General features: G+C 41.2%; 1 protein-coding gene across 1 annotated transcript; it reads right to left on the reverse strand.

Moving 5' to 3' along the window:
• Positions 1-2389: 2389 nt before the first annotated feature.
• Positions 2390-38946, reverse strand: PDE7B (phosphodiesterase 7B; the record flags this gene model as incomplete). Its single annotated transcript, XM_010285301.1, has 11 exons — positions 2390-2980; positions 3602-3682; positions 9299-9395; positions 11385-11529; positions 12600-12691; positions 18962-19093; positions 20622-20722; positions 22416-22511; positions 24178-24241; positions 25500-25651; positions 38863-38946. Coding segments are annotated over 11 exons (1262 nt in total), but the record flags the coding sequence as incomplete, so codon positions are not given.
• Positions 38947-71678: the final 32732 nt, after the last annotated feature.

The following is a 71678-nucleotide window of genomic DNA, read 5'->3' on the forward strand; positions in this document are numbered from 1 at the left end:
TGTTCTTTTTAAGAGCAGGTTTTCAAAGTTGGGAAAGTTTTGACTTGGTTAGCACAGAGTTGTAATGGACCCTGTAGGCTCTGATTACAGAATAGGTCTTGGTTTTATTGTAGCTATAACAGAACTTGATTTGTACCTAAGCTTTCCTGTGGACCTGTTTTCTGGAAGTTCCTCAGAAGCAGCTCAGCAATCTATCTGTCAAGCTTTTTATGCTGCTAGACACTGGGCTTGTTTAAGTAAACTTCAGAACATTTAAAAAAAAAAAATCTTTGAACTAGATGGAAAATGTCTTTTATTTCTCAGTAAAAAGATAAAACAAGGGAAATCATATCCTTTTGTATGTACTTAAGTGCTTCTAAGCAGCACATTACACTGCTCGCGTAATGTCCTAAATAATTGTCCTAAATCCGGAGAAAGAAAGATACACCTAAAAAGCTGCAAAGTGGTGATGCTCCTGCCCCCACTATCAGGTGGTTAAAAAGACATTTATGTCCTATAGTTAGAAATAATTTTATCCTACTACAACCTTCTGTCTTTGCTTGTTATGGTACTTCTAATAGGTGAGTCCCACTTAGAAGAGGGAGGAAGAAGAATGTTTGCTACTGCTTATAGCTTACAAAACAGTAGAGGCGAAGAAAAATATCCCTCCCAGGATGCTTTTGTGTTCTCAGTGACTTCCACCTCCCGACTGCACCGGCTTTCAATTTCTCTGAAGGTACGTGTCCAATGAATTAGAGTAAAACATCCTTTACTAAAACTTATGCTTTTTATTTTCCTTTAAACATATTAGTCACCTTATGAGCATGAACACTTTGTCTAATCAATAGTCTCTGTAATTGAGAAAAATTCTATTATATGTCCCCTTGCACTTTCATGAGTATTATCTTTCTCAAACACCAACTTAAATAGCTCTCTCTTTGTTGGCCTCTGCAAGATATTCACATCCAAACATGATTATATGGCCATATCTGCTATTTCTTTTGGAAAACAGCTATACAGATTTGATGTACTGGGGGTTTACAACAACACTACCCTTTACCTGAATGCAATTAATTTTTCTGGGGGCAGAGAAGGGGACGATCACTTTGGTGCAATGCAGTAGTGTCCGAGCATACAATCTCATTGAAATGATGGAAGCTTAAGTAAAGCTTTATAAAGACTATCTGAACCGAGGTTGTTTATGGCATAGAGAAGGCCATGTATCTTTCACAAACATGAGACCATAGAAAATTCCTCAGCTGCTATGACAGTTAAGAGGATTTTTCTTAACAGTCTGACTACAACGCACTTTTTTTCCCCTTCATTGAGTGAGACTGATCTAAAAGTCAGTTAAGTATTATTTTTTTTTTAATGAAAAGAAAAATACAAATGCATTTCGATGCTGGCTATGTAAGGAGGGAATGTGGGGAAAAAATCAGCGACACTGCAACATCACTCAAGAAAACAACTGGACTCCAGAACTATTAGAATGTCGTGCTTTGTACATCACTAAGCTATTTAATAAAAATTCACTCTTGAATCAGGTTGACCGGTCAAATTATGTAGTGGTGTGTTTGGTTTTGGGTTTTTTTGAACTTAAACTTCAGGCTCTGTGAAGCATTTGCCTAGACCGAATGTGCAAGGTGCCATGGATTAACAACACGGACCCATATGGAATGTGTTTGAAGTTTTCAAGAAGTTATTCTGCCAGACTTCATTCCTTAATGACCTTTGATACACCTTGGATAGTGGAAAGGCAGTTCAGAATTGTATCTTGTGATCATATGTTTTTGGCAGCTATCAGAAGATGAAGGATGCTAAAAGTTAAGGCTTTTATCCACAAACAATGGTGTATATTAATAAACTCTATACCATATTTACAAATGCTTTCTCTTGTATTAAAACTAACAGTATTCTGTTCACAGTGCCAATGTTTTTACAGGTAGCAATCCCACAGTACTCCAGTATTTTGGCATGGGAATCAGTAGCGCTTTCTATTTACACAAAATGTACACATATGAATATAAACATGTTACTTGAAACAGTACTCAAAAGATAGATCTGTTCATGTTTCAAAGGTTTAGACTGTACAACACCTTCCCCTTTGTTTGCAAGGGAATATTGTTCCTTGCAAGGAGAAGATGCTCGTCTCTTATGCAAAGAAGTGGCATAAAAATGATTACCAAAATGAGCCTTGTTACACTGGAGTTGTGTATACGGAGAGTAACTTCAGTCCAAGGTTTATAGATCTGTTGTTTAGTGCACAGAATACAAAAGTTAAAAAGGTTTTTGTTTTAATTGCTAAAATAACCAGACTCTCTCTGCCCTCTGTGAGCACTGTCTCACTCAGCCAGTGTCCTTTGGATGCTGAAGATGCTGGTGGTTTGATGTGCAGCCCAGCTGCCAGCATGGAAAGCATATGGCGCCCTGGGCCTATATACATATGTCACAGTATGACTCGTGGTAAATGAATATATAACCGAGAGTGCCTCTGTCTCCCCTGTTCTCTCAGTAATCCTCCCTGCTTCGCGGCAGCCAAAACCAGCCCAGCTTCAGCGCTGCGGACTGGGACTCCACATTCAGGCAGTTCATGATCAGAAGTGATGAATGGCGTCAGGCATGCGCAGAACGAAGAGAGGGGAGAGGAACATGAAGGAGATCCAGAAAGGAACCCAGCAGAACCACGGGCTTGTTTGTGAGGACCCTTACAGCTTCTGCTTTGACGCTTCTTCCCTCTCCGCGGTCTTGACAGCGGTGCTATACGGAAAAGTGCAAAGCTGCCACTAAGGGGTCTCGTCTTCATTTAAAGTCTGTTCTTGGCTGCCAGTCACTTGACCTGAGTGGTCATTGCTCCTACTACTGCTGTGCTGCTTGTGGAGCAAACTCCTCCACTTGGCCTTGTTCCTCCTGAGATGGTTTAGCATATTTTCAGATAGGGGCGTATCACCTGTAAACTGGGCCCACCTCTCAAAGAGTGGCTCTACGATGTACGTCATGAACCCTGGGGAAACACATGAAGGACAGCAGGTGAGGAACAAATTCAATCCATGAGTGCATTGCCCCATAGAGCCTAAGTGGCAAAACCCTGACGAGGAATAACAACGATGCCTCAAGCAGCCATCAGCTCCTTTTCAAATGCACAACTTTTGACCAGCGCACTTGACAAGATGTGGCTCTGTGTGTGTAGCAGTAAAATCTATGAGAGACAGCATCCTTCTCTGAGGAGATTTCAGACTATAAAGTAACTGGTGCGTAATCGCGTGTGTTGGCTGTGACTTCTCTCCACAGATGTTAGAATGACCCCTTATCTTCAGACTATAAAGTAACTGGAGCGTAATCGCGTGTGTTGGCTGTGATTTCTCTCCACAGATGTTAGAATGACCCCTTATTTCCCTGTGCAATGACTCCTTTGTCTTTCTATTGAATTTTGGCTTGGGTAGGTTTCTTTCTGAATATTTGTATTTAGAATGTGAATCATGAGTCTTATGGTACCTACAATTCTTACTATTAGAACAACAAGACTGGGGGGAAAGGAAAGAAAAAAAAGAAAAGTTTCTCTTTAAGCTTGTGCCATACTGAGATGAGATAAACATGGAGAGAAGAGAATGAAACTAATACTTACCGATCTGTATGCTTGGTATTGTATCTTTCTGCTGATTACAAAGGGGGCTTATTTCCAGTTCAAATTTTTGTTCCAGGTCACCTGCAAAAGAAAGAAGAGAAAATAATTTGCTGCCACTTATACCTCTTCTCCATACCTCTGTCACACCCTTACAGTGACTGCAACTGTGTGGATCTGAGCAGCTGGAATCTTGCACCAGTGATGACCATGTTAAATGTCTAAATATCTTCATTTTTTGGACTTTGTTTTAGTATCAGAGGAACTGAGAATGCATACAAAAAAAAATATCTCTAAGGAAAGGTGACTTTTGAATGAACATTAAATCTGAGCACTTACATGTTTTGAGGACCTTAATTTTAAAAATAGATTCTCTCACATGAAAGATTTTTAGGACATTCTAGTTAATTTACTCAGTGTTCAAACATCTTCCTACGACAAAAATGCAGAATATACATTTTAGAAAAAACGCATCTCTGTTAGTACCGTAGTGTGAGTTGCTACTGCGTGCTTGTGGAAATTGCTGAAGGGCAGCGTGATGGAGCCTGGCAGCCCACAGCTGTGCCTGCATGAACAAACGGGCCAGAGCATGGGCTCAGGCAACCTGTGTTCGTGTGCCAAGAGCTATGGAATTCAAGTTACAAATGTGGAAAAAAGGATGAAATTAAAAGTTTGTCTTCTAATTGTGGTGTAGCTGGGTACCAGGGCCGTGCCAGTGCTGCTGTGCTGAGCTTGTATCACCAGTTCCTTGGGTGGGACAGGAAACCCGCAGGGAGTCATCTGCACAGGGCTGACGTGAGACAGCAGACAGGCTTGAAACAAAAAGCGGCTGGCTGAACTCCTAGCCACCTTCACAGCGCACTATTTGACCAACTGGAGCAGCAGGTCTCCAGGTGCCAATCTGGGACTGCCCTGAAGACAAGGCAGTGCCTGCTGTGACTGGCCCTGGGCTCCGTTTCAAATTGTTGAAGAACAGCCTGGATGGGGGATCTGCTCACTCCAGATGCCACCTCAGACTGCTCCTGCTGCAGAATTGAATGAATCTGGCATCGAGAAGATGCTTGTAAACAGTCAGTAGGAACCATTCCTGCAGATGCAGAAATGGTCACACAAGACAATCTTCCATACACAGCCAAGATATTTTTAATGTAGTTGAGCGTAATGTATAGCAATGATCATGCATATGCTGGAGTGGTCACAGAGGACCACAGGCCAGCTGGATTCAGCAGAAAACAAGCTTCAGGAGTCTCATTTGCTCCAGCTGAAGCTGCTGTTGCCATCCAGACAGCAACCACCTGTCCTGCTGGAGAGACTGCATTTCCCCACGCAATCAGTACTCCATGCAAAGATTGCTGTAAGTAAGTTAAGGTTGGTTGTTTATTTTTTTTTAAACAAACACTTTGTGAGTCTGACACATTCATCCGTTGTGATTTTTAGCCTTCTCCAAGATGCTGCTAGGGTACACTCTTAGTTACTGCATGAATCATAGAAACACAGAATGGTTTGGGTTGGAAGGGACCTTAAAGATCGTTTAGTTCCACCCCCCCTGCCATGGGCAGGGACACCTTCCACTAGTCCAGGTTATTCAAAGACCCATCCAACCTGGCCTTGAACACTTCCAGGGATGGGGCATCCACAACTTCTCTGGGCAACCTGTTCCAGTACCTCATCACCCTCATAGTGAAGGATCTCTTGCTGAAGGTGCACTTGATCCCACTGTCCATGTCGCTGACAAAGATATTAAACAGCTCTGGTCCCAGTACTAACCCCTGAGGAACGCCACTTGTCTCCACTTACTTAGACATTGAGTCATTGACCGCAACTCTTTGAGTGCGACCATCCAGCCAATTGCTTAACCACTGAGAGCTCTATCCATCAAATCCATGTCTCTCCAATTTAGAGACAAAGATGTTGTGCGGGACAGTATCAAATGTTTTGCACAAGTCCAAGTAGATGATGTCAGTCACTCTTCCCTTCTCCACTAATGCTGTAACACCGTTGCAGAAAGTCACCAAATTTGTCAGGCATGATTTGCCCTTAGTGAAGCCATGTTGGCTGTCACCAATCACCTCCTTTTTTTCCATGTGCCTTAGCATGGTTTCCAGGAGGATCTGCTCCATGATCTTGACGGGCACAGAGATGAGACTGACTGGCCTGTAGTTCCCTGGGTCTTCCTTTTTTCCCTTTTTAAAAAAGGGGGTTACGTTTCCCCTTTTCCAGTCAGTGGGAACTTCATCAGATTGCCATGACTTCTCAAATATGATGGATAGTTGCTTAGCAACTTCATCTGCTAGTTCTCTCAGGACCCACGGATGCATCTCATCAGGTCCCATGGACTTGTGCACCTTCAGGTTCCTTGGACGGTCTCAAACCTGATCTTCTCTTACAGTGGGTGGTTCTTCATTCTCCAAGTGTCTGCCTTTGCCTTCTGCAACTTTGGCAGTGTGGCTTGAGCACTTGCTGGTGAAGACTGAGGCAAGAAAGTTGTTGAGTACCTCAGCTTTCTCCATATCCTGGGTAACGAGGTCTCCCATTTCCTTCTGGAGAGGGCCCACATTTTCCCTAGTCTTCCTTTTGTCACCAACGTACCTATAGAAGCTTTTCTAGTTGCCCTTGACACCCCTGTCCAGATTTAATTCTATCAATCAGGGCTTTAGCTTTCCTAACGTGATACCTGGCTGCTCAGACAATTTTTCTGTATTCCCCCCAGGCTACCTGTCCTTGCTTCCACCCTCTGTAGGCTTCCTTTTTGTGTTTGAATTTGTCCAAGGAGGTCCTTGTTCATCCATACAGGCCTCCTGGTGTTTTTGCCTGACCTCCTCTTTGTTGGGATGCACTGCTCCTGAGCTCGGAGGAGGTGATCCTTGACTATCAACGAGCTTTCTTGGGCCCCTCTTCCCTCCAGGGCTTTATCCCATGGCACTCTACCAAGCAGATCCCTGAAGAGGCCAAAGTCTGCTCCCTTGAAGTCCAGGACAGTGAGCTTGCTGTGCCCGTTCCACTGCCCTGAGGATCTTGAACTCCACCAATTTCATGTCACTGCAGCCAAGGATGCCCTTGAGTGTCACATTCCCCACCAAACCCTCTTTGTTGCGTGAGGTACAGACCCTTTCCTATCTACAGCATGAGAGGGAAGGGAGACTAGCTGTGTGCAGGCTAAGCTGCGCACTTGCCCTCAGGCAATAATACTTGGTCCATTTGATTTACTAATAAGGATGCAGTGAGGGGCAGTTACAAGAAACATTCCCATAAATAAGACTGACCTGCTAGATCAGACAAAATGTTGTATTCCATCCAAAAAGAATAAATTTGCTTTAAATCTACTACTTTTGTTTGAAAGTTCTTTTTTCCCCACTAATAGACTGTTTTGACTTAAATGCTATTGTGCCACTTGGGCACTATAACCCCATATAAAATACCGTGTGCGTTTTTAAGCCTTGCCTTTCTTCTCCCTGCAGCATACAGTTGCTTCTTAAATGTGAGGGGAGTATTTTCAGTTTTAATTAGATATGCACAAAATACTAGGGAAATGTTTTTAGCTTCACAAACAATCAAAAGGAACAATTCAGCAAAACTGAGACAAAATAACAGTTTGTCATGTTTCCAAATGTGAAATTTTTTTCCCCTCTACCCCCTCCAAAAAACTTTGACCGAAAAAAACAGTGTCTTTCTTACTCCAGTGATGTTCCCTCTGCAGGTATTCTGGGCTCAAAATGGTTGACCTGTTTGGCTTGAAGTGTATCAACATCATCTTATCTTTGACGAGTCATTTAATTGGCAAAAGTAAGATTTTCCTTTGCATGCTGAACAACTTAAATGATGATAGCCAGTTTTCATGTTTCAAGTTGCTTTAAAAGAACTGCATGAATTAGTTGCTGAGACTTTCAGGCTGGGTAAAACCTTCCAAGCCATTTTAAAACCTCACCAGAGAAACTGATCATTTAATGGCACTTAAACATTAGCCATGTTCTTTAAACTTGTTTCTTGCCAGTGCTAGTTTTATATAAACATACCAAGTTGCATTATTTACCCTGTGTTCCCATTTGACTTTCAAAACACCCGTTCGAGAACAAGTTAAAGTGTTAGGAGCTGCCGGAGGCATCAGGTGCTCCCTGAAACATACCCAAGTCGTGTATTTTATTTGCTAATAGGTGTCGTGTAGATGCACCAGATGACTGGAAGATCAAGATCTGAGTCTATTAAAATGGCATTAGAAATGTTTTGTACAAAAATGTTCAAAGTTTGTATGTGTTACAGGAGGAAGATTAAACAAGGCACTAAGTGTGGGATTATCTGCCTCATCTGTAGTTAAAAATCAAAGCACAGGAGCTATGGTTTTCAAATGCTAACTTTAGTAACAAAAAACACCTTCAAGCCCCAGCACTGTGTGTAAGGAGGTAGAGAGGTCTACAATAATATTTTTACGTGACAATGGTATCTAAATACGTGACATTTAATATTGTTTTTTGTATCACTTACCAGGACTACACAGTCATACCACAGTTCCTATTCTCCCACATGAAACGCTCTTTTTCTCCCTATTACGCTTCTAACTGGTTTCATATGCTCCAGTGTCTCCTTTCGGAGGTGTATTATTTTAGATGTTATACTAATAAATCTTGAGTCTTAGGGAAAAAGCTTAAATTCATAAGGGCTGAGAGTGCCGTCTTTCTCAGCATGGTCCATCAATACACTAAAGGCGACGTATCACACAACTAGGGCCCTGCCCTCATGTGCTGAACGTGACTAAATAAACCTCCATCTGACAAGTTGCTTATGTCGCTTCGAAAGCATCAAAGTCAAAGACATTTCACCAGCTTAAGCTGACATTGGCTGAAAATTAATGTTTGTTAATGTTATGGAATAACTGTACCAGGTACCAGCCTGGATGCGGCTTAACTTTGTAGCACAGAATTTTAAACGGATTGAGAGCTTCATTGTGCTCTCTTCCAGCGTTTGTACCACTTGCCTTCAGCTCTCAGGATGCGCCGAACAAAGAACTTAGCAGTGATTAAACTCTGCTGCACCCTGTGTTGTCGTGCAGCATGACCCTGCCTATGCAGATAGAGCCAAAGGGTGTAATTGCTGCGCTTAAAAAAACCACTGCCCGCCTGCACTCTCTGCAGGGGTTTGAAAACATTTGCAATAGGTCCTAGCCGAGCTTTGGCTTGCCTGCTTCGGCCCTTTCAACAGCGTTAGAAGAGCCCGGCGTGCTGGGAACCGCGTTTGAACCCCTTCTCTGCGTTTGTGCGCAGCAGAACGGGTCAAATTTGGGAAACAGCGAGGGGAAGGCTCCCATCGGAGCCGTAGCGGGAGCGTGAAGAGCGAGGTAAAACGCAGCGGACAGCGGTAGGATTTTGGTGCAGTGTAGCCCCGGGGCCGTTCCAGCTCAGAAGAGCTAACGGTGACTGGCGGGTTCTCAGAGAAGAATCCAGCCGTGGGCTCTCCAGCCGAACGCGAGCGCGGAGGCACAGCAGAGCCCTCCCTCCTGCCTGATACCGCTACAGGAGCAGTGAGGGCAAAGAAATACTTGCTGCTCTTTCACCCCTTCCCCCTTTTCAGATGAGGCCAGTAGATCTTCAACAGCTCGTTCCCGAGGGAGATGCCACGGCAAGCTGGGCAGGCTGAACCCCTGCCGCGCCACACAAAACGCCTGGAGAGCCGAGGTGAACGGGGACCGCCGCGCGCCGAGGGGCTGACCTTGCCGGTAAAACTCTTCGCAGACCCGTTCGCTCCACTGTTTGCTCAGATCCCAGAGCCGGCAAGGGTTGCAAATGTCAGCGCACTTGAGTGCGATCTGAAAGCAAAGAAGAACGGTAGCGGTGAGGGAAGAAATTACTGTCTAGCAGTGCTTCAGCAGTAAATCTGCAGTTGCGAAACTCCCAGGCCCCACCAGCGATGCCGGGAAGGGTTAAGATCACCTTTTCGAGACCCAGCCTCACCCAAACATGCCGTTTGAAGAAAGAGCATTTATTTAAGCCGCAAACAAAACTTTCATTCAGCCCTCTGCTTGAGCGTAGTGAGAACAAGAGGAGGGCCAAATTCCAAGGCTGCAAAGTCTTTTGGATACTCCTTGTAAGGAATAAGCCAACGAAAGCCTGCGGCTGGCTCCCGCTGCCTGCCTGGCTCAGCATCCACGACTGATGACAAGGAAGGGAAGAGCCAAGCTGGTGTAGGACTGTTTGGGCATCGTTTCTCTGCGGTCTCGGTGAGTGACCTTGCATCTCACTTCAATTACACTTCATCTTAGTATCGGCGTATTTTTGTTTACAAAGCTAAGCACGGGGCTCTCTGCACTGCTCCTGGCCTGGTTTCGCTTAGTTAACTAGTACTTTTAAGTGCTTTGCAGGGGAATGAGTACAGGAGAGCAAGAGGTTTTTAAAATCAAGTAACTGCTTCAGAAAAGTAAACTGTGTAATTGTCTGTTTTACTGCCTTGGAACAAGATGTCATGTGCCTTGTTTCTTCACAGATTGAACACAGCCAGTTAGCCTGACGGAGGTCAGAAATCATTCTGGCACCCAGGAGGAAAACATAAGAAATATTTCCTGTATAAATTCAGACCCGTGAACTGGAAGAGGGGAGTCTCCAAGTCACTTTTCCCTCTGGATTAAATTGATTAGCCTTAATGTTACTGCCTATTACAAGGACCTCTCAAACATTCTTTAACTTATCCCGATCAATCAAGATTTCTTGATATTTTTTTTTCTTCTTCCAGAATTAATCCACCAGATGAGTAAAGCTCACCATGTCTGTGCCCTAGTTCCTGTCTTCAAGAAAGGGCATAAGAAACTTTTTCCCATAGTTGAGATCTGTTAATCCCTCTGCCTTTGGCATTTGCACAACTTTCTTGCCTAATCTGTCCAGAAATATGATAAACCCGTCATCCTGCCCTGCATGGTCCACGCAGGCATCTGACAGAAGACCGCGTTTGATGGAGGACAGGCGAGCAGATTACTACATTTCCCACGCTGCTGGAGGGGGAAGAATTAACAGATCAGCACTTCTTTCCCTGCAACTGTCACCTTTCCTGTAACCTCGACAAGTGATAACATGTAGATGTTTGTTTTATAAATGATAACGATTACTTAAACTCCTTTATGTATTTAAGAGAGAAATAAGTGTCATTTCTCCAGAGAAGCATGTATATGCAGCTACTTTAATCAGAATAATGCTTTAATAGGTAGAGGTTTATTCTGAAGAGCCTGTTAATGACTGCAGCTTAGCTGGAAGGGCCAGCCTGAATCTATTTGATTTTTAAATAAAGCATGGCTTCTTCATTCGCTGGGCAGACCCACTAGAGAAGCACCTGCTGCCATGGCAACAGCTGCCTCTGCAGAGGCAGTTTCTGAGCATCAGTCGCAGGAACGGGACTCGGGCACCCGATGTCAGGCTGTCTTGGGGAGAACAGCGACAAGGGGCCTCTCCTGCCCGGTGCTAGAAAATAACGCCAGTGAAGCGATGTTTGCCGGAAGAGAGACTACAATCGAAGCATCACCTGGCAAGAGATGCAGTGGTCTGGAAATAAAATAATTAATAGCTTATCTCAGCATTTGACACTCTCCTGTTTCTATTGCATTCACAGCTTTTTAACTCAAGGAAATTACATGAGGAGATACTGGAGGCACCTTATTGCTTGCCTGACACACCAGGTGGCTGAAACGACGTGTTTATGGTGATAGGTAAGGAGGCACTGATGTCCAGGCACACTATCGTATGCTATTCTAACATATGTGACTTGAAAAAGGAATAAAATGCAACAGTGGAAAAATAGTTTTTGAAGTTACCTGAAGCATAAAATGTCTGTCTTGTGCATCCTCCAGCCTCAAATCCTGATTGTCAAGGTGAGATTTCAGACGGATCAAAAACTCATTCTGCCTATTGATGTCTGTTGCCAAGATCAGGGAGCCCAACTGCTGCTCGATGTCCTGTCTGCAATAAGGAAAATAAGCCCCTTCAGTCACGGAACCATTGAACATTAATAGCTCAAAGCACCCTGCTATGGACCATAGCTAGCATAAATCTTCCTCTTTCTTTGTGGATCCAGTCTCATCTGTTTGGTCAGTCTCTGCTGGGGTTTGCAGGGTACAACTGTTCTAGCTGCCTAAACGGGTTCAGGAGGAATAGATACTGTAGAAGAAAAATGCTTGTTGGCGTTAAGTTGTTCTGAAAAGTGCAAGGGAAGTAAAAAACCCCAAGACAGCAGCATGATGCATCTAGAAAAATGCTCACTTCTTACTTCAGCTGCTCAAGCTGGGTGCTGGATACAGCAACTTTAAAGTTGCAGTTGAAGTTGTAAATAACTGAAGCCCTCTGAAATAGGACTGAAGCTGTTGGTCTGATGCAAGGGATTTCTGGAGGGATATGGAGCTTATTGCTTCCAGGTAACTTGTTTATGTTTTCGGTAAGGTCACCTGTGATTAAAACAGTATTGCAAGCTGTTCATTGGCTCACTCTCCATTCCTTTGTGGGAGTAACACTGCACAAAACCAGCAGATCAAAAGTTAGCATGAACTTGGCCAAGATGCTCATGTTGCTGTTTTGGGTTTTTTTTTTTTACCTCACCCAAAGGTTTGGTTCGGTGAAGACTGAACCACACCTCTTCAGTCAGGTGTGGAAGTCCTGAGCAGTCTCAATGCTACTCAACCAGCTCCTTAATTTTTCTCTTTATGTCATGCTTTTTAATCACTAAATCTTTCCATATTTCGTTGGTGCTATGTAAAATGAAAAATGCCAACAACTGATCTGAAAAGGTCCACTCCTGCTGGGACTCCCAGTGTTCCCGGCGCTGACAGTGGCCATTCCAGTGCTGCAGAAGTGGCAAAGTCTTAGAAAACACTTCTGCTGTATAACTTTATCTCATGACTTCATACTGGCATCAAGAGAGGGCAGGAGGTTCAGCCTCCGCTGAAGCCTGGGCCTCTTTGCCAGTCTCCTTTTAAGAAGAGTGATGGAAGCCACCGACTAGTTTCAGCGATGCACGTCCCCCAGCGGACACTTACGTCACCTCCTTGGGCAGATGGGCGAGGAGCCGTGACTCTCGAAGCATGCCGATCGTAGATCGCCAGTGATGATTTTCTAGCACTGAAACATTCTAGGGAGGAATAAATTCAAGGATTAGGCAGGTATCAGTACAGATACCTGATTTGGTACATCACATCATGCCTGGAGCTGGTTGGAAGTGCTGTAACATGAGCCTAAAATGTGTGCTTTTTAGCCACCTTTTGGATTTGAGGAAATGGTCTGGATTTCTAGAGCTAAGGACCTTGTGCTTCCAGGTTTTCTAGCCAAGGTCAGCGCTACAGTCCTGTTTTTCTACAGTTTTTGAGTCCTGCTGTGAACAGAGGAGCTAATCTCATCGGAGTGGGAGGTAGCTTGCATTCTAACAGATTTATTAGCAAAAGAATTGAAGTATGAGTGCACAATCGTATTTTTACCTCCTGCTGATGCCAGGTTGAACTTCTCAGCTTCTACAGTTTGAATGCAGAGTGGACAAGAAAAGGAAAACTAAACTGCCAAATTTCCCTTGGAGTCAGGGAACTGGAAGCTGCCTGCAGCTGCTCAGTGAAAGCAAGAAGAGTATCAGTATCACTGAGCGCCCACAGGCTTCAGCAACTTGGTCTGCAACAAATTCTGAGTCCTTTTTGTTCGTTTGCTTCCAAATAAGTGGCACCAAAGTTAGGTTGGAAAAAATTCCTAAGAACAGAAACCCAGCTTTTTAGGTTGTCTGTAAATTACAACAAATGGAATATCTTGTGTTTGATGACTTTATATGACTATCCTAATGCCCAATGCATTTGCCAGTCATCACTCGCTTCACAGAGTACTTTCTACTCCTGAACGCCTCAGAAATGTCACCAGTTCAGAAACCTCTAACAAAATTCTTCCAATTCACAAAAACATCTGCTTGCGGCGGCGAAGCAGCCCAGCAGAGCAGCACCAGGCAGAGGCCTCAGTTACCCACAACAACGCGCACAGTGTGAACAAGAAGACCGTCACCTAGCAATAGGGACCCTCAGGGGAGTTATGGCATCTGATCCCTGTTTTGGGCAGTTTATGGCTTTTGCAGTAGGTGAGCACTGGATCACCCCCCCCGCCCCAGCACAACCAGACCTTTCGGGCAGGCAGCAGAACCAGGACTCCACCCCATCTGGGTGCCAACTGGGGAAGCAGAGTCAGAATCCCTCCCTCCCGCCACTGTTAGTCTCCCGCTCCCTCCTGCGCAGCCCCCGGCTCCGCGGGGCAGCTGCGTTAGCGCTGCCTTTCCTGCTGGACGTCACGCGCGGCTCCCGCTGCTCCAAGAGGGACTGAACAGTATTTTCTCCCTAAGGCTTCCCCATCCTCCTCTGTACTCCTGTCATGTCTAACGACTGTTGAAACACTAAACATTGCCAGTAACCACGATCCGGTTTGCATTTTGATCATCTTGTCAGTGTTTTTGTTGAAATTGCACGCTCAAAAATTAGTACAAAGGTGAGAGTGCAAGTTGGATTGATTTCCTATTACAATATTTTCTTTAGTATGTTCCATTGCTTTTGAATTCACACAATCACTGATACGTTGCTTTGGTATTTCTTGAGGGGTTTTTGTTTAGTTTTTGTTTGCTTGGTTTCCCTAACAGAAAGCACAGATACTGGGGAACAAAGAAACAAAACAAAACCAACCCCAGAACTTTCCAACCAGGCAAAGACTAAGTCCTTTTCCTTGGAAGAGCTGACAGACTCAGAACTCAGGATCAGCTATGCAGTATCAAAATTACTTTTGACAGCAATTCTGTTCATTAGCCAACTTAAATATCCCTCTTATCCTTTTGCCTAAATACATCAGGATGGACTTTTGCAACCCTACACTCTGACCAAGAAAAATATGGGAATAGAACAGGACATAATAACCAGTTTTTTTGCTTTTTTCACATCCCCAGTCTCAGAGTTGAATCCTGGTCCCAACAGTCACCCCAAGTCCACAGGCTGCCATCTTCCTGCCCTCAGGTAAATTAGAGAAACCCTGCCTGACTGTCACCTTTGGCTTTTGGGAAGGCTTATGCTCATTTAAAATGACAGCGCCTGCGTGCACAGTTGTGGCCCCGCTCCGACAGCACCCTCGAAACACCCTGACTGGGGCGATGCCCCTCGGGGCACCCTGTGCCCCCATGTCCCTTCCAGCACAGCAGCGTTACTTGCTGGGAGGAGCTGCTTCAGCAGCACCCACCTCAAGCGGGGAATTGCGCTGCACGGATGCACGGATGAGTGTGTGGGCACCCAAGGACTTTCTTGCATCCAACTAACGGTTACTCAAATGAAAAAGCAAACTCAGGTATCCATCCCAGAGCATTTCCAGTTCTGTAAGTTTCTACTCTTTGCCTGCTGCTATAGGGAGAACTTAAACCGAAGCTGCTGCCTAGTTTCCCACACTTAAAGTACATGGGAGGAGGGAAAAGGAAAGGTCAAGTTAACAAGTGACAACGAAGCATGAAGTCGTATGACTCTCCTCTTAAATGCAAGCAGCCAGAATCCCTGAAGCTGCTGCCAAGAGTCAGCTATTCCACCTAGGAACACTCTACTGCCTTATTAAGACTAATTGCCATGAGTTATCTGATTGCCTACGCTGGTGGGGAGATAACCCATGCAGGGAAAAGTCTATGTGCTGGCTTGTAGACGGGTTCTCAGCTCTGCTTCGTCTAACTTTTTATTTTTTTAAAAACTGAGCAGCACAGGTTTGTTTTAAAAGCTGCATGATAGGAAGCCTCTGTCACATCTACTGCTTAAAACTAGTGGATTGCTATAACACAGACTTCAGGACTGTGAGGAAACAAAACAGTTTTTCACCAAAACTATCACAAAATCTCCAATCTGTGATTTTCCCTGAGCCATTCAAACCACCTCACTTGACATATGCATTTGGAAAATAATAATAACTTGAAGAGAGGAAGACTTGCTCTTAAGTAGGTGCAGAGAAAACTTCAATTTTATTTCAGAGCGGAAGGGGATCTAAATTTCTTTCAGTCTGGTCATCTGTTCTTAGTCATTGAGCAATTGGTTTAGCTACACAATGTTAAATACTCAAAAATGATACTTTAATTAAAAATGGTGCTTTTAAGGAAGACTGCAAAGTAGAACTGTCATAACTGATGCCCAAAACATATTTTCCTAATTCTAGTTTATATAAATCTATAGTAAAGTTGTAAAGCGTTCTTTCATAGATTTCTGAAACCTGTTTTGTACTACAGATGTTGTATGTGATCATTCCAGACTTCCCAACTATTACACTTCATTTAAGAGCCAGACAAAGATAGATCTCAACTCTCTATTACCGAAATTAAACAGTAACATTTTATTTACATCAATGCCATTTGTTTTCTTAGGAAATTACTAAATAGTTTTCAGTAAAAAGGCATTTTTTTTTTTTTAAAAAGCAGTATGACTTCAAGGTCAGGTTGGACGGGGCTCTGAGCAAACTGATCTAGTTGAAGACGTCCCTGCTCATTGCGGGGGGCTGGGACTAGATGACCTTAAAAGGTCCCTTCCAACTCAAAGATTCTATGATTCTATGACTTTTTCTGGTGTTAAGTTTGATGTGGAGTTTTGGATAACTACAAGGCAGATAAACTACAAGGCAGGACTGTATCTGGCTGAGCAACCTTGAATTGTATACTGCTTTCAGTCAAAAGAAGCAGAAGTAATGTTGGATAAGCCAAATATATCAACCAGAATTTGAGATAGTTGTGATTTTTAAGACTACAGAGAACTAAGACAATGACTATCAAGCAAGAATGAAATTTTTATTTTTAGTTTTAATGGCCAGTGAAAGTTAGAAGCAAAGTCTGCATCACACAAGAAGCATCGTGGTGCTCCTCACAGGAGAAGTGACCTCCAGGTACCTCCTGTCACCTTTTACACTCTCATCTATCCTTGTAATGCTAAGAGACTTGAATGAGGCACTTTTATTTTTGTGGAAAACAGAAGTAGTTCTTGTGTAATGGAAAAAATTTCTTGTGGAAATTACCCTACACATTACAAAAAATGCCTTCCATCATAAAATATGGATTTAATTTGAAAATACATATTGAAAGTTCTGAGCTCCTTGGTGATGACACCTGATCTTCCTGAAACATTATTCTCCTCATATATGCCCTTCAGAAGCTGTCAAATACTTTCCATCTTTGTCAAATACTGAATGACCTTGTTTTACAAACTGTTTTTGCCCAATAATTCAAATGTAAAGTTCGAATTTCAATTTACAAACAATCAAGAGCAAAGAGACAACATAAACTGATAATCCTTAGTCTCAGTACTGTCAGATGACTGCCAGCTATGTTAAAACTTACTTTCATTTGATAATTTTTCTGATTAGTCCCAGCAGTTCCGTGTCTCTGCTATTTAAAAACCAAAAACCCTAGAACTTTTTTGTTTCAGTTTCAAGCACATGTTAAAGCACTAATCTTGAGAAGAATATAATCTATTGTGTTAAAGACTCTTTACTGAATCTAAATTTTTGACTAAAAATGTTTTCAGCAAGACTTTTTTCCAGCATTGTTATTTTTATTGGCATCCATGTACTGTATAACACTAAAATCTTTGGAAACAATCTGGGACCAATTTCAGATAGAATAATATAAGCCAAACTTGCCAGTGAATGTCCCTAAACAGGATACTTAAAAATCACATTTGCTGTTGAAAGACTGCATTTTCTGTATTGTCACTGCCTTTTCTAACCAACATTGAAAGTGTATTCAAGGCCAGTTAGCTGAGCAGAAACCACCTCTCCAAGACACTAATACTTTATTTTAGCTACATTTCTTTCAGATTAACTTGAATTTTCAGCCTAATTACATACTACTGTTTCCCACTATTAATTTGAGGAGGAGTTGTTTATACCTTTTCATAGGACCGGGGTTTTTGTGGAATGGCTCGATCCACTCCTCTTCAAAGGTCTTCCCAAAGTCCCCCGGCTTAGTCCTCTGGCTTTTCTCCCTCCTCACTCAACTGGCCTGACATTCAGAAAAGACTGGAGCAAAATGTACCAGACACGTATAGGTATGACTCAACAAGCTGCATCAGCTTGTGATGAGGCCAGTCACAAAGTTTTAAGTGATTATGTCTGAGCATCACCGTGCCCTGGCTGGAGCTCCCACGGTCCAGCCCGTTCCTGTATGTTAGGGCAGGACAGTTGCACCATCACACAATCCACCTCTTGTGGGAAAACCCAAACGTTGCTTGAGTAGGGGAAAACAAGAATCGCTTTTCAAGTAGTAAGCACATCACAGCAAACTCTTGATTTGCTAAGTATGTGTAGAAATGTATCAGTTAAGATTAATTTTTAGCTTGGGATATTCTGTTTCTGACACTTTATTACAAAGGCTGCAGTTGACTCTTCCAAAGGCTAGAAATCAATACCATCTCCATTTATCAGCTATGAATTATGGTTAGTGAAACCAAAATGATTTACGGCATTGTCCGGTGTGTACATGTAGGTATAATGTAAACAATAGAGATGTGCATACATATATACATGCATGCAAAGATTATACACATAGGACAGTTGCAGATAAAATCCAGAGCTACAGTGATTGCCATGGGCCAAAACCACAAATATATTCAAAAAGGATCACAAAAATCAGGGCAGGATGGGTTCGTCGGTAGTTACTGAAAAAGACAGCCTGTGTTTTTGTTTCAGGAAGTCTTCTACTACTGTTTGCCAGAGCTGGGAGGATGTATACCAGGTGAAGAACAACTCTGCACTTTTCCCAGGCTCATGCTTCTCTCCGAGATCTTTCACTGGCTGCCCTTAGAAACAGGATACTGCTCTAGACAGTCCGTGGTATGACCTACAGTGGCTGTTTTTAAGTTCTTTCTTTATATCTCTGGGCACGTCTGTGTAAATATCTACAACTTTTCCTTTGGTTTTCTCTTTTTTTTTTAAATTGCAGTATTCATTAACTGTTTAATTTTACCAGAGCCACACAAAGCAAAAGTTTCTTTTAATGCAATGCCAGTTTAGAACATGCCTGCTGCTTACTTGCTTGCTGAAGGAAGATGAAGTACAAATTGTCTTGCTGTGATTTTAAATCTCCTGCCCCAGTTCTTTACCCCAGATGATCTACAGCAGAAATAACCCAGGCAACTGATTTGGCATAAATGTCCTCAACAAAAGCTGACATTTCCGCCTTCTTTCTCATGTGTATCAGCTTTGCTGTAAGAAGAGACACCCACTGAGGAGCTTAACTGAAGTTGCCCAGACTCTAAAGTGCAGGTTGATTTGATCAACATCCCCCCAGTGCCAGATTTTGGCATTGAAGTTCACTGAAAATTGCTTAGAATCTCCTTGACACCATTTTATGTATTATCAACTTGATGAGCAGTTTTACCTGGTACAGGCTGGCAAGGTGGTGTTTAGTTTTGATCAGAAAGGGTTGGTTGACCCCTGGATGATCCACGTCATGAGCCGCAGCAGCTAGCAGTCCGAGCATGATGTCCGACGGGGTGAGGAAGTTGGCAAGCTGAATCACGCAAGTTAACCACAACACAAACATAAACAGTAAACACTTTTTTTTTTTCTTTTGGCAAATAAACAAACCAGGTGACATCATGGCATTACTCAGTTTTGCAGGCATTTGTACCCAAATGTCAAATATAAAATAAATTTTGTCAACAATGTTTTTAAGGTGACTGTTGAACAAACATCTATAAAGACATCAGAAGATATACTCATATTTTATTACAGTTTGTATTTCTTATCTCTTTATCATTCATGGCAATATAAAGATTGTTGTTATAGAAGTGCTTGAGCATAGACTAAAAGATTCCGTTTAAAAAAGTAAATAAGTATACTAGCAGGTTAGCATACGTTAGCATACATGATAAAATCTCTGCCTCACATGGCATTTAGTAATACCAACAATACACCAGGCTTCATTTTTCTAGTACGGCACTGTGCTGTAAAATGCAGAGTTTATAAACTTCTGAAATTTCAAACTTGGCTGTTAGATATCTCAGTTCAAATACAGGTATTTTATCAGAGAACATAATTTACCTTTCTAACTTCAGATATCCAAGTTTGAAAACCCACCCAGATTTTTTTCTTTTATACTGCTCGTCATTCACCAGTAAATTTTGTTATCATTGGGAAAAAATTGGAAGTCTTGATGTTTTGTTTCTTAGAGCGAGGTAGTTGTTAAAAGCCCGATGAGCTGCACAGAGTACAGGTCTACGAGCTGAAAGCAGGATCCTGAGATGAGAAATGAGGAGCAGTACGGTATAGATTCTGGATTCTGACTTGCAGGTCTTTGTGGAAGATGGAAATAGAGGAAAGCTGGGGCCTGCTCCTGTCCTCACTTACCGTTACTAATATTCTGGCCTAACGATTTGCTAATTCTAGCAGAACTTCCCTTCTTCACTGAGGTCAAACCAGGAAAGATTAGTTATATTCTTATACTGCGGCTCAGCATTTATATTCATATATGTATTCATTATATATATATTAGTTATATTCATATACTGCGCCTTCCAGTAACACATACAGCAACCTCACACCCTCTCGTTGCGAGGGCTCGCTGCAGCAGTCAACAGCTGCTGCTCACTCGTGCAGAGGATCCCCCGTGCAACACACCCAGTCACAGGGACCCTTTTCCCCTTTTCTGGTGTCGCACTGCCGAATTTCCTATTTTGAAATACTGATGTGAGGGGCTTATGCCCTGGGGTGACCGCGGCAGGGGCATGTGTTGCCTTCTGCTGGCTTTGCTGGGAGGACTGCAGCCACTAGCGGGTGGCTGGTGCCCACGGTCATGGGGTGCCTGGAGCTCATACAACAGCGCTTGGGTACATCGCCTGCGTCATGAGAAGTGACTCCAGCAGCTTGTTTGAAATGTCTGCGATCTGTAGCTGATTCTGCTACTGACTTGTTGCTGACTTCCAGCATGTAATCATTTTCTGCTATCTAAAAATAGCTTCTTGGGATTTTTTTCAATCCTAGGAAAAAAAATTTGAGAATTATCTGAACGCAACATCAGTGTGAAAGGTTGTCATTACCTTGGGCTCCCTCAGATAGCAGTGCATAGCTTGTGTGACGTCAGCAGCGTGGACAGCGTTGTGGTACGGGTTCTGGCTATGGTAATCTTCTTGAACCATAACTGGGAACCAAAACAGAAAACAAAGATCCTTTTGTCTCTGAATGCCATGGCCACAAGTGGGAGCTGGATTTAAAATACAATTTGAGGTTTTACAGTCAGCTGCCTAGGGACTTTCTTCAAATATCTGTAGCTTACTTAGACCGGTGCTCTTATTGGGATACCTTTAGAGAAAAAATGCATGAAAGGATTTGTGAGGCTCAAGGGGATACACTGGGTCTAGTTCATAAATCAACTCTTTCTTGCCTTAGTGAAGGGTCTCATTCAGGAGTAAAATAAATAAGGAAGAGAGGCAAATTTATCCACAACGGAGTGTAATTACTCAGGCTGCTGTCATAGGGGAGTAATATGTCATTAAGGCAGTACTACCTATTTTACAGCAGCAGGGGCTGAGGCCCTGATGTCCTGGCATCATTTGTTATTTGAGTGACTAACTACAGTCGAAGGCATTCCTAGATCGTCCAAGGCAGAGAATCAAAAGATACAGCACTGGGGTATTCGGAGCGAAATCTTCTGTGATAATTTTAGCACATCTATGTCTTCGTTTTAAGATACCAGTCCTTCTTGTTTTGGTTTGCGGTGCTGGAACTGGTCCAGCTGGACCAGGAGCGCCAACCTTTTAACTCTCAGCTTTCACTCACACCGAAAATCATCGAGATGTTGTACTTCACACTCGTCTGTTCCTTGCAGCAGTGCTTGCACCATTAGGTGGTCTCAGGGCAACTTCACGTGAACACTGGAAGCTGCAAGTGATCTTGCCCAAAGAGCTCTCCTAGACACTATCAAATTAATCAAACAGAAAGGTAACGGGCAAGTTTCCCACGGCACTCGTCTCCAGCATGGGGAACGCCAAAGAAAGTCCTAGCCTTCGGTTTGTTTCCAACTCCACAAGCATCTGAAGTTACAGCGGGTAATACTTTAAGCCCCGAGTACCACCAGCTCTAATGATCTGAGCATCCACTTCGTGGCTGCCCACAGGAGTTAGGAACGGCAGGGAGATTTCGTCTGCCTCCGCACCAGAGGAATGCTTTCCAGAAGCGACAATTAGGTAGTCTTAAAGAAGAGACCCTGCCTTGGCAACTCTGCCTGACAGCCTAACAAACTGGCATTCAGCTGCATTCAAAACATGATGCAAAAAGTAATTGATTTTGGCCAATTTCTTCTTTTGGTTCACTGACAGCATGGGGCTAATATTTCTGTTGGCAGTAACAGCAGCAGGGGCTTTCATCAACACTATTCAGCGCAGACAGCTTGATATAATTTGTTAAATTTTTCACATAAGCTTTTAACTGCCCTGAGTCTCAGTGGTCTATTAGTCACTAAAATAATGACACTGCACCACAATTGTGCTGTGCACGGGTAGGTCCTGCAATGTCTGTCTGTCTGTGTGGGCCTCCTCGGTTGGCCACATCTCCGCATGACATACTTTTTTTTAAATCACCAGTGCAATTGTGGTACTGGGAAGCTTCAGCCCAAGGCAGAGCCTTCTGAAGTCCCTCCACCGACTTAACAGGTACTGAACCGAGTACCTGAGTGCCTGTAAATTGCGTGCCAATACATATCGCAGAAAATGTTTTACTGAAATATTTGCAGCAATCATATTTTACATAGATATGCTGACCGAGCCAATGCCTTTTTTGACGCCCTACTTAAGCTGTGAACTACATTTAAAGATGGCTTTGAGGTGAGCACTTACCTAAAAACCTGTGTAAGGTAACCATATCTAACTGGAAATGGTGAATAAGTCCATGCACATTGAAGAGGTGACAAAGCAGTGTTACGAGACTGTTTCCTAAAAGCAGAAAGGAACAATTCTTAGATTCACTTAACATGTAGTTACAAACCAAGCGAGGCCAAGAATCTTGGTAATTTCGTAACTATTAGTCAGCTCCTACCACCTTAGCTCCCATTATATGCCTTCAGATGACACACATATACTCGGAAGTAGCTGATATAAATTACTCTTATATATAATAAAGATTTGATGCTACAGCTGTACCAGAGGGGTGTGTCTAGATGGCATAAAGTCACATTTGCTGTTTTAACATGACACAGAAGGCCAGCTGACATGGTTTTAACTAGAAATCTTTTGACAGGCTTTCTTGAGAACACATCACCTCCATAATCAGGTCCACCTCCAGAAAAGACAGAAAGGAGAATGGGTTTTCTGCCACTTTACTTTGCCATACTGTACTAATTAATTAATGATTGAGAAATCAGCAGTTTGTAATTAAATTCTTTATTTTACACATGGCTGTACAAACGTGTAATTAACTCATGTACCTAGCTCAGCTACAATTGCATGTCATAATGATGATGCAGATGGGAAAAAATGAGTCGCAGCATTTACAGTCTCAAGTCCAACTATAATATTACACTGGCCTTTACTGTGAATCCAATACTGGGAACACTGGCGAAATTGAGCCTAACTGTGTTATACGATCAACTATACATACAGACAGTATTTTAAAAAGTTTGCACTGCATAATTTAGCAGCAATGTTTCCAGAAAAGTAAGAAGAAAAATCCCAACCCAAGCAACCCATACAAAGTATAAACAATGTTTGAAGGGAGTCTTTTTTCATTTAATGTAACTCAGGAAAGAAAATAAATATACATACGAAGAGGACATGGAAACTTATTTGGACTTGGCTACTGAGCAGGGGCGCAGAAAGGTAATTTAGAAGAATTATGCTTTTGCTTCCCTTGCCATTTGCAGTCCTTTCCACTCTTCGCTGCCAGTCACTCAGCTGAATTACCCTCTAAACCAGCTTTTCTACACCTTCTGTCTCAGCCAAACCTGATTAGATTGGGGGTGAGGAATGAGGGATCTCATTCCTATGAGCAACACGGAAAGGAAAAAGGTGTGATCATGACCCTCTTCAGCAGTTACCTGATCAAGAGGTATTGCCTAGACATTGGGGCGGGGGGGGGGGGGGGGGGGGGAGGGGGACCTTGAAGTGTTACAGGCATCTGTTTAGACAAAGAGCTTCACAGGTTTTTACTGTCTTTAATGACTTTTCCTAAATTCTGCTGCTGAACAGAAGCAAGGGTATCTTTGGTTAAAAGCATTTCATGTTGATAGAAATTGGCTGATTATAGACTTATCGACCAATGTATCTGATAGATACGTTTGAAGTACCTTTGGAATTTCCCAGATAAAGGAAACTTTAACACCTCCTTGAAACCAATAAGCAATTCACAATAAAAAAGCAAAAGGTGACCAAAACAAATGTATGAGATTAGATTAATACAAAAACACACTTTAAACATTATCCTACAGCTGTGAACATTCTGGGAAAAATCTGGAAACATTCAAGGATATGATTTTAAGAGGAGTTAACTGTGTCCACTTTCTCTTCTGTAATCTTAACTGGAAAGCAATAAATTAATTAGAGATTTTTAGAATAGTCAAATACGAGAGATCTTAAACTAAAACATTTTTGTTTAATTACTTACCATTTGTCAAGCGGTCAAACAAGAAAATGTCAAAATCCCACATTCCCACTTTGGATAGCATATGCTAGAAAAAACAAATATGGAAAGGCAAATGACTGGTACGTCAAACTGTAAAGCAGATGAAAATTATTATTCCACATTAATCAATCACAGGATTGGTTGCTGCAGCTTTAAGATTTGTTTGGGAAAACTAGAGAGATGTATTTGAAATATCAGATATTGGGAACCAAGTTTAGCTATACTGCATAAAATATCACTTGCACTTTTAACTGAGGAGGTTTTGAACTTGATATTAAAAATACCTTCAAAATGGAGCTCAAAACATGGAATAATATAAAACAAAGTATTATGAAAATATTCCCTTTCACTGCACAAGTTTTTTGTTGTTCTTTCATGTCCTCAAATCAATTCAATACAAACAATACAAATCAATTCAATACAAACTCTCTATGAATTACATTTTGCTAAACGAACCAATACACAGGAATTCCTTTTATAAACTTGGATACAGTGCTTCTGTGAAGCCCACTCAGCTACGCAGAAGATTTCATCATTACCACCATATACAGTGTTTTTACAGGTACATCAGTTCAGTCAAGAGACTGAGTCTAGACTAACTGTATGACCTACAATGGCGTATGTGTGAATGAATGAATGTTCATTCCCATTGCTTATTCTATATTCAAACCAGTTCTGGATTCTTAATTACTTTCTAACACCTGGCATGTAATCTTCTCTTGCAGAGAATAAAAATTGCCTAGGCACATAATCCCAATGCCATCAGTTGTGCAAGTTTTGTTAGAAAATATCATTCCAAGCAAGCATAAGAGCTGCAAAATAAAAGAATTTTATTTTGATTATTGTGAAGTTCTTTTCAGTGAATATTCAGTGAATATTCCCTGCTTCCTAGCCTTTGCCTTTCCCCATTTCCTAGCTATTTGCCTAATAGCTGCTCCACACCAGCTGAGAGACAGCTGTCTTTTTGCAAGCGGATGAACTAAATCCTGTGTCAAGGCTGCACTTACTTAAATCGGTAACTCAGCCAGGGATCCCTCATCCTTTAATAAATCCAGATTATAACTCCAGTTGACAGAATCTGAAAATGCTGAATAGGTTTAGACATTTTCTGGTTGCTTTGAGACTAAGCCCTTAAAACTGTAACCACAAAAGAGGAATGGACAATCTGTCTGCTGTGAGGCCGGCAAGTAACGTGGGTCATTTAAGAAAGATCAGCCATGCATTTGTTCATTTGAAGACTGAAACAAAACTGACACTCTTTGGAATATTATTAAAAGAAATGGAGATCTGGAGACCCGTCTTACCCTTGCTTGCCCAAGGTAGTCCTCATCCAGTAGGTACAAAGAGGCTTGTGGTACAATTCCACGCAGTAACCGGGATGCATGGAAATACCTCTGGAAACTTAACAGTCTTTTCACCTTTTTCTTGGTGCCAATTTCCCCTGAGAGTGTAGTATCTATGAAAAGCAATCAGTACAGAAATCATGAAACCCAAGATGAAGGATGACATTCTCAATTATTCAATACGAGAAATAGCAAAAACTTTAAAATAGTGATAGAAAAATCATAAAGTTCGTGCTTCTTGCCAATCCACATGAAGGAGCAGTATTCAAATCTCTAGACTCCAGCATAATACAGTTATTTCAGAAAAGAAATGCTTTCCAGCAATCACAATAGTAATGTAGGACTTGGAAGGTCTGAGTTCGGTACACTGCCTGCCACAGACTTTAATGTGATCCAGGCTAAGTCACTGGAGGGGGGAGTGATATATCACCCAACCGTAGATGTGTAGAAGGATCCTACGGATCCTAACTAGGCAGAGTTAGGTACGGGGAAGCTGCTCTTATTCTTCTGTGCCTCTGTTCCCTGTCTGTACAACTGAAAACAGCATGCCCTTGCTGCCTCGCAGGAGTGCCACTGGAATGTATTAAAATTGCACAGCGCTAGCATACAAGGTGATCTTGGATATAAAACCAAAAAGTGACACCAAAAGAGACCTCAAAATACAGTTTGAAAGCACAAATGTATGACCCTTTTGGAAAATGAGAGAAGAGAGAGAAAGAAGTAAGAATAGGTTAATAATCCTATTGTATTGTCTGCTGTCCTTCCTACATATTAAGGCAAATTACAAATGAAGAAAATGTTTCAGTTCTACAATTAGGAAAGTAAGAAAGAATTAGGCAATACATGCATTTCTGGTTACACAACAGAATATGTTATTTTCACTCAGTACCAGGATAATTCTAATTCCCTAATGCTGTATTAGGAGATTTTCATATAGGGCTAAATGTGACACAAAAACCAAGGCAGTATTTATAAAGTGATTATATCAGTAATTAGAGTAATTACATTACTTTATTGTTCGCAAGAATAATATGCAGGCTTCCTAAAACTGATAATGACTTAGGTAATTTCATCCAAACTTTTAACAGAATCTCACGTACAGTTCTGATGTTTTCATACTGCAGTCTGGTTATAAGTTTTGGAAAAAGGGACGACAGAAACTGGACTTCTGTTCGAAAGTAGTAAGATTCAACACAGTTTTATCCGTAAGAGGAACCTTGTAAGAAACTGAAATGAAGCACTCCTTTTAGAGAACAGTAAGGACTGCTCGACATAAGAAGCTGCACAGCAATTCACTGGAGTTCAGGTTTAAATAAGAGCTCAGGAAAAATACCCATGAAGATGATGACTCTCTCTACTCTGCTATTTCTTTTTATGCAAAAATGCTGAGCATTTGTTCTGCTGTGAAATTAAAATATGACTTTGTACACTGGTTTTATGAGTAGTATTATTCTGAGAGGTTTTTCAGAGAAGTCATTAAGGTTTTTTTGGATCATAGATCCAGGAGCAACACAAAGTCAGTAACAACAAAAAATACATACTTACATAGCGAGTATCAATAATGAATATATTTTCTTAGAACTGTAAGTCCCACACTTCTTGTGGGCAGCCCAAAGACCCCACTGAGTTTTAATCATATAAAAACACAAAATAATTTTATTGCAACTTGACAAGCCATGTGTTTTCAAGAATGCAAACAGTAACAATGTCACTACTGTACCAGCCTGAAGGTTAGATTTTCATTTATGATGTGCCAGCACCTGCCTTAATTCTCTCACACGTTTTAAAAGCTGGAACAATTTCATGGCCCATTGGAGGAGTGACTAACGTAGGTGCTAACAGTTACCCAGTGACAGCGGCATGTGAAGGAACCAGCAGACTTGTTTTCGCCTTTCTTTTCATTTATATAGTGCTGCTAAGAAGCGGCTGGCATTCAGTTTGATTCCTGGATAACAAAACACTCTTTAAATTAATTCACTTTTTAAACTTGTGTTGGCTGTTTCGCAACTTCCCAACTTTCCTAATTCTATCTTTGCTCCCCAAATGCCACTGCTTTCAGGTGACGAGTTTAAATTTTAACGTACGAAAAACTTTACTTTTGTACATTAAAAATGAGTAGCTGCTCCAACTAATTTCTACCTAAGTTAATATCTGTTTTTTTCAGTTAAAGACAGATGACTGAAATTACCAGTTATGTTCCCTAAACTGTCTTTAAAACTCACAGGTAGAGTTGCTGTGGATGATCTGAAGGTGAAAGTTTGTTTGGCCTGAGTCCCAGCAAACAGCTGTACATTGGATTACGAAGAAGTGGTTGTTTTATCCTTTGGATTACCAGACGATTTCAGTAGCACAAATAATACTTACCAAACCACAAGCACATCAGGTTGAAATAAATAATTTCTTATTGTGAAATATATTTTCTGAATTGAAAAAATTGGCACCAAAACTTGCTGCCACTGCTTTGTCACGTTGCTCTGTATGGTTGTTACGGGTCTCAACCAAAATTTAATCATCGGCAGACAGCGTCTCTTGAAACATGACTTGCTGCTTCAGATGAGCACTGTATTACAATATATTATGCAAAAAAGATTACCCACATAATCCGTTGCCTTGTATTTTCATTCGTAAGGGAAGGAGTTCATAATACTGATAAAGAACAGTAGGAAATGTATTTTCAAAATTGGGCTCTTGACAGAACAGCCTGAATCCCGCACTGCAGTCTGTCCACACGCAAACACTGGATATCATGTGGAAATCACATTCTTTAGGTAATTTCAGCAATAATTGATTTGTCCGTAAATCACAGGACTTGTCAGACGGTTGCTATGACCCTTAACAGATTACTAAACCATCCACAATAATGTACCTTACAATGGTGTCTTGCATAAAAATGGACTAAGACTATCCCCCTCTCTGAGCACAACGCACCCCAAACTGTTATAATCTCATCAGCGTTTTCTCTGTCCCTTCCCAAGGTCAGTGTCAAACAAAAAGGAAAAGCACAGCCATGTGAAATTGAGAGAAAAAGGACAATTAAAAAAGCAAAAAGTGAAGCAGATGAATAAATGCTGAAATTCTGCCCTCAGCTCAGCAGTCACACTTGAATCTTCCAGCAGTGAAGAGCCGTTCCCAGCATATGGGATCCACCAGCTGACACAAAATCAAGATGCAGTTTTAAGATTTAATTAAAGGTTTATATGAATGACTTACAGTAATGTGCTGAATATACCACTTCTTTATTGACAATTGTAAATTTCAATTTAAATTGTAAATACAAAATTTTGATGATGACACCTGATGTACTTACTTACTAACTTACGAGTTTGAAACATAAAGAGTTATTGATAGCCATTTCTGATCAGGTTAAATTGAATTAGAGGTGAATCAAAAACATCATTGCAGATATCACTGAACTTCAATCGTGGAACTGTGGGTATTAAAACATATGCTATATTATCTAGTTAAAGAACACAAGCTGCAAGGCTCACATGGGAAGAATTTAGTAATTATGTGCCATTTCAAAATGAACGTGTAAGACGAACAAAAATGTCTTTTGTTTATACCCATAAAACTTCCCTCGAGAACTATGTTTATCTTTAATCACTGTGGCAACTTCTGAATGTTTTGTTTACCTAAAAAAAGCATCATCTGTATCTCTTAAAAGAGGCACATTCTCATATCCCATGGAGTTACTGCCTAGCACAGTGGTTGGAGAATCTCTTCTTTGTATAGTGAACAAAGTTATTGCATGCATTACAAACACATATACATGTCGTATGAATTACATACAGATTTACAGAAGCATCCGTGTAAGCAATCCTGACACAGCTTAACCTCTACCTTCAAAAACACAGGTGGCCTGAGCTCACAGCGTATCTCCTGACATGTTTCGGCTGGTGGGAAAAGTATTTGCATTTTTCCTCGGGTAATTTGATTGCCACATCACGTGGCACATACATGCTACCGGACCACGGATGACGTCTGGATACTACACGTGGCCCTCAAGAGGTTAATAAGCTACAGGAATCAATGGTTGCCTTCTCTTTCCTAACAAAGTTCCTCCAGTTACACAGATCTGCTCACCTTGACAAGATCTACAGCCCACTGCACCCCAACCTCTGTTACTTCAGGGAAAGAGTTTCCCTGCACTAGGAGCCGCTACCGGTTTTCTTTCAGATTTCTTTCACGCTGCGGCGCGAGCGCGCGCCCACAGGCAGCGTGAATGTAAAAATGATGGAGGTTATGTTAACAATGGCTGAGTTAACACCCAGAAACGATCACATAAATCAAATTTGGACAAGGATGTACTTAAGTCTGCACGAGACATTCATTACGTTGCTATTGTTCTTTCAAAATAAACAAACTTGGTTATGCATTCAAATAAGGCCTGGGAGTTTTCCTTCACAGTATCACCTTTTTTTCATTTTATTGCACCTCAGCGTACAATAAAAACAGGTCACTCAGCAGCATGAGACGATAGCAACAGGTTTATTAATTTTCAAAAGCCAACTGATTAAGAAACAGAAAATGTTTTTCCTCTCCTTTCCAAAAGGATGCAGAATAAAACTAACACACGTAAAACGGGTCATCAAGCACCTCCCTTTGACTCATGTAAGGTTTCGAATACCCCCTCCCCTCTTCTGAGTAAGCAAAGACATTCTGTACAACTGTATGCTCGACGACTCAGGCAGGACTGGTAGAAAAGCGCTGGAGTATCTGCAGGTTAAGGCAAGAGGATCAGACCAGCAATTTACTGTCCAGACAGTTTGCAAACAGTGGGGACCCTGGGAAACAATTTGTCTCTGGTCCCATATGTTACGAAGGCAATTTCCTGCATTGGTTCCTGGTTTGACAGCTGATTAGAATGCTTTAGTTTGAAAGCTCAAGAGATATGTAATTGACTTATGAGGGATAATAGGTGATTGTCCATTTTTTTGTGTGTCAAATCATGCCAGGCATTTAGATCACCTTTACTGAAGTCTTGATTGGCATACTCATCGCATGACTTGGTTGCTAGATTTTTCTTATAAGGAGGAGCGCATAGCACTGATGATAGAAAAAAGAATGCTTTGCCTTCTTAGTATCTTCTTACATTATGCATTTGCCATATTATCCAAAAACCAACAGCAGCATGAGTAGGGATAGCTGAACTGGCACAGGCAATCTTAAAAATTAACTCCGAACTTAACATTTCAAATTTGAATTTTGGAGAAGGCACTGGTAAACTAGCAGAAGGACAGATTACCTCTTCTCTCTGCACTGTCTAGGCTTTCCTGTTACCTTGCACTTTGCAGTTCAAAAATCCTTCAGAAAGGAAATGCTGCAGTTTTGAAGAACAAAAGAACCAGAAACTTACGTAAAAGAATTGTTGCCTGAAAGCTTTAAGCATAGTGTAGAAGGACTAAGAAGTTCAGATGTGCATCCCAGCTATGTTTCTCAATCATCTGCGGCTGGCATGAGGAACTGACAAACAGGTTTGATGCAAAAATACTCAGGTTGCGCCAATACCAATCCTATCATCTGAGCAGACACTGGTCACCGTAACTAAAAAAAGAATACCTACAGATAAACAAGTGTTGCACTGAAATCTTGTAACTGTAGAAATCCTCTTGAGACTTCCTCCAACTGTCTCAAATCCAAAAAAGTTGTGTTATAAACATTTTGTTTTCACTTGCTTCTCTAATGTATTAAAACATTATTTGTTCCTTGACTTTTGGTAAGATTCAATTTTAGAGGTCAAGCGCCTTTTGTTAGCTGCCATTGTTCACATGGGTTACAACTGTATTATGTCTTTGAGTGAGTAAACATATTTTTTCAATTAGGAAGAGGCTGTGAGAAAAAGAGGGGGACTCTGAACACATCAGAGAAAAGCAGAAAATTAGAAGTAAAACAAAATACCTTTGAGATTTTCGGCTTTGAGTCAAGATTCCATTCTTCAACCACCTGCACCAAGCGCACAAAAGTAATGCAGAGTCCTGTTTGCCGAAGAGGTGCTTGTATGCTTCTTTGGCTGATGTAGTTAATGAAATGTGAGAGGTTCTGGGACACCAGCTTTCTAGGTCACCTTGCTATGGGGTTTGCTCCTCTTTGAACATTACCCTTGAGGTGATGGTGGCTTGTAACACTCAGTTTCCAAATCATAAAGTTCCTGCACAATTATTGGCATCATGAAGAACACATTTCTTGTTGGCAAGTTTCCCCCCATCCCAAAATATATTCCTTTTGATACCACTTGAAAGAGACTACAGAACTTGAGAACTATGCAGATTATCCCACCTATATACTGAATTACACCAAGTTCTGGAGAAACTAGGTTTTCAAAGGCCAGTTAGGTAACAGAGTATTAGCCTTAATAACAGGAAAAGGAATAGATTAAAACCAAATTTAAGATTAATTTAGATGTGTTTCTCTTCACAAGTTGCAGCCTTTACTGGGGTCATCAATCATCTTTATGCAAACAAACATCTTGGCATCTTTTATTCAGCCTCCTACAAGTTCTTAGGAAACAGCATGTTGTGTTCCGTTTCACCACAAAGTCGTTATCATTTCAATATGAACCTTCACTTTGCCACTTCAATCTTTACACGGTAGCGCAGTCAGGACCTTTTTTTCCTAAAACTGCAAATGTTCTATAGCTGATTATAGTTTCTCCAACAGGAAATGGTACATCCCCTCCGCCTTCACTCCCCTTGCGAAAAAGCAACATAACCTGTAATAACAGCAAACCCAACTTTCATTTATCATATTAATGATCCCTTCTCCTTGTTCTTTCTTTTCCTCTGGTCATTTGGAAAGTATCCTCAGTGTTATCTTCAGTACACCCTTTCCCTTTTCTAATCAGGGAAAAGAAGGTGGGGTGGCAGAATGGGTCACGCATCATTTAAACTTTTAAAGGGACATTCTCAGTTGAACCAGATCCCAAATCTGTATTAAAAAAAGTAAGTTACAAACCTGTATGATCAGGTCAGTGTTCACTAAGACTTTGTGTGTGAAGCACATCAAGTTTTTTTTTTTCTCTGCTTGCTCTCATGAGCATTCATAACTCAAACTGTTGTATTTTGTTAGCATATGAGGGCACATGCATCAATCAGTTTTAGGTTCTGGCTTTCATTTTCTACAAATGTAGCGTTAAAACCTATAGAAGGACCATGAATGGCAGGAAGTAGAATATACTTTTCAATCTACCTTGTTATTAAATTTTGCAGATAACAACTCTTAAAAACACTTAAAAACCCAAACAATACCCCGAACAAAAAAAATTTTGTTGTTACTTGAAGAAAAGGAGGAACCAGACTGGCTTCCAATGACAGGAAGAATTTTTGAATATAGTGAAGCGTTACTAGAAAACAGAACGATCTTTGTGCTGAAACATTAACCGAATCCCAATTCTTCTTCCTCGAATAGGTAACTGAAAGCAAGGCCATAGGCTGGCTTCAGTTCTGGAAGTGTTCTTCCCATTCAAACCAGACACAAGCTAGCCAGGTTAGGTTAAGAAGCCTGTGTGCCTTCGGGATGTTGATGAGTATCTTTTAGATGTGCTTATCCATGAGGAACTAAGGGAGGTACTATGTAGAAACGATTCAGACCTTGTAAGATATCTCCCTTTCTAATTTAATAACCATATGGAACTTCGGACTCATCTCCACGGGCTGAGTTGGGATCCGAGTAAGTCAATCAGCCCTTGAAACTTCCTCACAAGACTTTTAGTGTCCTAATTTAACCTGGGTCAGAAATATCTAAAAAGGCATCTCTCACTCCCACGTCTTTTTCTAGCCAAAGGCAACAAAACAAAACAGTTAACCAAACTCTTTTTAACCTCACTCATTTGGGTTCAGGTTACTTGATGGTTCAGTTTTGGGTTGGTGGCTGTGGTTACATTTTATTTTCCCTGGAGATGGGCCCTACCTGAAAGCCCTGGAGTTGTTCAAAATCCAAAACCAAGAATGAATGTAAATTTTGCAAATGGGCCCTTCTGTAGACAGACAGAAACCACAGATTCAAACGTCCACAGACTTTGGTTCTTTGAGATGGAGACTTTTTCATGAGTTCATATCTTCCCTTACTAACCCTGACAACACTTTTTCTTTTTGGTAGTACCTAATTCATCACATGCCTGCACAGCATCCCTTTATTTGCAAACGAACTGAAAACCAGAGTATTTTGTTTGACTCGAATCAGACAGCAAATCAAGGACAGAGACTGAATGGTACCTAATATCACTGTTTATCACCATCTAGTACTAAAAGTATATAATCTATACTAACGTGATTTGGTAAACTAAGCTTAAAGCAGGTGGGGTTCTTTTCAACTCAAATTCTGCCTGCATGACAATACCAAGATCCTAGGTAATATGCCGACTGGAATGTCTACGGACATGTTTTAACCTTTTAGATATTCTCAGATCCCACTCCATGTTCCTGTTGTGCAAGGTGAAAGGAAACATAAATCTCCTTGGGTAACACCATTTTGGTACAGAGACTCCACTTAGCAGGTCACATACTACATCCTTTCTTTCTCCTTGTTATCCCTCCTGGATCAATATATAGAGAAGTGAATTCTATGAGACACTGGGATACTGTGGATGGCTTACTGAAAACAAGAGGGTGCAAGATAACGAAAGCGATGGTATTACTGATACTGTGACAAAAACAAAGTGCCCCTAATGAAGAATTTTTCAGGAAAAGTTAAAAATGCAAGCAGAAACAATTTTAATTATATTCCTCCATGACAGACATATTTAAATATAGTCAATTAGAGGCTAATAATTTTTTCATTTGTAAGCAAAAATTCAATCCAGAGAAAAGCTTAGCATAAACAAGATGGGAATTGGAGAATTGCTGTTGAAGAATCTCCTTGTGTTCTGACTTAAAGCTTGACAAGCAAATTTGTAAATAAAAAGTTACTCATCTCAGATGTAAACTGTTACTTTGTTACACTACTTAATTTCATCTGGCAATAAAACAAAGCGTCTAATATAATTGGAGCAGGGTGAGGTCGTCTTGGTTATTGCTGCATGCTTACCTACAATTCTAGATTTATCACAAAGAATTCCCTCAAACTTTTGGTTAATGCAATGAAGAAATGTACCATCCCAGTCACCAGCACGACTTGTCATGAGACAATGAGATCTATTTTAGTCAATGCATATTAGTCACTGGTGAGATCTGGTTCAATGACTCACGGAGCAAGTTTGTCAATCAGAGAACTAAATTATTGCTGCCTTACCCTACGGTCCTTTATTTCTCAAATCCAAACTATACTTTGCTAAAAGGAAAATTGGATCAAGTTAATTTTCACTGCCAAAGCGTTTCAAATTCTAAGTTACTACCCTGCAAATATTCAGTTTAACTCCTTTTCTGTCCTGTGAACACAAAAATGTTCATTTAATTCACAGAAATACAGAAGTGCCAATAAACTGCCATCATTAATTTCAACCTGCGTTAGGTCCAGTTACAAGCTAGAGCTACCCAGTTCAGAGTCAAACTTTCCTAAAATTTGTGAGGTTTGGTTTGGAATCGATCTTACATCATTTACACATTGTATTCAGCTGCTCGATGGCACCTAACACTTGCCTATTCTATCCCATTACTCCTTCTGGAAAATAAGTTTCTAACGCCACTTCTTTTTTTCTGCTGCTCCCATTTTAAGGAATGCCTTACTTGCACAAAGAGAAAAGCCTCTCCTCATTTTCCTATAAACCTATAGGGCTGTGCAACATTTCTTTTATTTTAGGAGTTTGTAAAGTCTGAATAATTGTCCACAAGCACCCTAGCGAACACGCAGCTTCAAGTCTGCCATGTCCAGCTTATTTTTTTCTGGGGCATGTCTGTGGCCATGAGGAGCAGGTGATCCCCTTGCCTTATTAGAGCAGGATGGGAAAAGGGATGGCTGCCTTACCTCCTGGGGGTCTTCACACCGGGCTGGCTAACAAGTATCAGCTGCTGCAGCTTCTCTGGGGAGAGGAGCTGCTACGTAGCTTCCCCTCAAGCTTCTGGCTCGATACCGTCAACACAAACAAGTACCTGGTTGGTCACGTCTCCACAAGTTGCAGAGACTGACTCGAGGTTGAGGCAAACATACGCTCCTCGCAGCACAGAATCAAAGAGTTCTTGATGACACAGGGATATTTTGCATTCAACTTTGTATTCCAGAGTCATCTTAAGAGTCCCAAAACCCACCAGTGCAACTACACCTCAAGGAAAGCTTGCAACTAGGCAGAGAAAAGACGGGAAGATATGAAAGCCTTGCATCCCCTCCAGACAGCATCCTGCAAAATCCTCACGGTCCTGACAGCCTGGCACTGACAAGGTGAAATAACACTCCCTAAGTTTCTATGTATTGCGGAGCGGCACCAGAGAAATGCGTAGATGGCATCACAGACGTTAGTTCAAACAGCAAGAAGCCAACGTTAATACAGTTGGCTTTGATTAGGGCTACAGAAGATCCCATTTTCAGAGCGCAGGAAGTTTTCCTATCCAAAAAGACTTAACGGTGTCTTAAGTTACACAGCGACTTTACTGCAGGAGTCCAGAAAAAACAAAAGATACGGCCTACTCAGTGTTAACCCTTAATAGCCATAGTAGGTAAAAATCCACTGGTTTGACTGAATTTGTAAGTATGTTAAAATAAGTAACATTTAAGTAACCTTTAGTCTGACATTAAATAGCAATGCCTTGAATTTTTTTTTTAAATGTCAATTTTCAAAATGAATGTCAGCTCTGTTCAAGAATGAGCCTCAGTGTTTTCTCTTCCTTTAAAACAAGGGTGGTACTATTATTTGGAATAATACTTCAGATGGTAGAGGGAACTATCACTATTTAAGCTCAGTTTGTCTGAATTAGTGAGAAGCTGAACTAATGTTTATGATGCATTTTTTGGTAACTTCTGAGGATATTTACCATAAAATTTTCGCTGCCTCAGCCCTCACTTACTTTAACAGTTTTAAGTGTACACTTGCTGCCTGTCAGTTATCGCGCCCAAACAAACGTAACATGGTGCAAAAATTTTTCAGTAAAGTGTTAGTTAAGCACTTTTCAAAAAAGTTTGCAGCAGTGACATTTATATATGTTTCTTTTCAAAAGGATGTGCAGCACCATGGGTTTTGCTGCGTATATGGTATGCACAGCAGAAACGGATTTGACAGATAGATGTACATGAACAAATATAAAAGTCTGTTTACTTCCTGGCAAAACACGTATCTGCGTGGTCTGACACCGAGCACCTTCAGTTACCTGTAGGTCACCAAGGACTGCAAAATTTGTAGTCAAGTGCCTAGAAATCTCACTTAATTTTGCACTGAAAAATGAAGCCATCACCACTCCCTAGGCAGAAAGAAATAAATACATAAAAAGCTGAAAACAATGGGAAACCCATAATCAGTATCACTGCTTTTCCTTACAGAGAGATCATGACCAGCCATAGTGGCTTCTTTCAGACTACGGAAAAGCAGTAAAAAGAAAGAATGTCAGAAGTCCCCGGGACAGAGCAGCCAGGAACATAAAACCCCAGGCCCCCACCTCCGTGGGACCAGAGGTGCGAGCAGGAGGAAGCACCGCTTTTAAGCTCAGCAGTCCCAGGAGAGGGGTTACGTATGAGCAAAGGCTGAGTATGCACCAGTACATCTCTCGCCATGGATTTCTCCCTAGACAGCCCACGGGAAGCACCAGCACTTCCCAGAAGGCAGCAGGATCTGAAGGATGGCAGGATTCACTGATGGGGAATAAAAGCGAGAGCCCCATTGCCAGAAAAAAGAGCTGAAAAGTTTTTGGTTTCTTTAACTGGGGAGAAGAAAGAACATATGGTGAGAATTTTAAATAATGTGTATGCATTCAAAATTAAAAGGAAATAATTGATTTAGTCACACTCAATTGTGAATATACATTCACTTCATGAATGAAAAGAAGTGTTTTATTGTCTCTCACTCTTTATAAGAGCATCAACAGTAATATTTCCAGCTAGCCTAAAGCAGGCTTTTCTTCACATCTTTCATTGGCAAGCCAGGACTAAATTATCCTCAGAGCTCTGCTCAACCAGTACGTTACTCCCTTTGTCCTGGGAAAACTGCTAGATCCATCTTACCCCTTATGCCTTTCCATCTCAGCCATTGCAAACACCCCGATGGACTTACGACCTAGAAAATACCTTTTATCAGCAAGACTGAAAGCCAGCGCTTTGGCAGGCAGCAGTAACTTTGCCAACGTGGGTGAATGCAGCCGATGAGAGCCCCGGTCCTCCCCTTCCTATCAGCCCCTCTTTTCTCCTGACTCCCAACCAGTCCTCACCCTTTGCGGCTGGGCTTCCTCCCCCCTCCCTGCCAGCAACTTCCTTTCCCTTTCCCCTTCCCCTTCCCCAGGCACTCAGGAAAGCAGTTACAAAAAGGAGATGTAAAACTTTGGTTTGATAATTGCTTTTAAATGAAAAGCATAATCGCTAGAAGCTTAAAAGGGTCGTCACTAAACAAAGTGTCGGGAGTTTCAGTCAGTTTTGGTGAAGACCGCGAATAACTTTTGTTTCAAAGGTTACACGGAGTGGTCTGTGCACTACACGAGGATGCATCGAGATCTGCCTGCGTCTGAACGGTGGAGTTAACACAGGGTCCAGGCTCAATGCTACAGGGCCCAAGATTAAGAGTTCTCTGGTTTTTTGTTTTATTTTTTACACACTGGCTAATGGGTCTGTACCAGTATGGAGAATCCATCAGGTGAAAAAAACACCAGGATCTTGATTTTTTTTTTTCTTTTAGATTTGCCCTCCTTTATTTACAACAGTGGCAAAATAACTTCAATCAAAATGAGGTTAAGATTATTTTTAACAGATGTTCACTGCTGGCCTGACCCAAAATCCATTGACGTCAATAAGAAGACTCCATGGGGCTTTGGATTGGGTTCTAATTGTTGGAAAAATTAATGTTATTGTAAACCACTGGTCAGTGCTGTCACATGCTCCCCATCTGTGCCAATTCTATATGACCGGATAACAGACTCACATAAATCTGTTCCAACTGTTGGCTAAAAGGCTAAAGGACACAGAAGTTTATCTTTTTAATTCTGAAGCACCCCCTGCCCTCCCTGCCAGCACACCCCATGGCACTACTGTATTTACTTAACAGACTCAGCATTATGGACAGTATTCATACAATCAAAACATTTCACAGTCAAACACTGGGTGGGAATTACAGAATTACTAATGCTGACTGTATGAAGACAGCTGAACTATAGCTACGTATGAAATTAGATACTTTAGTTCCTAGCCTTTCAGTACAGATTTTTTATTTATTTATTTATTTGTTTTTTAAATACAGACCTGAAGGAAGGGTTGCACTTACTGTTAAGAAGACGGAAGTCTATGAACGGGTAGGAGCCACGGCGCTCGGAGAGAACTCCTGTCTGACCTCTCACCCGTGCATCTCCTGCAAAACACAAAATCCCCGGAGATGTTAGATGGGGCAGCTGCCTTTCTCTGCTGTTTAGATCTAGATCTATTTTCTGTTCAAAGTGACGACGTTACACTCTTCCAGTGGGAAAACTAAGGTCCAAAAAATCATCTCCCATGACAACCCTGGGTAATTGGGTAAAGCAGTACAGCTGATCCTCTCATCAGAACAAAGGCACAAAACCTCCTCATGTTTATCCTATTGAACAGCTTCTTGCCCAGTAAGTAAACTCTCACTGCTTCAGGAGTAGTCAAGCGGTCCATTTTTTACCCTAGACAAGACCAGTTGGATTCTGACTGTCACAACATCACCCACAAATGTCTCAACCTGGGACTAGGCTCACAGTCCAACTGACCTCCAAAGCTGTGGGACTGGTCTCAAAATGATGAGTTGATGAAAAAAATCCCCAAAGAAAATACAATTTTTTAAAAAAGGTTTTTTTTGCTTATTTGTTTGTTTGGCTCCTTTGTTGTTGTTTTGCTTTGTTTTCTGCTCTTTGAGCACTCTGGAAAATGTCAGCCTTCTCCTCAAAATACCAAAGCTGCTTTATGTAAGTGAAACCTGATGTTCTCAGATAAGCATTATTCCAGAGGTTTAGGATGTATATTTAAATATCATAACGTGACAACACAATACTAAGGATTAGTATCACTCTGTAATTCATGTTGATTAGTACCTGCCTTACCATGTAATATTGACAAAATAGGCAAAACTCATTTAAGGAGAAAAATGCTACTCAGGTTGACTGAGAGTTACAAAACCTCTCCCCAAGTAGATAGAAAGTAGTGGGAAGCACATGTCATTTTTACATTTCCATAACCTTAAATATCTTGGACTATAATGTAATTGTTTCTTTACAGGCAAATAACACGACCAAAATATTAATAATTCTTAAATAAGATGAAGTTTGGAGATTTTAGGGGTTCAGGTTAGAGTACTCTAGTTCTTCACAACACCAACAATGCCAGCTCCTCCTCTACAGAAACACAGGCCACACAGGGCACCGAAAGCATGCCCACTGCACTCTCGCAGACAGCCCACACTGTAGGCCTCTCAAAGTTTGCCAATAAAATTACGAATTATTAGCTAGTTTGAACTGTGCTTCCTCTGGGATACGAATATAGCATCTGACTACCCTAAACAAAAACAAGTCAAGAATTTGGCTGCTAGTGCTAGCTTCTACTGCTCGTGTTTAAAAACAAGAAAACATCTTGCAGCATAAAAGAAGGACCTACTTAGATGCTGTCATTTTTTTCTGTCTATCTAATGTTCACTTAAAATGTGCATACAATTATGTTTAAGGGAAGAAAGCCAAGTAGAACTATTAAGTTAAATATTTGAGGTAGAGAAAAACTTCCGTGCCCTCTAGGGGTCCTTAGAGGTACGAAAGACGCAGGAGCATGCGCTCAAATTAAGAATATTTCAAAGACAGTCAGTTTTGATTATAAATCTAAATCTGTTTTCTCTCATCCTTACTTTCGCTTTGCTTTTTTGTTTCCAGAGACAGAACACGTGCTCCCTGTACTCAGCTCCCGCTTGCCAGCTGCCGGCTCTAAGGAGCCAGCCCCGAACAACCCAAGCTGCTGCTGACCCCACTCACCCCTCCCGAGGGGCAGGCACCTCTGCCTGCTCTTCAAAGGTATGGTACTAGCGTGGCTCTACCTTCATCGGCAGTTTAAAACCACGTGCCAGTGGTAGCAACGGAGGTGTGTAAGCCCATCCTGCTGTGGAAGGGCAGAAGGGTGCAGCAAATAGCGGGGAGTTTGTGAAACACCGAAGCAGGATTCACCGGCACCCGGGAGTCAGAGCTCCTAACGCAGCACCCTGACTTCAAAGCACTGCTCCCCGCCACAGGCAGAGCCATCAGGCTGGCTGACTCGTGCAGCAAGGGTAAGAACGGCACGCATATGGTTACACGTTATGTAAACCCCCCCAAAATCAGACAGGCTTCAGCTCGTCACTAATACGAGCGTCAGCAAATCGAGAACGGGTGTAAATTCAGAGCATGCCTTGATTGAGGGTTTTGTTTTTCTGTATGCGCCAATGAATTAACAGGAAACTGCAAATAATCCCCTGCATTAACACACTGATAAACATGTCACTCCTGACTAAATCAACAGATACTTTGGGAAAAAAAAAAAAAAAAAAGAGAGAAATTCAAACTCCAAACACCTAAGACATATGATACTATAAACCCAGAAAGACTGATTTTCTTTCTGGACATGAATTAATATATCTATCAGACCAAGAGAGGTACCATAGTACTAGAGAACAACAAAATCGTACACAGTTACGTATCAAAAAAATTACCTAACTCTGACCTTAATAGTGTGACCCCAAATTCTGAAGAAAAGGAAGAAAACACTAAAGGTAGGTAGAAAACTGGAACACACAAGAAAACACAATGTGAGCATACAAAAAGTAGATTATACAAGATAAAACTCGATACTTAATTACCTCAAATAAAATAGCAAACTGGTAGACAAGAGGAGAAAATCAATACTGTGGTGCATTTCATGGACTTTGTTAAACGTGAAAGAGAAGGGAAGAGATAAGTATGAAAACTGAAGTTGGAAAAGACTAAAAGTAAGACGGTAACAAGGTGCACTGAAAGGAAACTTTTTTTGGGGAACAATTACTGCATGATCTTTAGAAGATTCAGATTGGGAATGGTCTTAAAATTGTTTTATTGATGATCTTGATGCAGAATGAGGAGAGCACTAGTGAGACTTGGTAACACAAAGCTGGGAGATACCAGATATCCACAGCTACAGCTATTCTAAATAAAGTTCACTGCTACTGTCACCTTCTCTGCCCCAGCTGCTCCATGGCCCAGCTACATGCAGCTTCCACTTTCATTTTACTGGTAGTCCAGCTTCCTCTCTTGGTGCTGCTGATGTCTCCTACAGAACTAAAGACTAGCCAACTCAGACACGTATGTACGCTATTGAGGCAAGGTACTACCTTGCAAGGGAGGAATTTATGCCATTAGTCAAAGCACTTGGTAGGAGTTCATCTGAAATACTGTCTCTGAGAAGGCTGAATTCCTCCTGGAAGAACTGGAGAGAAGGACCTCTAGGAAGATGATCAGGACACTAAAAAGCCGTTTCATAAAAAGGAAAATCCCCCTGGAGTAACGCCCACCGTTGATAAGCAGCAGAGTGGGAAAAGAACCATTTAGGTGATCAGAAGAACATCATTCTGAAAGAGGAGATGAAAACAATTGAAGCAAATGATGTCATGGGCTTTATACACACAGACGGATGACTGGAGACAGTTAAGGACTATGCAAGATGACCTATAAACTTGCTACCAGCTCTATGTTCTTCAAACTAAGAAAATGTGAATGAGTTTCACTTTACCAGCAAAGCTGAGGCCCTGAAGTCATGGCAAATTACGGATGATTCCAACTGGCTATTTGTGTCATTTTACATTTTTTACGGATACTAATAATTTGTGCTGTCTCTAGCACTATCGGAATCTATATGCAGAATAGATCTGCATCTCCGCTGACTTAGTAAAAGCCACTAAAATCCTTATATTCGAGGATTATTAACTTTACCCTCAGGGAAGGCAAGTTTCTGATGAGTCAAAGATGTTATCAAGTAGCTCTACCTCATGAATCTGCTATTTCAAAATACTTTACCAGGTGCCACCTAGTCTCTTCCTCCATCATTAAAGAACGATTAGTTAGGAAGTGGTGGTGGGCTAAATCAGCCACACCTGCCTTCCTCCATTTTTTCTTGGCTCACTTATTTGGAAAACACTTATATTCCTCCCTATTACTTTTAATTAGCTCTAAGTATACTCAACAGAGATACTAAAAATAGGGATTGCACCAGATGTACACCATACCACATGATTTCTAATTTCTGAGAGGAAAGGGCCGTTAATAGCAACACAGCAGACCCTCCTTTTCGCTTTGACAGAGGATTTTGAGGGCGGCTTTCATCAGGCTACCAGGCCTTTACAACTCTTTGCCCTCCACCTTAAAATCAAGCTAAACAATTGTTCTGACAATTTATGCAATTAGCAGTTTTAGATAAATAATCCTTTTTGGAGCAAAAGGAAGGATTCTGTGGAAACAGGGCAGGAAATTTTGACAGCTCATTGTGTTCCCAAGTGAAACAAACAGGGTGAAGGGAAACGGTAAGGGTACAGGTTCTCCTTGGCTGCTTTGGGCTGAAGATGCAAGGCTGGAACATTTGCAGCCGCAAACACGAAGGGCTGCACCCTCTCCAGAGCCAAGTCGCCGCAAGAACTTCCAGCGGGGACATCAAACGGGAGCCACCACGGACTTGAATTTCACTTCGTCCGTGTTAAAACAAACAGTCAACACAACAAACCAAAGAAACCAGAGAAACCTACATTAGGTAACAGGAGCCTGTGAAGCACGTGATGTGACCGCCACACACAACAGCTTACAGTCACGGAAAAATCAGACTGGGGGCAAGAACCACGGCAGTACTGCGGCCGTAGCGCCAGCCTGATTTCAAGATGGGCAGAAGGGTTAAGAAAAAAATGAGGCAGCTCTTAGCTGCCTGACACATCTGGAGGAAAGAGCCATCTGCACCGAGGAAAACAGCTTCTCCAAGACTTGCCTGAAATGACGTGGGATTCAATTTCACTGAGCAAGCACAACAAATTAGGAGAGAAAACAGGGCCATAGCTGTGACAAAACAACAGAGCAGCTTCTTGCAGCAGAAGTTAGGACCAGCCACTAAATTACTGATTTTATTTAGTACACAGCTCCGTGTGGTAAGTCAGGAATACCACAGCAAATTCACAAGAGGCTACAAGTATTTATTCTAGTTAAGCTTTTCTACAATTTCCATCCAAAGAGTTCTTAAGCTGACTGCTTTAGGACACATACTGAAGTGGCTGAGTGCTTTCCATGGAAAACCGAGTGGCAGTAATAAGGCCTCTCATGGAGTCCATGGAGCCCCTGGCTCCTTCACTATTTCAGTTATGAAAAGGCTTGGGCTTTCTGAGATGAAGGAAGAGGAGTTGTTGATGTTTTAAGCATCATTCTGGGTTTGGTGGAAAGCTTTCTAAAAGAGGGAAGTGTTGCTGTGTAAAAAGTAGCACACTCAGATGAAAAGTCAGGTTAAAAACAAGTAACAGAACTACCGGAACTATTTCTGAAGACATCTAATGCTTGTTCATGGTGCTTTGTACTTGTTTGGATTATTTTCATTTTGTTGTCTTAGTGTCATAAAAATTAGCACTGTAAATTCTTGTCCGCAGAAAGCATTTTACGCAGATTTCCTCATGTGCGTAAGATTTTCAGTGAACAAAAGCATTTCCTCTGCGCAGACACGACGAGACTGACATTAAAGGTTAGAGAGACAGGATGAGCCTCATTTCCAGCAGGCGAAACTGGGGGAGCCACCTCAGTTCATCCATTTGTAAGGACTGAATTTTTAAACATGTAAATATTCCAAAACATGAGGTTTTCTGTGCCACACAATGCATGGTTCCGCTATTTCTGGTAACAGTCCTAATAGTAATAGAGATGAGGTCCTTAGCAGTAATTACATCCAATGCATTCTGCAGTTTCATTTCAAACGCTCTGCAGAGGAAGATAACTGTTGGTACTCCCTTTTTACAAAAAGGGGGGAAAATGATGGTGTAGAAAACATCATTTGATTTTGTAGGTGTTTTTTACACAGAAAATCTTTTCATTTCCCCTGCAGGGGTCCTACCCCATGAATGAGTGATTTTTGGGGTTTTTTTCTACTTGAATTTCAACTCTTCAAAATTCCATCTCCAGACCAGCAACAGCTGCAGATGAAACATTTCACTCATGCTCTGTTTTCTTACAGAACTGTGTTTTGGAGTGAATGGTAATTTCTGCCCTTCTTTACTGACCAAAATCCATAGAGCTGTATCTTAATCCCTTAAACAGTATTACTGCCACTGCTTGTGCCGATCAGTAAAATGCAGGAAACAGAAGCTGGCAATCTGTTCATAAAACCCTCCCCAATGCTGAAAGTGTGCTGATAAGTTCGCTTTCGCACTGATGCATAGCCTATCTGGATAAACAGCCAGAGGAAGACCCTAGGATCCACAGACATGCCTTTAACAGCTGGTCCATTCTGAAGATCTAGTATAAAGGTAAATGAGTATTTTACAGACACTCTTGAAATCCTCCCTTAAACCATGGAAGACCACATCAGTAACTCTGGAGAAAAGATTTTGACCTGAAATATCTTGAGGCAAAGCCATTACAACATGCAGACTTTGGAAAAAGTGCTCGCAGAGAACTGAAATCCAAGAGGATGAGAAAACTGCCACAGAGAACCAGGTAACAACAATCATCAGAAATTCAGACACTGAGGCAGGACCCGTATTATCCTCTTCACAGACCTGTTTGCTCTTGCACGAGCAAATGCAGAGCCTGCAAAACTAAGTAGCTACCTCCAACTGAAAAAATGGTCAGAGCTGATTAGGCTAGACAATCCTTCCTGTGTTAAAGAAGGTAGCTTTCCAAAACGTCAACACATTACATTGTACTGGAAATGCTTTCAATTGTTTCCGAGTTTGATAACGGGCTATGAATTATTGCCTTAAGGTCAGACGTATTTCACGTACTTGTAGGTGTAAGTCAGTGGAGAGGAGTAGGTGCCTCTACCCAGTGACTAACACTTAAAGAGACTGAGTTGCCTCTCAGGGTTGCATGTGTTGGACTTCGACTGCAGGCTAAGTCTAAGACACCTCTGTTCCTAAATTAGGTGCCACAGATATGAGCGCAGCTTACCCTGGGAAGAATCTGAGACCTTCCCTGTGAGGATCGTATTCAGACAGCCAAGACCACACCAAACCTCTTATCTGTAAGCATGATTTTCACTGTGATGATCTCTGTGACTGTTACTATTTATTTTGTAATAAATTCAATAGATGCATACACCTGCAGCTCACACCAATGTGGGCACAACCCTCAAAACACATGCAGCGTACGCTCGTACCGTGTAGTATTACCCCACAACTCAGTTAAATAGAAATCAGCACTTGTTATGCAATGGTTATTGGACTACTGTTCTCTATAAAACGAAATAACTAGCTCCTTGATACTACTGTGTGATACTTACTTAACTATCAGTATTTTCTAGACAAAAATACAGAAGTCTATAAAAAAGTTTACATAAAGCGCTAAACCACAGGACACAAAGGCAGAAAGGGAGTATAAGAACATGGACAAATTCCATGGACTGACTCATGTACAAACTTTCATTTTGGAGACATGAGAAATTAGACACAGGAGTTTGCCGGCACGAATTTTGCAAAGTTCAGCCAATGGCTTTCATATGCGGAAGAAAAGATAGACCAATGTTGGTATCCAGCAGAAAAGAATAGAGAGTTACTGAACTAAAAGCAGGAGACATGTCTTGGAAAAAGAATGCAACGAGAAAGCACAGAGGCTTGTATCAATACAGTGTTTTAAGTGCAAAAGACAGAATTAATGTCACCACCTCCATACCTGAAAGGATCAGCTTAGACATCTTGACATTGGTAAATATTTTGCTTTAACTATATTGTAATGAGCTAGCATCTACTATCTAAGGGGCTGAACCCACTAGTAAAATGGTGAAAATGAAAACCTGGGAAAACAGGCACCTAGAAAGAGACGTGATTCTGCCTGTTTTTTTTTTTTTTTTGCACGATCCATTTACAATTCCCATTCTTGCCTGCAGCTTGCGGTACTCACAAGTCCCAGCATATGACTGACGGCATCTTGAGAGTCTCACCGCTGCTGTGGTCCTGAACGGCAGCACTTTGGGTGACCTGAGGCTTATCATACCACTGCTGCTCCGCAGGGTTCAGGGTGGGAACAGAGGTCCAAGGATCGGGGGACCTTTGTTGGATCAGGACACCAGACTTGGAGTGGACAGGATCCTCTTAGTAAATTGGATGTTACCATTATTAGTGTTAAGAACTACCTGTTTGTATTTTGAAGTTTTTATATTGCATTACTGTTGGGGCTTTTAGTCTCTTCTGTCTCCAAATATTGATCACTGACTTTCCAGGGAAGGGGAATATTAATACAGATAGGGCACTGAACTATCCTGATAATTCTTGTCTTCTTAAATTGTTAGATAGCTTGTAAATTACTTGGCATTAGAGGATGGGAGCTATGTTAGCAGAATCAGGTTCTTGCATTTCTACTCTTGCTATTGCTCTAGAGCCCTGCTGGGAAGTGGCAAAACTTACTGGTTTTCTCACATACAGAATGGAATCTAAAATAACACCTTAAAAACTAAAGCATACATCCTGAACTGTTAAGAGCTGTAATAAAAGTAATAACAACAGCTACAGCATGATCTTAGCAACAGGTAGTAGGTTGCATTACCATGGCGACTTTGAAGATAATATCTTACTGTCATGCTACTCCCATGCCCTTCCCAAATAAATTACAGCACAAATAAAAACACATTATTAGTCCTTTAAATTGTACTTTTTGGATTCTAGTCTTCTGCCAGACTCCCAACTACTAAAATAAACAAGTATTTAATAACAAACTTCTAAGACTTGTATGCTTCCAACTCCATATACACAAATTTGCCAAAATAGGTTAAGCAATTTAATATAATGACTTTCATTTTGTGTAAAAGAAGCAGCACAAATAATCTGTTTTGCCTAAGACTAATGCCAAAAAGAGGTATACAGTTCAGATCTCTATGTGTAGTGCATTAAGTCAAGCTACTTCTATTGCCAGTGTCCAAAAGATACGAATTTCTTCACTTGTAGTTACACTCAGACCCTAAGTTATTCAAACTACATATTATATTTTCTTAACTGTAATAATGTTCTAGACATAGCTGCTCTTTCAGAGACCCCTTTGCATTTGCCTATGTATTGCAACTTCAGACTGAATTCTCTCAAACACCTACATCTGATCCTATTACATGGACTTCTGATTTGAGCATTATCAATGCTTCCACTGTGAGAACACAACCAGACTCCTTGAATGCGCCAGTGAGGGTTTTACAGTTGAAGAATAGATTCCTTTTCTACAGAAAGTTGAGGTAACTGTCAAGCATTTATTCAAGCAAGTTTGCTTTACTGTTCTGCATTCTCATTTCTCACCCACCTAGAATATTTGTTGTGATCTTTCAAATTAACATTTATTTTTTATTCTACAATTTCTTCAAGAACACTGTTTGTGCGTATATGCATTTTATGAGTCGCATCGATGAGTTACCTGAGCCACAAGGTATTCTCATTTTCTGTTCAGGCACTATTATGCAGACAAGCAGCAACTGCTTGATACTACAAGCCATGTGTACCTAACATAGCCAATGATTAAAATTTGATACATTATATATAATTAATGTAAAATAATAATTGATATAACTACATAAATATTAATAGAGAAATGCTGGTAATTCCAAAGTGGAATAGAACAAATGGAACTTGTTTTTGGGAAATGTTCAATAATTTGAGATTAACATTTTTTATTTCTGAAAGAGAAAGAGAGGGCACTCTTTGAATTAAAACGCAGGATGGCAATCATAAACTCTGAGCTCATTTCCTGGTTTCTTATGGAACAAATCACTTGCTTTTCACGCCTCAGTTTTCCACTTCTGTGGTTTGTTTGTGTTGTGTAGACAGCGAGTTCTCTAATGCAGGGCCTCAGTGGTTCAACAGCATTTTCCACCTGCAGTCCTGGTCATGGTTTCTGCATGGCCACAATGCAAACACTCCTTATCTCAGGTTTTCGTGCTAGCAACGCTTAAGTTAGACAGCCTTCAAAGACAATGAATGCAGAGAGTTTTACTCATGCCATCAAACCAAAATTTGCCTTCAGTTCTTAATGGGACACTTAGGAAAATTCCCGCCTATTTCCACAGCTTTGCCCATGAGATATCTACACCCTCCCATTCCAATGAAACTACAAAAGATACATATTCAAAACTGTAAGTAGTAATACAGCAATTGCCATGATAGCAACACATCGCGTACATCTGAAACGTTTAACATCAGCCAAAACCTAAAGTCTGTCAATAGTTTTTACAGAATGGCAGTTTTGGCCGTGGAGGAGCCGAGTAGGAAAAGTACAAGGCCTTTGGGATTTGCTCCCTTCTTATTTTGTGCTGGAATTACATGGCTGCCATTCACCTCACACAAGAGGAGATTCGGTCTCTGCTGATTCAGCCTGCCTCCCCATGTCTATCACTTCTGTCTAAAGATCGTACGGTGCTTCCACAACCCTTTGCGGTACTTAGTACAGAGACAACTTCAGAGGTAAGTGAGACACAATAAAGTAAATGAGTCTAATCTTGTGCATTAACCACAGGATGATCCTTCCTCATCAGTCTCTGTATGTTCTTCACCTCCTCTTTTCCAACTCCCCTCTGCACTGTACATATATAAAAAAATATATATATATGTATATGCCTAACTTGGGTGCGACCCTTCTTCTTCCTCCCCTTGACTCCTTGGTAGTTCAGCCTCCCCTCTACTCACTGCCTTCTCCTGAGGCTGGAGTACTGTGTGGCTTTGTGCGAGCAAGCCCAGTAGTGTTGGCCACTTACTCCTTCCAATGGGGCTGCCCCAGGAGACTTCACGGCTGGGAGAGAGCAAGGAAAGGGGGAAGGAGGAGAAGGAAGTGCCGAGCGTTGGCTCAGCAGCACAAGAAGGTGTCTGTCGTATCTTGCAGGAGAAAACTCTCCTCACCACCTGAAGCTTTGGTCTGATTGAGAGCTTTATCTACACACAAGACTGCAGGAACAAATGTTTGAGATTAATGATTTGACTTTTGTTTGTATGTCATATACTGCAATAAATTCTTTTCTGTATTTAAAGGCAGTATCTATGGCAAATAGCTGTCAACCTTCTTTCTTATTGGTTTTAAATTTGGTTTAGTTTCTCTGTGGAATATACAAATGCCTCCATAACTCAGTGAATTATTGAACAGTAAAGGTATGAGAACTTTGTCCAAAATAAGCACAGGTAAGCTTAGTATTATTTGCCTATTCAAGATGAGTATTTCCTGAGCCAGCCCGCATTTTATCATGCAATATTTCTTAATCAGAAAATATGATTTTTATTAAAAAAACATTTCTTACAAGAATGTTTTTCTGTTTAGAAAAAATAAAAATAGCATATGTAGATAATGTAACTATTTGGAGTGGAACCTTTTTCATTCTGATGCTAGATACAGGAATAAAGCTGCATAAAGTGGAAGCTAAGCTTGACTATTCTACTTCTTGGAAAATGCTTTTCTCTTCCTGTTTTTTACACTGTATTTTTCCAACAATTGATCGGATCTTAAAAAAATCCAAAACACCCCAAAACACCAAATCCAGAACCCCAACCCAGCTAGAATTTAGCAAATATGCTACCTCTTGAACTTAAACAGATCACTGATCTGGACCATCTTTGCTATGTACTACGCTTTTAAAATTTAAAACTTCAGAAAAGGGTGGCACAAGAGAAAATTCTGGATCAATCTCAGGTTACTCAAACATTAGCCTACCCTCTGTGCCCTCTTCACTGTTATGGTTCAGTTGCATTAAATATTTACTGTCTAAAGTACAATTAAATAGCAGTTTACCTTCTTTGTTCATGGCACATTCTTAAGAGAGGTAAGCATGAGCTGTCTCAAAGAAAAATAATCAGCTGCATATTTCTGTAATTACAAAACAGTTGATAAACACATCTAATTATCTGCTTGCCATTGGCAAAGACCGGTATTTCCCCAGAACCTGGTTTTGTGTTTCCTCTCCGCCGCGACGGCTGAGCCCTGCCCGGGACGCCAAGCAGCCGCAGGAGCAGCTGGCACTGGGGATTCCTCCCAGCAGGCGTGCGGCAACCGCGGCTTCGCTCAGCCCGTCAGAGACGCAAGCTGCTGCCCGGCAGCCTCCGCCCGACTTGTTCTGGTGAATATGGGGTTCTGTTCCAGCTCCTTATTCCAGGAACTGCAAACCCTTGCTATCTGAAAGGACGAACAACTAGCGAGATAGGCAGAGAGGATTAAACAGCTTGCTGTAACCAGAGCCCCCTTCTACGATCCTTTACATCACCACCTTCTTCCCTCATCCCATGACTACGTACACCTGGCCTTGATTTCACTTTGATACTGAAGTCAGGAATGGCAATGTCACGTAAGGGACTTGCACCAAACACCACCCTTTGGGAGGCAAGGCTGGGCAGAAGTGGATCACACATGGCCCCTTGCTGCGGAGGATGGACAGAGCAGAGGAGGGAAAGTGTTTTTCTCCCTCCTCCTACTCTGTACGTCCTTCTACAAGAAGTGGGGAAAAAACATGGTTTTCAGACAGTGAGCTACCCGCTGCTCAACCTTTACATCAATACATGTTTGTTTAATAATCTTCCAAAACCACCATGAATGGACAGAAACATGAAGCAACATTGTAAAAATTGTACTACAAATTAATCTGCTAACTGGCCTAAGGCAGAAGTCCACATTCAAGAACCACTATGCCGGAGCTACACCTAGAAGCCAGGTCTGCAGTTCGGGCCCGTTGCTGGCGTAAACGTTGCCAAAGCTTTCTCTCTTGTGTCAGTGCCCCGAACGCTACCGGGAGCCCTGCACAAGCACCCCACGCCCACGGGAGCCAGCGAGGCAGCTTCCCGGGGAGGCTGGTGGTCCGGAGTGTGCCGGCATCGTGCCCCTCCCAGAGGCCAAGACACCCCATAAGAACTTTCTTCCATGTCTTCCAACTACTTCATCATTTAAGAAGCGTCACTAGTAAACATGTTTAGTTGTGCTATCTACATTCTAGATGAAGTTAACTAAAAGCCCTGTGCATTTTGTCCCTGTTGTTTGTTAATGTTGAAAACCAACAAAACCAAACCAACACCAAAAATATGACCATTTCAAACAATTTTACATGAGAAATGCCAACTCACTGGCAGTGTATGCTGCAACATTGCTTTTCTCCACAGCTAGCGCTTGAAAACAGAAGCTGAGGCTTTTGTCTCCTGTGTTCTAACATGTTCTTAGGGGATTCAAATAATTGCTGAAGTCTTTCAGAAAGAGGAGGAAAACAGCAATCCAGAACTTCTAATACAGCAAACAAACAGACTTTTTTGGGTGGAGGCAAAAAATACTGGAGATGTTTTTATAAACCCCAAAGGAATAATAAACTGTACAAACAATAATTTAATTTTGTTTTGTCTTAAAATTTACCTTTAAATTACAGTTTAGCAAGCCAAGAGTTCTGTCTTAGATATTCATTGAACAGATCCTTTTCTGCACAATCCAGCTCCTCAGTCTCCTCCTCACATAGTATTTTAAAGGAGAAAGAGCAAGACAGTGCTTCAATATTTGCTCTTTGCTCTTCACAAACCTCTGTAAATTCTAACAGAGAATAACTCTGGCAAAGACTTTTTTTGGCATGTGCATGTGAAGGCATATAAAAACTATTTCTCGATTCATCATACTCTTGTGCAATTCATATTAAGCAGAGATTTTGTTAATTTGTTTTCCTTTTTGTTTGTTTGTTTGTTTGTTCTGGGAATTGCAGGACATAACACAGAAAAAGCAGTAAGATTATTGTCTTTTTCCTCAAAATAGATCAGCTTGAATAAACATTGAGTGTATCTTAAAGTTACATCCAGAAAAAAGTTGTGGTTTTCCTAGACCCTACCTTAACAGTATGTATATTCACTAGCTAATGATTATCAAAGAAAAATCAAGAACTAAATGAAAACCAACCTTAACTGGTAAGACTACTTACAAATGATATGTAATGCAAAGGTCCTGCAAATTAGATATTGAATTTATTACAGAAAAGCAATTCAGAAACTTTTTGCTAGAAAACTCACAAGAACTTTCTCTCCTCAAATATTTGTCTATTTGGCTCACCAAGCCTTTGAAACACCTTAATACTTGAAAATTTAAAAAAAGCCAAATTTTAAGTTGGTTCTACACTGAAGAGAAAGTCCATGAAGATTTGTAAGAATCAGCTCATCATTATCACACTACTGAAGAATGTCATAAAATTCTGTCTATAGTTGTACAAGTGACTAACGTTTTGGACAAGGCTCTAATACCAGATGTATATTACTGGGAAAAACACTGTGCTCGGTTAGTTCCCACACAAATGCAGCAAGGTAATGCACACTGTATTCATCGATATTCAAACACAGATCCTAAATCAACTACATGGAGAAAAACATTGATTAAAATTCCACCAGCAGACAGAAGTGTGCCCAACGAAGGACGTATATTCCAGTTCACCTTAAAGTAACCCTTCTGTTTTATTCCTCCCCAAAACCTAATTGCTGAGTAATTGTCTCTCCAGAATGCAACAGGATCCACTGCAGCATGAAGGGATCATCAGAGAGAAAAATAAGTAACTTCTTCCAGCACCATCTTGTTTGTGTGGCAAGTATACTGCAGCTGTGAGCTCATACTTCAGGTTTGCTATTTCAGTATGAGATGTTCCTATTCTCTCTGTTTTTATGAAATAAAGCTCAGCAAATGCTTCCTTCCTAAACCTAGGAAGAACAGTTTTTCCCAGATCTCAGGTATCAAGTACTGGTGCATTCAGTCCTTGCGTTGGCTCCTGCAGTTGCTCTGAGACCTACTGGCCCATCTCCAGGTGTCTCAGCAGCCTTGGATGCAGATGGCTGCTGGGCTGAGAGATCTCATGGGCACTAGGGCTGGTGGAAGTGGCTACAAGTGGTTATTCCCCACAAGGGAGTTGAACAGTCTATCCTGCTTCTACACCCAAAAAGACAAATCTCACTTTTCCTGAACTGACTTTTCATTTGTATATAAAAGAGGAAAATAATTTCAACTCCATGGAAACAGGGATGGGGTTCCACTCACCTTCCCATTGCTTGATCTTCTCTCTGAGCTCATTTTCCTATCCCAGTAACAAACACCATCCCTGGGGCTCCTGGAAAAGCAGACGCGTTGGTCTGGGGTAGTGTTGGGAGTAACAAGAAAGGGACGAGGTTGCCCTGAGCCCTCCATGGAAGGGGCAGCCCAGCCAGTGCTCCCCCAGTCCCCTGGCGCAGGGACAGCAGTCGCTGTTCCCAAAACTTTGTTTCAGATGTGTTCGGATGCTGCCGGCTCTGCAGATACTGCAGCATCGGTGAAAGAGACTGGGGTCAGTGAAAGAACAAAAGCTGCTGGAGGTGTGTGTGGAAACAACTTCAGACAGACAGGGTCCTGTCATAATTATAAAGACACACTATTCTGTTTGCATATTATTGAGGAGTCCTGACATTTCAGAGCAGAAACCGAGCTGGAAATTACAACTTGAAAAAATCCCATCTATTCAAGACCTTGGTTCAGCGAGAACTCCATCCCCTGAAAACAAGCAGTAACACCTTGCACTTCTAAGCAGAGACCAATACTCTTCAAAAAATAGATCCAAAATTCACTTATCTTTTTTTCCCCCCCCAGTCAGGTAAAAATCTGGAGTGGAACAGACAGAAATTGCAAGAAATTGGTTAATATTTGCTTTCTGAAACAGATTGTATGTAACTGTTAGTAAGAAGTAAGCCTTGTGTCCAATCTCAACATACTAACACATACAAATTAAAAATATGATATTATACACTAATATCTATTGCAATTGGGAAGATTCTGGCTACAGATTGTTTGTCCTTCAGATAGGGATCCTACCCCCGCTCCTTTTTATTGGTCTAATCTGACTTTTCTAATTTCTGTGAGAAACTGGACTATGCTTTAGCAAATCGCAGGTTTTGGTAGGGTAGGAAATTATTGCTTTGAGCAATACCTTGTCTAGCAGTTGTAAAAGGCAGGATATTGGATTTTCTTTTTCTATAAAATGAGCTTCTCAGAGAAAAGCATAGGTTAGCTAAACCGGAATAGTAAACAGAGGCTGTTATCTGAGTTTCTTCCACAACTACAAGGTACTGGAAAAAGAAGCACCTTTGGCAACAACTTCTGTAGTACTACTTACTATCATCAGAAAATGTGCATGATCATAGAGAGAACTAGTAGCCATAGAGTACAAATATTTTCTCTATACAACAGTTAGGAAAAGGTTGAGGGAGTGCAGGGAGATGAAAAGCAACTATTCTACATCTTTCCCCCCTGTTTACTTCAAACTTCTTTCCTTGTTTTTTTTTTTTACCCGAGATTTTACATTCTAAGTCTTACCATATTTTCTGTTGTAATCAAATAGATTTTAGCTTTCTTGAAATCCTATGCCATCTAATCAATTGCAGAGCACGTAGTGTTATGAGAACTTTTCTATAAATATTAACATTACATGCAGTAAAAATAAACATATTGAAAAATCCTTCCTACCCCATAGGGTACCTTCAAATATCTTGAGAAGATTTCATATCCTGCTCCTTGCAGGGCAATATATTCCCTGGCCAAAATAGGCTTACATGTTTGCTAGATTCTGAGAAGAAACTTTTTAACAATCTTAATTCTCTAATCTTAAACAAAAATAATAAATGGGACAGGTGGTAGAAATATATTAATTTTACTGAGAGACAGTCTGTACATCCAAGAAAGCTTCATCTCTACCCATTCTTGAAAGGCTTCTATTATTTTACACAGTATAATGAACTTTCAAAAAGACCTTGTCTTTTTCCACCACATTAGTAGGAATTCTCACCCTACTTAATGAATTTGAGGGGTTTTTCCCCTCACAGAGTAATTTTTTCAAAATAGTAGACACAACATTTCAGATTTACCATAATTAACTTTATAACCAAAGACTGCCAACCATATGTGTTTGCTATTCTATTCTTTTAAGAGGAAAAGTGGGTTTGCATAAATAGCCCTACATCATCTGCCTGGCAAGCTATCTGCTCCATCTGTGAGCGGCCCTTTAGTTTGGAAGTTCCTGCCTAAGTGCTGCAGACAGATGTTCTCCTGCTGTAGCTGTAGACACCATGGAGGCTCCTGTCATTTTAATTAAACAGCTTAAAGACATTCCTTTCCCTAATTCAAAAGCCTAAAGCCCCTTACAGACAGCAGAAAGGCAAGGTCTCATCTTACCTCCAAAGCCATGCTCTCTATCTAAATACAGGGTTTCTAAATATCCCTTTGAGCTGCTCGGTGGCATTTTCTTTGTCAGGAGACCACCAGATAACTTACCTGTTATTATTCTGCATTGTATAGCTCCTAGCAGAGCTTTTCTATTACTATCTGAAATTGTCTCCCTACCATGAATCCATACGCTCTGGATATACTTACCTAACACTCTACTAGTCTGTCAATATGGGGGGAGCGAGCACTAGTCAATTCGCATGAACGAAATACGTACAGCTGACTAGCAGTCTCTTCTTCAATGGTACTATGAATACCTTTGCTTTCTTCCAGGAGGAAGGAGTTTCTCCTCTTTAAGAGCATTGATGAAACAAGCCTTGTAATGAGTTTGCTAACTTTTCTGTATGCTACTTTGTGTAGCTATCAGTCATCTAGACTGATCAAGGGCTAGACTTGTCATCTGCCTACTGCCTTTCCTCCCCAACACAGACTGCTCAGGAAAGATTTCCCCCAATATTTGTGGGAGAGGGGACTGCACATATCAGTAGTCCTCATGTTCTCAGGTATCTCCTTCAGACCACTCTACAAAAGCATGTCTTATAATGGCGCAATTAACACATCTGTCTGTCTTTGCTTCATATAAAAAAGAGCTTTTCATCCTTTTAACAGTTAGTGAAATAATTTTTATTGGTTGATCTTTTCCACCATAATTTACTAAGCATCCACCCTTTGATTGTCTTGAGGACATAAATCCACTCCTCTCATAAACATAAACCTGGCCAATGCTTTTATAAACGTGTTGAATGTCACCAACTGTAGTAGGAAGTTCATTGATGAAAACTGCCTTTATTTCTTTGACACAAGAGGGAATCATCACCCAGGTTACTTTTCCAGTCTCTTTAATAAGGCCTCATCTTTTTTTACCTCTCCTTTACGTTTTTGCCTTAAAATGTACTATAGCAAGGAAGGCCCAGTCAACTTCCACCTTTGTTAACCACTCAGTTGTCCATCCCACCCACCTGGTCCTTTCCTCATTTCTTTTTTTTTCCCCTTCTTTTCCCAACATGTGGAAATTCAGCCTAGCTTGGTGACAAAGATGTTTAACTTCTCCTCACCCAAGCAGTGGTCTCCTTTTCAGATGGTTTTGGGCAACTAATCTGAGAGACCAGCATCATACTATACTTGCCAGAGACTACTTTTCCCTAAAGTAGCCTGGGACAATGCCTGAAACACTCATGTCCTCCCACACAAGTCGGAAGACTCTAGCTCTGTCTTCAATTTTCTTGAATTCAAGAAGAGGTTGCCCACCAAGGCTGTGCAGTCTCCATCCTTGGAGGTTCCTAAGACCTGGTTGGCTAAAGCCCTGTCATTGCTGAGCCGGCCTGGACCAGCAGGTTGGACTGGAGACCTGCAGAAGTCCCTTCCACCTGTGTCATTCTGGGGATTGTAACTCGATGTCATGACTCTGGGCCTGTTTGAGAGTAGAGGATAGCAGAGTTGCAGGCAGCTCTGTGCAATTCTTTACTGCTGCAGCTGTTTCTGCTTCTGGAAAGGAAAAAATGTCTTGCTTTTAACATTTAACGGGATCTTTCTGCTCCACTTTGGGAGATTTTTAAGTTACTATTTTCTTTCACGGATCTCTGAGAGTTCTGCTCCCAACATTTATTCACATTCTCCAGGTCACTGGCCTCACTAATCATTCTTTCTACATCACATTTAATCCCACCAAATCTCATTTCCGCTGAAGATTTTGAGAGAGTTCATTTCTGAGATTAACGTATTGAGACCATTTCTGGTAGCCATGTCAATTTATTTTTCATCTTTGCCTGGGCGGGAAGCAGAAAAACATCCTGAACCCTACAAACCTCGCCTGCTGTAAGGTCATGTACTTCCCCCTGAATGCCTTTCGGGGAAGCTGCTTTTCAAACTGTCTCCTCCTGCGGTCATCATTCCGCAGGCAGGTCAGCCCAGGCAGGCGCAGCGCTGAGCACCTTCTGACCCCGCGGAGGTCTGTGCCCAGGCACCCATTTGCAACCCGTCGTAACTTTTCTCTGCGTCAAAAAAATTCAACAACCCTCTTCTCCTCCCCCAGCGTTTTTTGTTTTTTTTTTTGTTCGTTGATGCCTCCTTGTACGTTCCGGGTTCGGACAGTACCGAAAAATGACACTTAATATTGATCCAGCTGCATCAGGAAGGGGATAGGCCAGAGAGCCTGCAAGAAATCTTGCGTAAGTGTGAACCTCCGTTCAGAGCTGTTGAACGGTTAGGCTGCCAAATTCCTGACGAGAATATGGTTGCTATTAAAACCCTATCTTCTCATGTATAAGACCTTACTTGAAGTTCTGTCATTGCTAGTTTTAGGGACACATTTCACACCACAATTTAGCCTCATGTTCTCTGAGCCCATGAATGGGGTTTTTTGGCCCTGAGAGGTGTCCGGCCTTCAACAACGGGCAGGTGGGTGGGTGGGGGTGTCCCAAGTCTCAGTCCCTGTCACTCTGCAATTGTGCAGATTTTATTTGTGTTTTGATTTTGTAGTAGCTTTACAGCCTCTTGCATGTACTCGTTAAGCTGTTGAGGCACATGCAAAATCTTGCTATGTAGGATGCATATATCTTGTTTCCCAGATATTTCTCACCTAGAGGTGTCTAAAGAGCAACCAGTCACCAGTGGGAAAAAATTTTGAGCAAGTTTCCTCTAACCAACACGATGACTGAAATTCACTACGTATGTTTGCAGAAATAATTCAAAACTTGTGACAAAAGTTCCCTCCCCTACTCTCTCATCTCAGTTGCATGACACTGTATTAATACTTTGAAACTGGAGCTATTGAGCTAGGCAGATTTACACCAGTAATTTATAAGACTTTGAAAAATAAAACATTCTCAGGTTCCACTTGGGCATTTGGCATCTTTCAGAAAACATGCCATCGTAAGACATTACACCATGTTTTAATCTGTGAAGTTTCTCATGCATGAAGTGATTTTTAGAATGTAATTGCTTCAGAGCACACAATCTTTTTTTTTTTTTTAACTCCCACAGTTAAAAATATGTGCTTTAAAACCCTGAAATAGACAACATGTGTGATGTACCTGATAGCAAGACCAGTAAAGATGAGCACGCTAGTCTCACCTTAGGCTAGAAGTCGAGACAATTCAAGATAACAGCTGGAGAGAACGGTACTAAACTAACAAGTATTCAGCTTGGCCAAGTCATCTCTACTCTTCCCTATATTATCCGAAGTTCCTGCCTCTGAACTGCCTCCAGTGTTTTACTGCTGCAAATACTTGTGTGGCAGCCCTGGTGAAGTCTGAAAAGAAACAAAAGCTGTCTGGTACAAATTGGGTTCTCTGGGCCACATCAGCTTCCCAATTATCACTTGGCATCAGTGCAACAAGGAGAACCGGTGAAGTGAACATCGCTACTAGAAACATTTACAGGGCAATTCTGCTCAGGAGTAAAACCCAAGTACTTTGCCCTTGTTTTTTTTTAAACCACAGGACAGATTGCACACATTAATTATTCTAACAACAAACTATTAATGCACGGTGATGATCCAGGACTTCTCTAAAGGCTATACTGGCAAAGCAACAAGTGGCAAAGATGGCCATGAATTAAATCAGTCTGGTGTAGCATTTGAGCAGCCGGGTGCCTGAACAACCCTCCAATGGGAAGAAAAGCAGAGCATGAAGAAAAATTAAATACAAATACATAGATACATTTTAAAGATTTTTAAGTTGTCTCCCACAGCAGTGAATTGATAAGCTAGTCAAAATGATTTCAGTATAAATTTTTTATAATGGGAAACAAAGGTTTAAACTATAAATATTTCAGAAACACTCCCCTTTCCCAAAATTTTCTTTTATAGCACAATGCTGAGATGAAAGACTTTGACAAAAAGATTGAAGTCAGGAAAATAAACTTGTTTACACTTTTATTCACTGGGAAAACAGATGTTTGGGGATAAACTGGAAGAAAACACATATGCCCTGACCCTGTTATGTCTTCAAGAAACACTGAAGATTTTTTATGTGACCAGTGATTAAGATCACAAAATATGCAGTTTTTTCAACTAGTATTGTTAGGGATTGCTCTCCTTCGCAAAGCCTTCTACAAATGGTCAGATGGATCCTGGCCAGTCTAAAATACAGGAAGAACACCAGCCTTTTCCAGTTAATGCAAGCAAGTCATGAATGTAATCTAGGCTCAGTTCATTCTCATGTATCTGTTAAATATAAAATCCATCTCACAGATGGGAAACCAATGCTGGAAACTGAAACAGACTTATGAGAATCCAAGGTTTTTAAACCATCAAGTCCAAACTCCTTCATATCAAACATCACTCACCCTTTACCCAACTATTAATTAAAAGGTTTAGTTTAAGCTAAGATGTTTCAGTCTCCAAGGGACTTCTGCACTTCAGGACAAAGGTGGAGAACAGGGGGGCACCTCAGGTTTTCAACACTCATCATCCTTACAACTGGCAGGTAAGTGATGTGCTCAGATGACTGCAACAGATGAACAAATGAAAACCATTTTGATCCCCAAATGTGATTTGTTTTAAAGCAAATTAATACTGAAATTGAAAAAGGTCCTGTATTTATACTCAGGCCACGTAAATGATCCTACAACATAGCTCAGAGTTTCCATGACACAGAACATCACTACAACATAGAGAGCAAGGTGCAGGTCTGGACACGAATTTTGGGATTCTCCCAATGCAGCCCAATGGAGGGGCAGCTCCTGGTTCTGGGCTCCAGTCCACAAACGGGCAGAGTAAGTGCCATGTCCTAGTGTCACTTTCTTTTTCCACTTGGATGCAATAAAAGGTGAGTCTAATTGCAGGTGCAGTTGAAGCTTTCCATCTATCAGGTCAATGCACGCTGCCCTACAGTAATTTTTCACAATCAGTAAGGCAGAGGCAGGAGACAAGTCGCATTAACTAAAATCCACTCATAACTAAGGGAAATGCTGATACAGAGAACTGAAAAATCAGATGAAAATGAACAGAATACCCAGAAGCAAATGGCATTACGTCCTTGAACCAAGGGAGCGTTCAAATAGCATCTATTCCATCTTCATAAGCTATGGATAATTATCTCTCACTAGAGTTTTGAACCTCAAATTATTGAATTTCATTAAACCTTCTCAGACCTTAGTATAAATACCACTGTAGAAATAGGCTGTCTTTCCTCTATGGGAAGTATTAGTCCTGAGGAGGTCACATTGCTAGGTAGAGAAGGCGGCACTTTGAAAAAGAAATTACACATTGGCTGAAGCAAGACAACAGACAGCAGTCAGTGTATACAGCACGGATGCTAAATGTCTGCGACGTACCCAGTAACAGGTTACTGAACAACTGCACAAAATGAAAATGGTAATGTACGCGCACGCCCAAAATATGTAGCAGGCATGCAAACGCTGCGGTACAGATGGCCGCTCTAAAAGATGCAAATGCAAACAAAACACCCCACTGTCTAGAACATGTTGTTCTTGAGCGTGTCACGGATAGTGTGACATCTTTAAAAATATCTCATTTGTTAGGTACGAAAGATGATATGTAATTACTTCTTCACAGCTCTACAGTAGGTCCAACATCCTTCCCCCTTTCTGTGAAAAACATATTACAGTCGACTCTGAGCCTCCATAATTGTTCTCCATTAGTAATGATTTACATGATATTACAGCTGTCACTGAATGTCAAGGTAATTTCCCTGTTTTCTTTCTTTGAATCCTTTTAGAAATTCTAGTTTAAAAGAGTACTTACTGTAAACATATTCTAACAAAGGAGACTGTTAAAGGGGGGGAAAAAAAGCCCTAACGGACATGAGACAGTAATTTTGAAATATCTTGTCATTACAGAATTGACATTAATAAGTTCTAGCTACGGAGACTTTGCATTTCTTTTTGCACCCAAAGCAACATCGTGAAAAGTGAAGCATTTAATCTTCTTCTCTGACAATGGCACCAGGACGGGGTGGAACAATCTGTCACTCCACTTGGAAAGTCAGGAACGTGATGTTTTTAATTCATGCGGCTTTAGTGTTTCTCAAAAAACCCAAAGTTTATTTTCATGAAGTGCACTTCTGAGGATTACATGCCAAAACTGGCTTTAAGTTCTGCAGAACTGAAAACTGTCAGAAAGAGAATGGGCCATGAGTTGCCTCCAATTTCCAGCTGCAAGCCTGGAGAAGAAGCAGGTGCTGAAACTGTAGGCTGCTTCCCACACCAGTCCTGCTGTCAGAGGAGCGAGGAACACTGGTCCATGACACAGTAAGCTGGCAGAGCTGCATGGAGCTAAAACATCCTGTCTGTACACATGCCTATGAAACACCAGACCAAAAAAAAATGTAGCATAAGTGCCCCCATAAGTGTCATCAAAGGAGCTCTTCTAGATTACATGACATAGACCTGAACTTGGTGGGTACAAGAACCCAGGCTGCAGGTACAGCTTCTTGGTGGGTGCGACTTCTGCATTATGGTGGTGTTTGCAACAGATTTGTTGAGAACATCTTCTGAAACCCCAGAGACCCAAGTTATGTCCTGCATTTCTTATTGACAAGCGTAGTCAAAGACAGCACTGACTTCTAAGCAGGAAGATTAAGATTCCGAAAGAAATACATGTGACAGTGCTTTATAATGCCATTTAGATATGGAAACTGAACAGTTTGGAAAATCTTAAAACACAAGAAGAATGTATTGGCTGACACAATTGGACCAGGGCTTTTAAAATTGTGCCTTAAGCAAATTTAGACCTTGGCTGATTTTTTTAGTATGGGTGGCTCTTTAATTTACACTTAACTAAAGATTATTCAGGAATTACTTATGAAAGCATAAGTGAACTTAAAAAGGAGTAAGATCCATTGGAAATCTGCCCTGGGCAGATTTGGTTTCATTTTGAATAATCCATCTTTCTTCCAAACACAAGTCCCATTGATTATCACTATGGAGGAAATCTGCTTTCCTTTAAAAAGCAATTAAGAATAAGTTGGTTTGTGTTCATTTCCCTGTAGCCAAGTCTCCATGTCATAAAACAACCACTGCCATTTACACTGTTGGGTGAACTTCTCAGGGAGATTAGTAGGGAGCTTTGAGGGCTCTGCTGGCCCAGAGGATGACGCTCTCTGTTACTCCTGAGGATCACACTGCAGATCAGGACAGAATCACGCAAAGGGAGCTAAAAGGGAACAGCTGCAGCCACCACTGGCCATGCTGTGACTGACCAGAGTGATTCACTCCCAGCAGCTCCATGTTGTCCATAAGGACCTATCAAGAGCAGCACATTCTACTTGGGAAAAAAACCAAACAAACATCTGTCCAGTAGTAAGTTTTCAAAAAAAATTAAAGAAACAGTTCTTGGAAGCTTCAGACTACATCAAACACTAAGTTTGTCCCTAACAACCAAAGTAAGTGGGGAAAATACGGCGATACTATTCTGTGCTGAGGAGGGAGACCAAGACAAAAGCAGAAGGCTAGAACTGTTTTAAACTGTAATTCATTACAGGTCTTTTAAAAAAAAACACACCTCCCTAACCCACAAAAAATAAAAACTATAAACCTCCAACATGGTAGAGATGTTTCCTTAATGCTTGCACACATAGAAGGAGAACACCATTTAGCCAGTATCGGGAAACTGTCCGAAATCATTGTCAACATTTACACACATCAAGTATTCAGAAGAGACATCAAAATCATGCTTTAACTGTTAACAATTACTTCATGAGAAGTTAAGTGATAGGCAGACATAACTCAGGTGAGAGAAAATTTCCTTTTGTTCTTTCTTTTACTTTTTCCTATTTTTACTTTCTAGCATCACACCAACGGAAGGACAGTTGCACAGGTCAAGAGACAAGAGCGTTAGCCAAACAGCAAACCTCCAGATCCTGTGAACTTTATAAAAAATTATTTTTGCCAAAATCCTTAAAAAAAAAACAACTTTCTAAGCTTCTCGACAGCAGTGGGACAAGCCACTTAAGGCCCATCCAGGCAAAGCAGCTGTGTAGTGTGTTGCATCACAACTGTGCGTTGGGTCCTGCTGGACCTACTCTTCTGGAACTCAGGCAGGAGAAGGATGAAGGACGGGGAAGGACCGCTCCCTTTCCCTTCAACTGCCATGGGAAGGGATTGGGGTAAGCAGCAAGGGCTGTATTTGCTTGCCCTCTTGCTGGTTCGTTTATGCTGTTGGAGCATGGGCGCTGGCAGCAGAGCAGGCGGGCAGGCTGAGGGCCAGGCCTGCAACGCACGTTGCCTCTGGGGCTATGAGAGTGCTTCTTACATTGCTGTTACTCTGGCGATGTAAGAAATGAAGGCAGCCTTGGGAAGAAGGCCTTAGAAGTGAAGATGTAGGTTTCTCTTGTGTGTTTGACCCGTTGCCAGCTGCTACTGAGGTGAAAGGCCCCAGGGACCCAATGCCAGCCTTCCAATAAAATTTCTGGGTAGGTCAATTTGGGGAATAGAGGAAGCCCCTCTCACAGTCCCTACATCCCTCTGAGCTCTCCCAGCTCAGTTTTCCATACACCCAACTGCTTCTCCCACCCCTCTGCATGGTCCTTCTCAACCTTCCTTGTCCTGAATTTCTTTTACTGGCACCAAAATACTGAGCTCCGCTGCCATCAAAGGTCAGGACAGAATACACGTTCCTGTGACTTTGTTCCTGGAGTGGTCAAATCTAGTTTTGCCTTCTCCATCAAGAAACCATGAGCTGACTCTAGATCAGACCATCAGAAATTAACTTCATTGAAGTGTAGCAGAACCGAAAGGCTGAGAGAATCTTATTTCCCTACTTCAAATACTTAAATGCAAGCATTTGCATGTGAGCTACACATCTCAGCTCCCATTACAGTCAGAGCCATGAGATGGTGAAGCCTAGAGAAGTATTCAGTTGACTAGATTTCCACTGGCTACAGCAGGAACTTGCATAGGTAGCTTCAATACCTTCAAGCATCTTAACGTGGAGCTGAATCACTGACCCCTAGTGACCAAGAAAAAAATTCTCTAGGTCTACAACTCCAGGACAAGCTGTATAGAAAGGAGTTAGCTATATTAAATGCTGAGGGTAGTTTAGAATAATGTGTAAAATTCTACTAGATTAACCTTATTTTTTGTGGAAGGGATGCAATGAAATATTTTCACATCTTATCTGACACAAAACTAATTGGATTTAAAGGCTATTAGTTCAACAGTACCAAAGGAAAAAAAGACATCTTAAATAGGTTTTCAGCAGAAACCTTTTTTCTGGATATTACCCAAGAACTCTTTAGCTTTCACTACGCTTTTTCATTGTAAATTCATACTTTCCCAGTCTTACCTTAGGAAGACCGTAATGTCCCAAAACATTTGCTTTTCATAGCAAGCTGTGTTTAAACTTGGCTAATTAAACTAAATCCCTAGCAACCAACAGTACACAACTACGCTTTGTGAAGACATAACTCGGAAACCAGTCATGACCACAGTAATTATATAATAATTGTGGTCAAATTCATTGAGCTACATAGTATGGTGCCCATATCTGAATATTTACTAACTTATAGCTTACCACAGTCCATTAACTACCGTCTCGTACATTCTTGAGTAGCAGTATGTGAGATGCTTTCATGCTGTGCAAACCCACTGCAAGACAGGAAAACATCCTTTGTCAGCTTGCCTAAATCTATAAATCTTTGCTATCTGAAACTAGTGACTACTAATTTAAAGGCTGCTGTTGTCTTTCCAAATTCAGCTCCACAAAGTAAATGTAAAAATCACTACTCTTGTGAAGTCTCTAGTACTCCTACTTCACTGCACCTGCACAGCAGCTACATGCAACAAGAGAAAATGAGGATTTTCAACAGTAAGGGAGTAAAGAAAGGACCTTCTAAATGCATGTGGAGGGAAAGTGCAGTTTGAGTCAATATGACAATTTACAGCTAACTGAGGAACGCTGTGATCACCTAGATGATATTCAGTGCCTTTTCATATATAGATGGAGTTCTACTTCCTTAATGGAATTAGTGCTAGAATGAACAACTTTCATTGCCAGAGATATGGTTTTGCTTCAATTTCTTGCCTTTAGGTGGAGTAGGCTACTGGAAAGGCAACATTTTTGGTCTCAGCAAAGTCACAAAGAAAGTTAAATCACATTTTGGCTGGACTGGAAATAACTGAGGGAATAGTCCATCTCAGAGTATTTTTGTTCAGTTTCCACTAGATTTTAGGTAAAGAACTTTAATAGGCTATAATAAATTTAAATAAACTGACCATCTTCAGATCAGGAGTAAAATTACTTTAAGACATTCCTCTATGAGCACACAAAGTAATATCTATGACTCTTCCACATACGTAAGGCAGACTGCTAAGGCAGACCACTTATTTTGGTCCAAATCCAGTCAAAGATCACGAAAGCATGCCTTGTATGATTCACAGCCTTCATGGCCTCAAACTAATACTAAGATAAGACTTCTCTGCAGGTTTTTGTGTAAGCATACATTTCAACTAGTGTGGGCCAAACCCAGAAACTGTAAGGGAAATAAGTAAAGCGCTAGAAAAAAAAACAAACAACAAAGAAAACTTTCTTCCAGGTGCCAGAAGACAACTGTTCTCAGTGTGTGGTTTATCTGTCTTTTGGGGTCCCCCCCTGCAATTTCTAAGAAGTGGGTCTAAAATAAGAAACACAAGAACAGAATATATTTGATCCACGGGAAACAGGAAACAGCATTTCAATACAAATTTCGCACCTCTTGTGACAGCAAACAATTATGTTCCTCTGCTCTTCTAGATTTTTCTGAAGCTCTATGACAGAAATGGCAGTTTTTAAAAAGTGCTGACATACTGCCATATTATCTCCAGTTAATTACAATCGCTAGCATCTCTGTTATTTGTAATTCTGAGTAGACGTATTTCTACGGAAATAGTAAGCGAATGAACAAAGTACTTTAACTCGCGAGTATTTTTATTAGGTACATCATTCTTTGTAGTGTCGTATAAAGATGAGAGAAAATAAGACAGAACTGTACGGAAGGAAAGCTTGAGTCGTTATGTGACTATTTTCTGTGATTCTCACCTTCACACTCACAAGAACTGTATGGAGAAGATGATGATATTCTCATCAGGGCTGCAGAGACAGATGGGTGCATGCTGTGCTCTTCTGGAGAGACTTTTTTATTCTTCCTGCTCTTGTTTTCAATCTAAAGCAAATTCTACACTTAGTAAATACCTATGACCACTCATCATTATTTACTGAACTTCGTGGCTCAGTGACAAAACCTTGCTTAGAAGAAGGAATTCCTTAGAAGAAGGAATTTTTTTCTCTCATCAGGATGTTTTTCCACCTCTGGCCTCCTGCATTTCCTTCGTAAGCCTGCCTGTCTTTTCAAGAGAGATGTATAAAGTTAAAAATACACAGCACCGGACACTCCTTCCTCTGCAACCTATTCAGCGCCGCCAGCCACTTTTCTGCACGAACTCCGCACCGTTGGCAGCACGGTGGAGCCCACGGGGCACCGCATGAGAAGGCAGGGCTTCTCCCACCCACTAAGTTATGTAAATGCGCATTTACTGCGCAGGTGACAAAGTTTTCGACAGCTATGAGATGATTAAAATCTCCAAGAACCTGGAACCTCTCTCTGCTTAAGCAGAAGGAAAAAGGTGGATAAGAAAGACGAATTCACGCTTACCATTTAGCAACAGCGTTTCTCTCTTCATGATTTCAGTTTTTGTAATCTTCCTGTCAAAAGTTGTTTATTTCATACACAGGCACTGCTGAAAAAAGCCCTGCTAATCTGCCCTTGCCGCCTCCTCCTGTGCTTCAAATATAACAAAATGTAATTTTCTTTCCTATTTTTGTGTAATTGATTAATGCAAAGGATGCATACTTTTCATTTAAAGCTTTCTTTATACAAGCCTGAAATACCATCTTAGATATAAGCATTAGATATTTAGTAGATATAAACAAAAGTACTGTCGAACCTGACACTCGAAACAAAAAAATTCTCCTTTCCCCAACACCTCTTTGTTCTCTGAGCTACAGTATTATTTGCTGCACTGAGCTTCTGACCATAAGAGGCTGTTCTCGTTGGTAAATGCCGTGTAAATTTCCAACTCTATTAGCATCCGTCACACCGAATCATGCAGTGAGGCGAAGCACATTTGGAAATATCATCTCCATGCTTTCAGGCTGGGTATGTCACCCAGAGCGTGATGAGATGTTACAACTCCACTTTCAGAATTTCAGGACAGAACTAAGAGTTAATTGGACAGGACTGGCGCTCCCACGCGCCCAGCTGCTCTTTGGCCGTGCTCTGAAACTGGTTTTCTCCAGCTTTTCCTTCATAAGAGTTGCTACCCGCGTCCAGTCGTGCTAAGTTGTTGGACACTTAGGAAACAATCAAAATCAGCTTGCTTGGACTGACATTTTGAAAATTCAAAGGCATGAAAAGGATTCACAGCTCAGACTGATGCAATGGTTAGAAAGGACAGAAGTAGAGAATGCAGCCTAATGCTTTTCTGTGCCAGCCCTGGTTCGATCCTGTTGTACCCTAAACACACCTTCAGGCCCAAACCCAGTATAGCTCCAGATCTGCAGGAGGGACAGGCCTGAAATGCATATGAACTCAGCAGCCAAAGAGCAGAATAAGTCTGAATTTTGACCAAGCAAGTGTATCTCCTAAAGAAAAAAAAAAATTTTTTTTTTTTTTTTTTGACTCTGCCCCAGTCCCTATAGGGTAAATCAGATTTACAACAGGGTATTATAACTAAGAATTTGGACCCTGAGCTATTAAATTTCGTAACTTTTTCACTTGCATATCTGTGCATAAGTAAGTATCACTCACTGCTGCTCCCAATAACTTACTGTTGTGTTCAGTGACAAAATACATAACCTTGAAAAGCCTTACCAACCCTGCATTTCAAAGGCATTTCATAATTGTTTACCTCTTGGCCTGAACAGTAGTGCTGTATGTACAAGGCCCCCTTGAACTCGTGTAACTCAAAACTGCTTAGAAACTTTTCCTCAAATGATTTTAATTTCTTCAGGGGGAAAAAAAAAGGCAAACAATAATTATAACATATTCAAACAAAGGATTTTTGTTAGGCCTTTTTGTTAAAAATAAAAAATTCCTCTTTCTTTTACCCCAGAAAAGCAGTTTTCATTCCTACTTATTTCAAAGGAATGCCTGCAATTTTGCGGTATTATGCAAACCCCAATTAGCAGTCCACAAGGTGTTTTGAAAAACAGTGCCTAATGTGTTACAGACACATTTAGTGGCCAACTTCCAACAGCCTGAAAAAATGCCTTTTTTGAAAGAAAGTTTGGGAATTAAGTCACTTCAATTTTACTGGGAAATGCTGATAGAAATAATTCTTCCAACAGTTAATAAAACTTTTTTTTTTATTAGTTGTTGGTTTATGTTCTCTTACAGGAACAGAGCAGGATATTTGTGGCAGTTGAGCAATTTGGTTTCCTTCAGTCTTTCCTTAAAATCCAGTTCTACAACTACTTACTGCTGAGCAAGTGGTTAGTCTTACAAATCACAGTCGTTATTTGAAAACGGTTCCAAACACATCCATTGATTGCATTTGTTTATTTAGATTTTCTTTTCAGTTTTCTGGAACCTAATAACTCTGGGGTTGTTTCCATCTGTACTGTGCCTAGCATGACAGGGCACAGGTATCGATGCTGCACAGTAGGGCAACCTCCAAGATCGGGTTTACAACAGTACCAACAGTAAAGGATGGGGAGCACTGTTTATTTTGGAAGTTACCCCTGAGCCACCAAGACTGTCACTGAGCAGAATGCCCTGCCTGACACAGCTTACCCACGCTTCAGAAACAAGACCCCACAGATTTAAATTACCCCAAGCAGCACTGACACACACAAGCGACAGCGAAGTTACCGCTCGTTGGCACTTTTATTCCTCCCGGCCTCGCCAGAACTGCGGAAATGTTTTATGAACGCAAAAGTCAGAAGGAAGCTAAAGGACATGGTACATATGTGCATTTCAAATGCTTGTGACTATACTATGAGGTGTATTTTACATGTCTTAATTTCTCTTCCCTGCAGAGGAAAAAAATCCTCATCCTGTTATTAGTAATCCTTTACAAGTGATCACACCCTAGCCAATTCCAATAAGCACGTTTTATTCCTCAATTAGTCTTTATCACGCTTAGGAACAGAAGCTAGATCTTCAAAAGTGCTGAAATTCCATACACACACTGCTTCTAAAACTCCCATCCTTTCTCGCTGACACATAAAAGTTCCTGGTCTCTCCCATTCCCCGTTTCTAATCACGCCTCAGCTCCTCACGAAACTTTGAGCAGCCCTGGCAGGCTCAGCTCCTCTCTCCCATTCGATAGCACGAAGTAGAGCAGAGTGGGCCTTACTGGAAAGAAGGGGAAAAGCTTTAGTAAAGTGACACTTGAAAGACTTTAAGTATAATCAGGATAAACATGAAGGGAAGAAGTATGTTGAACTTTGATCATTTTTCCTGAACTCATAGAATAACGTGCATCATGAATTGCAGACCAGCAGTCTAGAGATATTGTAAATAAGTATTTGATGAGTTGAATTACACACACTTATGAACTTGTGGGGATGAGCACTATTTAATTCCATCAATAGCACACCAACACTGATTTTTGTGTTGGTTTACCTGAGAAGTCAGCTTTGCTGGCCACCTGCTATTTCAGTCTTGTTTTAAAATTTGAGAAAGGAAAAATATACATTTTAAAAATTGAAAGCTATAAATCAGTAAATTAAATGTTTCTGAGGAAGGGTGAGAGCTTCAGCAGAGTGATTCCTACAATGTTGGCTATACTTTATGACTTACTGGGCCTCAAGCAGCCAAAATGGGGTCAGATGGTGAAAAACTTTCCCTTCTGGTTCACTTGCCAGTCTGGGAAATTGGGAAGAGTTGAGTCGGTTACAAAATATGGGGCCCAATCTGTTCTGTTACAGCAACCATCCTGGTAGCTGGTCTTGCTAACAGGCCACTGCTTTCAACAACACAAGGTCTTCCAGGCAGTCACCAACCTCCAAGTGTAAAGAAGATTAAGTGATGGTACTTGACGTGTATATTGGTTTATGAAGTAACTGCCATGCTGATGAAGGTGCTATCCCTCTAGCTCTGTGATGTTAGCATGCAAATACTCCCAGCCTCCCTCAATGCAAAATAAGCTATTTAACCTAATGAACTTGTGGGGCAGTAACTTGAACCTACTGCTGTGGTTTCCAAAGTTATCATCCATCTGCACCCACATTCCACAGGCTGGTTTTAGAGGTGAACCGTATAGGACACTACAAGACAAACTCTGTTTTCACCTCACTAGTAGGCACAACAATATCTGAACTGGAGATCAGCACTGATGGCAAAATCAATTCAGAATGAGAAGAGGGTTTGGCTCTTATCTTACCTGTTAACTAACATGAAGGCTCTCTTAAGTCCGTCCAGCTTCAAAGCTAGAAACCCAAAGACAAGATTATAAGCTTTTTCTTGTCGAATTACAGCAGTAAGAAAAGCTGCCACTCTCAGCCGAAATAAAGTGCATGTAGGGCTTGGGCTCTGTTTCAAGTTCTTATTAGCTCCTGGAAAGGTGCCCCAGCGGCTCAAAAAACCTCTCCTTCCTGAAGTTGCTTAACTCTGCTGTACAAAGGGGTCCGCATCCGTACGGAAAGACCACCGCTCCTTTTAATTCCACGTTTGTGGCCCCGCTTAGCTCCGTACAGCTACATCCCCGATGCGCTGAGCAGCCCGAGCCAGAGACGCAGGTCTGCGTTCCACCG

This window comes from Phaethon lepturus, unplaced genomic scaffold (genome assembly GCF_000687285.1).
Source record: "Phaethon lepturus isolate BGI_N335 unplaced genomic scaffold, ASM68728v1 scaffold3274, whole genome shotgun sequence".
NCBI lineage: Eukaryota > Metazoa > Chordata > Aves > Phaethontiformes > Phaethontidae > Phaethon > Phaethon lepturus.